Genomic DNA, 72,089 nt, shown 5'->3' with positions numbered 1-72,089 from the left:
CATGGGGCGTAAGCACACGCGCAAGTCGTGACGACGCCAGGCGGTTGCTGCGAGGCACATGATCACGTGCGCTCGTTTTCTGTCTACGCCGGACGGGTTTGTGTTCGCCTAAATAGCTCCACTGATAAAATATTCAAAGATATTATCATAGTTTTTTTTAATAATCCTCGCCTTGGCTCTACTGAGAAGCGGCAAAGCCCTTACACAGAAACTGTTTAACGATATAGGCCACATTGTAACAGGCCTAACAAGGGGAACAGCAAATGTACAAAAGGAGACATTAAGACTCATGCAGGCACTGATTATGAGCTGGGTGTGGTACAGCCTGCTGTACAACACACTTACACTCACCGAAAAAAAAACGAGATAATCGACTTCATTCTGGCAGACAATAAGGCATCCCTGAACCTCGCAATCATGGAATCACTTTGAGGGTTCTTAAGTAGTGTCTTTATAACACCGTTGAAGACATCAGGGCAGGCACTTTCCTAGGGCAAATGAAGCGGCTTTTAAAAATCCGCATGGACTACAATATCGAAGAAAAGCCCCCCCCCCCTTGCGGTAAAGAAACTGGACGCCATGATGGACACGCCACGGTTCCACCAACTCCTTATAAAATCGTTTACCATTTGAACTCATTAGATCCAAACCCACGCAAGAGCAGGAGAGAAGCTAGAATCAAAATCTTTCAATAAGACACTAGAACCACGCATGCAGCACTGTATACGCCGAAGTCAAAGTGTTGAAAAATACTGAGGCAACAATAGTCGCAGTGGACTACCCTCACAGTCTTTGTGAAGAGGTGAGAAAATCGGAGACATCTTTTTTGCAATCGAACTAGCGCAGATGTAAAATACAAGCACACATTTCTTGAGAGGCTCCAATTACAAAATTTCAAACATCATTACAGATGGAATACCTACACGCCTCAAAAGGACTCTCCCATCCACAATGGAGGACATTCTAATAACATGCTCACACCAACACCATAGTCTCGGATGGATCAAGGGTTCTGCCCAATAAGCCAGCGAGGTCATATACCATTTTCTTGTGACCACAACTGCCACACTCCTCCACCCCCAAAAATAAAGTGAACTACTCCTCTCCCCGTGCCTAGAAACGCGGTCCTTTCCGCATCACAAGCTGATCTTAAGGCGAAAAATTCGCGAAGTCTCCGCAGGGTACAAACGAATTTATAGATTCTTAAATCTAGATGGGCGAAGACGTTTGACAGAAGACACCCGACGTTAACCAAAAACTCCTAAAGGCGTAAAGCATGCACCATATTTCACGGCACGTAGCAATCTCCAAGGGAAGACTCCGGAGAGAACAACACAAAAGTTACATGTTCCCCTAAGGGGTTGTGCTTTTAGCCAGAATTTAATTTAATATGCTTTTAGCCAGAACTGACAATCGCGTACATACACTCGTATAAATCATAAAATTTTGTCTCAGAGCGTGTAGATTCATTTTCACCTCGTGGTCCCATAAACAGGTGCAATGTAAGTTTCGAAGTCCTGGCTAAGCTCAATTCGAGTGGCATACGGCTCATCTGCGTTAATCTGGGTTACAACAGTTGTAGCTCAAATTTAGAGCAACGTATACACCATGTTGTGAGGAACGTTCATTACAAACCATCCACCAATTGGAGATCTCGAATTGGTGGTATGATTCTAAACTAGTAGGGTGTCAAATTAATCAAGCTTTCTAAAATCAGCCAGCCTCATCCCTCAATGTTATAAGTTTTATCTTGTCAAGGCAAAAAGCATCCATTTGTAGGCGCTGAAGTTTATTCCGCGAGAAACAGATTCCAGAAAGAACACCGTACTAAAATAGACTATTGATATCATATGCCAAAGTTTGTGCATCGCTGTTAGTTCTCCTTACTTCTAATTTAGTTAACAGAAACGTGGTAATGTCCCTAGTAGCACATAGGGAACGCTTGTGCTCTGAGCAAAAGATATGTATACTAATAACTGTAAAGTTCGCCTTTAGTTGACGTTCTGAAACATAAAAACTAAACGCCTGAATGCCCAAAAGTCAGTATTCCTCTCAGTGGATTCTGTACCGGCACTTCCAATGTATCTCGCATGGATGCAGATATTTAATAATGAATAAAATCACCTTATATTCACTGCAGCGCTTTGTGCTTATGGCATTTGGTTTTACGGTAAGGTCTCGTTGTTGTTCTTCAACGTTAAACATAGAATAATAAACTACCAGGCAGGTGTTGGCACTTCTCACACACTTTGCAAAAACTACTCAGCGCATTATATGAAACATAAATATTTGCATCCCAGAGACGTACTGCTTGCAGGTTGAATATATCGCCGTTTCATTTCTGGTGGTGATCGGCTGGGTGTAATTCATAGTCACTTTTATCACGGATACATAAGCCGACAGTGGGTAGAATTTACGAACACTCCAAAATTCCCAACAACGGTTCGATTTTAACAGGGGATGTAAACGGTTCCGCTTTTGGCATGACATTTAGAATTAATAGACGGATAATCTACCACTGAACGCCACGGTACCTTATGTCAACTTTCAATTCTTTTTATTTCGCTTCCATTCTACGCACACAGGCTGACTACGTTAACTTAATAATGAGAGAGGCCTTTGCACTGCCGTCGGCGTAGAAAGGCTGGTGATGATTATTTATTTATTTATTTATTTATTTATTTATTTATTTATTTATTTATTTATTTATTTATTTATTTATTTATTGTGTGCGCTCACCAGCAGCGCTAGGCCTTCCCGGGGGATGGGCTTTGTACATAAAGAATATAAACAATACAAACAGGCAACGTACAAGTAACGGTTTTCAACCACAAACGGGTAAAAATAAATATTCACCCAAATACAAAATTGGAATGTGAACAAAGGTAAACATAGTTTTCCAAACAACATGAACGAGGAGGTGCAGAGGGAAAAGTGCACGTGCAACAACTCCGCAACCGGCGTATTCAAAATCTGTTTTTTTAAGCGATAGCTTTCTTTGTGGCCCCGAGGAGGCTTTTTTAAAACCTAATGCATTTCCCCATTGACCGGTCCGTCGAGCGCAAAGCTCTGGCGAGATTTCTGGACACACGGCGCGAGCGTGCAACCGGGATTACATTGTGTGAAAAGAGTCACCTGAAAATTCCCAAAAAAATGGTTTTAAATAAGACAATTACCCCATCAACCATGAAGAAAGATTACAATACTATACCTTTATCTCAGGAACCACGTATTGGTATAGATTTAGATCGTTCAGACACGCACTTACTTCGTGCGCGAACAATCATCGCGTGGGTTCGGTTTTTGTTTGCGGTTTGGGTTTTTGAAGGTTGAACGATCGCTTGGACACACTTTCAGCGGATCTTGGACGCACTTCTGGCTTTCCACTTCTTGGAGCTTTCTTCAGAAATGGTAATTTTATTAAATGAGAGCTTATTCGAAACCGTGCCGTCGCAACAAATGTCTATACAATGTAAAAATATGCTGTTAAACGCGCGTTGGCATCGGCTGGCTGATGCAAGGCTCAGTGGCTGCATGGCTGCATGGCTGCATGAAAGCGTCCATGAGGCTGCAGTGGTATGCTAAGCGCTCGCAGGTTAACTGAGCTCTCAAGATAAGAGCAGTCGAAATTTAAATGAACACAGTTGACAACTAAAATCAGGCCATGCCTGGAGCTCTTTGTAAATCACCCTTTTTAGGCCTCTAGTTAGGTTCAACGTCGAATATAACCACGTGTCGACAAACATCAAACTGCGGGACACCGTGCATATTAGACCTCAAAGCCCAACGTCTGGCCGTCTCATACCTGAGTCCTCCCCCTGTCAGCGACGCCAGCGCTTCGGCTGGTATTCTCATGGCGAAAGCCACACGTTCCTACTGGGAGTAAAACTCTCGTTGTTGCTTTCGCTACGGCAGAGAGCATATCAACACAGTTCAGTCTTTTTTGGAATTTAAACCCAGGTCTCTAAAATACAAGCCGAGTCTGTTACAGAACGCTGGCAGCGGTGGACTGAAAATCATATTAATGCGTGCCGCGTGAGAGGCAAAGGGGGCGGCCCGTGAGTAGAGCAGGAGCTCCCGCCATGCCGAACTCCGACCCTGGGGAAGGTGTAGCATATGCTGACAGTCTGATGGTTGACATATATTTCACCAAACAAAGAAATAAACGCAAGCCTAGAAAGACACGCATAAATGATGTAACGCTACACGAAGATGTCGAAGCATTTTGCGGGAAAAAACGAACAATCAAAAGCAAAAAAACGCAAATACAACAAAGCATAGTGAATTTTTCGATAAGTATCAGCAAGTTTTCGCCTTTAAAAAAAGTAAGCGCAGTTCAGTGCACCGAAGATGTTTATTTTTTCAGAGGCGCAGACTACGGAGCCACATGGCTCATTGCAGCAAATTTGACCGTCTCGCTGGCACATTCCCCATTATCGGTCAATGTGTATTCGCGTTCGCATGCACATGACGCACCCCAATTTGATAGGCACGCCAGGTGACGGCATAGCTGCTTTCTCAGCCCATTCAAATTTTTGTCCCCCTTTTATGTAAACACCAATGGGGAATTTGGTGATAGAGTAAGTGAGTAAGTGAGTGAGTGAGTGAGTGAGTGAGTGAGTGAGTGAGTGAGTGAGTGAGTGAGTGAGTGAGTGAGTGAGTGAGTCAGTGAGTGAGTGAGTGAGTGAGTCAGTCAGCGAGTCAGTCAGTGAGTCAGTCAGTCAGTCAGTGAGTCAGTCAGCGAGTCAGTCAGTCAGTCACTCAGTCAGTCAGTCAGTCAGTCAGTCAGTCAGTCAGTCAGTCAGTCAGTCAGTGAACAGGAGGTGGACGTGACATTTGCGGGTGTGCCGGAAGCTGCCCGTCCCTAAAGCAGAAAAGGGCCCATCTCCCCGCGAGGGGTACTTGAGTAAATGCGTCGCATAGGGGGTGGGTGTATGGCATTAACATTTAGTGTTTGGGGAGTTGGTGGTAGTGAATGCGTTGTATCAGCAGCTTCTTGACGTAGTTTGAATGAGTCAAGGATATAAGGCGCGTTCGTAGCCTCCCAATCTGTGTCGGTTTTGTGGCGCAGTGGGAAGAGCACCATGTACCTCGCGTTCCGCCCACAGGTAGTGAATGCGTTGTATCAGCAGCTTCTTGACGTAGTTTGAATGAGTCAAGGATATAAGGCGCGTTCGTAGCCTTCCATTCTGTGTCGGCTTTGTGGCGCAGTGGCTAGAACCCATGTACCTTGCGTTCCGCCCGCAGTGTCGTGGGATCGAAACCAGGCGCCGGTAAGTATTATTTTTTTATATAGTGTAGGGGGAGGGGTGCGGACCTGTTGTTGAGAGCGAGGAGGGAGCGTGATGCGGGAGAGGAGGAGTGGGGGAGAGGGCGCACCTGGAACGGCTGTTGCGGACGCCGAGGCACGCCGACAACGCCGGGTGACATCGTGAGTTAAAGAAATGCTCTGCATTTAAAACTGTATTCGGCCAAGCGCAACGCTTAACATAGTTCCGTGTCCTTTATAAACTGGTACACCTGGCGCAAACTGTCTCGTCTAGCCACCCACATTCTGAAAAAGGACGTCCTCCAAACAGGCATGCGGGTTGGCTCTCCTTTAAAGTTGTTTTGTTCAGCCGCTGGCATCGAGCAGGCCCTGCGAAAATAGCGGAGCCACTTTTTAAAGAGAAAGTTGGTTAAAACAGGAAGCTGATTTGACCATGTCGGATTGGCGCAATCGGATAGACGTCGGCTTTATAGCGCGAGGTAATCGTGTTTGATTTCGACCACGGGGAGCGTCTTTTTTTCTTGAGAGGATTGAAGTACCTTGGCATATCATCATCACATTCATCATCATCATCATGGTATTGCGAAGCCCACTATGTAGAGTTTGCTTTCCTGGAGTGCGTTTTGGCACGACATGTGATGTCATCAATAAGGTTTAGAAAGCATGGATGTAAAAATTGCTGTCACCTGGTACATCTTGCGTTTCACGCAGGCACAATGAGGATGCTATGAGTTTAGTTGCTGTGTTTTGTGGATGCTTACGTTTTTTTCTCAATCAGCAACTTCAGGTTTTCACAGTAATGCCGTATGAACCACTATATAGGAGCCGACTCCACACAATACTGCCTGATAGCTCAGGAAAGAAATTTTGCGCCATTCACAGGCACAAGACTTGCTGTCGCAGCACACGTGGTCCTCTGTGGACTGCCATCTTGGTATAGTTAAATGGGTGCATTGCCCGTGGCCGTGGCTCAAAAGCAAAATATCTGCTGCAAAGTCGCGCGTTCCCATCGCGACGTCGTCGCCTGTTTTATGGCTGGGTGCAAAAAACAATCACTCCCAGTCAATAATGCGGCGCATGTTAATGCACCACAACATTCATGTTATATTGTACGTCTTCATTACTGCACGCCTATGAAACTATGAGAATCCTAGACAAAATCTTTTGCTGAGCTAGGTGATACACATTTAAAGAAAGAAAAAAAAACTGGGTGCAAACTGCAGGCGTGGACTAAGGAGAGAAGATAAGACAGATACAGGCGCCACGTGGCACCTGTATCCTTCGTATTTTCTGTCCTTCGTCCATGTCTAGCTTGCGGCACGTTTTCTTTTTTAGGAGTCCTAGACGCTTCCAGGCCTATTGGAATTGAGAAAGAGCAGGGAAAGCACTGTCTACTACTTGGTATGTATTAATAACAGAATAACAATAATTCAGCGGTTTAGCAGATGGTGCTTCATTGTCATGTAGTCATCGGGGAGGTTAACTCTTTGACGCCCTAAAGCAACAAGCGAATTTGAAACAATCGTACAGAGTAGCTGTCAAACAAGGACAAGCTTGATCAAGATTACAGAATGTCCTTTCTCTGGTTGCCGTAAGCTAAACCGTGCTTTAAACAGACATCTCAGACACCAACATGCATGCTAAATTGTATTCCCCGATTTAGGAAAATCATGCCTGTACGATATGACGTACGATAAGATTTGTACGATAAATTTGTACGATAAGATGTACCCTTTCTTTTCTTCGGATATTCTTCGCAGGAAATCCATCAGCTCATCCAGAAATAAGTTTTGCGAGCTGACTATACGGCAATCCTAAGCTTAGCATGTGTAACATACTTTGCACGACGTATTCCCTATCCGTTTGGCAAACAGCGGATGCACATATAATTTCTACATTTCTGGGAATTAGATACTCATACGGGTCACTACGTGGGCACTACGCAGGTTTCATCTTGAAGTGGGTCAGATGAGTAAGATATAAAGCTGACGTCTGTCAAGGGAAGTAAACGAGGCGAGGATGGATTCTGGCGCTTTCTGTACATCACGACGTCCGCAGCATCGACTGGAGCTAGCTTGAGTACGGTAAGTTTACTCCAGTACTCGCGCTGCTCCAAGAGAATGACGCAAGGCCAGGTTTAGTTCATCGCTAGCAGGGAGCGCTTCTTGCCTAACAATATCCGAGAAGACAACCATGAGCAGTACCCTCAGCAATCCGTCCGCTAACGTCCCCGATTTATTCGTTGAAAAACAAGCCGTTGTTGCTGGCCAGGTCTTGACAATTTCTAACGGCGAAGAGGAGATTGAATGAAAAGCATGCACGTAGGAGTCTGCTACAAGCCACCGTTTAGCGTCCCAACTAAACATAACCGTGAAGAACACGCGATAAAGCCTACCGCAGACAAGGACAACTCAGCTGCTCTCGTCCGACTTGATGACAAGACACGTGAAGTGAAGGAAGTTAACGAAAGCACAGAGCCGCCAGCGTTTGATCTTCAAAACACCTCTATTCTAGACTTCTGGTGGTAGACTTCATGAAAACCGACCATCTCCGAAATTCACAGCAGCACGGGAGGTCACACCCAAACGTGAGTCTGAGCCGTGCTAATTTAAAACTGCCGAACTATCTTTACTCAGTCTCTTGTGCAATGAGTGAGGAAACAGCAGAGCATTATTGTGAGTTGACACCCATTCGGGAATTGTATTTTTCAGAAGCTGGAACTACCGAAAACGATAACCGAGGCGGGCACGAGGCCTATTTAGAAATACCGCTCAAATCGCAGAACAAGAATTAGTCTAACACAAAGACATTAAAGTTACCGGACATTGCAACCAGAACAAGAGCCGCATATGAAAGGACAGGAAAAATTTAGAGAAGCTCGACCCACTACGGGTAGCCTTGCTTACCTTGCGACCCTGCCGGCCGTACTCGTAACTGGGCAATTTGTCGGGCATCCAGTGCCGGCTTGCCTGAAATGACGCCTAACTAAATTGAATACAAAGGGTTTCCGCCGTGTACAAAAGCTTCATTTTGAGTCAAGTGACTGTAACATTTCCTGCCTCAATCCATTCGCAGTACAAGTATTTTCCTCGTTCCAGTGAACGATATGCGCTCCTTTACCTGCGTTTTTTTTTGTGGCTGTCGATTAAGCCACATCTCACCAAGGGCATACGTTACATTTGCGACAATAGTTTTTTTGAGGACATACAGTTATGCAGAACCTGGTAAGCGACTTTGTACGTCACGCTTGCTGCTCCGCCGCGGTGGCTGTAACTCCGGGATCGATTCATGGCCGTGGCGGCTGCTTTTCTGAATGAGGCGAAACGCGAAAATGTCCGTGCGTTAAGATGGATACGCACGTTAAGGATCCCCAGGTGCTTGAAAAATTGCGGAGCTTTCAAATACGGCGCAGCTCGGTAACACAGCACAGGGTATATGGCGGGGGCAAATATGCAGGCTTAAGATCTTAACATCACGCTTGCTGAAATTTCACTTCGCTCAACTAATTAATTTTAGAGGATGCAGTAAAACCCACCGTCAATGAATGGAAGACTTTCTGGTCCCCAGGATATCGTGTATAGCACAGAAACGAAACGCCCCTAGCTCGAGACACGAACAAGGGAATATTACCATCACCACCCATATAGGCTGCCCTCGCAACATGGACATTCTCCTCATCAGTTCTAAACGTTTCAGTAAAATCGCCGCTGACTACTGTCGTTGTTCAGCGATATGTTACATGAAAGCACATCAGGAGCAGGGCAGCCCCCCTGCGGTGCGCAATTAATTTTTTTAGTTTTGAGCATTCAGTTCCCGCCCATTGCAAATTATAGAAAGTCTTTTATGAAGCATTTGCGACTTGGGCCTTTTTGATTTGCCCGATGACGAGATTTGGATAAGTTCGGCAATGCATAAGAACTTTCGAGTCTGGTGCGCCGAGACTGCGAATACAACCTGATCGCGAAGTGCGATCAATCCTTTTAGCTCGCCGTGCCCCTGCACTCATTTTCATATATTTATTCAGAAAAAAAGTAAATACTAAATTATGCTAAGATTCACTTGCCCAGAAGGAGATTATGGACAACGACATTGAAACACCCAGGCTTCCGTATGGCGTATTTTTATTTGAAACGGCATGATCGAATCCCCTTGAAGTTTTGAACCTTCGATCAGGCAGTCCAAATTGTTTACTTTGCCCTGGTCACGCACCTCGACTCCGCTTTGCCGGAACGTAACTTCGTCGCATTCTATTTCTTTCTCTTCGACAGTGTCTTTGAAGCATAACTGGCCCTAAGAATACAATTGGACGGCTTCACTTCACAAATGGGGTGGTTCTCGACTGATCTCCACACACCACTGAATAAAAACGGAGTTCACAATATTTAGTTTGAAAAGAGCACTCCTTTGTTCTACAGTATATATCATCTCTCTTTATTTTGCACAACCAATTGTCGTGGCGACCAGGTTCGGGCAGAACGAGAGAAAGAAAGCGTATCTCCTTGTAGGACCGGTAACCACAGTTGAGCTTAGGCACGAAATATGTAGTCTCACTTCCATCCATTTGTATAGCCGCCGTTGCACTTGTTTAGATGTCACGATTGCACAGCGTTTGTGGCCTTTATGGCCATGGAGAACTCCACAGCGCATCAAGCTTTTCTGTCTGCCATGACCGCAACTAAACACGGGGACGATTACAGGACACTGGCTACGCGCGCACTTTACGTCCTAAACGTACAGCTGTTTAGCACTCTTCGTACAAGCAGTGCCCCCTGGGTGCGCCGGTTGTAAGGTTTTGCTGCGCCGGCCTCACCTCCACGATTGCTTTGTGGCGCAGCCGAAACACTGCCCATATTCTGGTACCCTGCAATCATGGCTAAAGGTACGTCCTCACTTGCGGCGCCACGCGCGCAAAAATGCGCGCCTCAAAACGCCCTTTCGCGGCAAGATTTCTCTGCCGCGCACCGATAGCGATTGGACCCATTCTTGCGGCAGGGCACTTTGCGCCAAACTCAACGAGCCAATCAGCGCCAGGGTAACGTGAGCGAGGTCACGTGAGTGAGTGAGTGAGTGGAAGAACTTTATTGAGGGTCCGGCGATGACGCGAGCTCGTAGCACACACGGCTAGTCCCACGTCGGGACCGGCAGGTCTAGCCCAGCGGTCCGGTCGTGGGCACGCTGGACTGCCAGGATTTGCTTGTCAAGAGCGGGGCTACGCAGAAGAGAGTCCCACTCCTCCTTGTTGAACTTGGGGTATGCGGACCCGCACTCCCAGAGCATCTGAGGTAAAGTAGAGGTCGGTCCGCAGGACGGGCAGGCGTCGTCGCGATATACGTCGTGGTAAACTTCGCGTAGAACTGTCAGTGCTCTCCTCGGGGAGCTGGGCCGGAGCGAACAGCCGGCGAGCGCGCAAAAATGTTCTTCCCTGCTATACCGTCGGAGAGGGCGAGACCGGTTTGAGCCGCCGCCGCCGCCGCTGCCGCCGCCTTTGCGCGAGCGCGCTCACAGTGGTCTGGCCTCCAAAAAGCAGCGGCGTTTCTGCGCGCGCGGCGCTGCGAGCGCGCTGCGCCGCAAGTGCGGACGTACCTTAAGTCATTGTGCTGCCGTGCCCAAATACACAGGTTAAATTCAGGCATCTGTGGCTGTGGTCTTGATAGAGGCGAACAGGTAATACACCCTCATGTTGAGGTCACGGCGAGGTTATTGTTGCCCAGGTGGTTTAATTTAATCCGTAGCCCTCCACTCACAGTCCGACCCCATAATCCCAACCCGAAAATATTTTTTTTTATTCCATGAAAAATGTGCCAAAAATCTCCCATTTTTGCCTCAATTTCAAACACTTCCCATGAGCCGTGTATGGAGCTGCTGACCAGCCGCAACTGTCCGACCAATGACAACATGAAATAAATGAATGAATGACCAGCTATAGCTCATTTCAGAAGCTGCGTGTAGCCACGTGGAGGCTACATTGTTGTCAATAGAGCGCCCACTGAGGGCGCCTAATTCACCCTGAAACAAAGCGAAAATAGTGCCGCGGCCTTAGGATTTTACTTGCCAAGATGGGCCAAGTTTGTGCCCTTTGAAGGTGCTCTGCACAATTGGTTAATCGGGTGGATTTTTGACAACAATGTAGCGTAAAATTTAGTTAATGGGATCTTCTTTTAACACTCCGGAGCTGTAATTCTTAAAGCCATAAATTTTAAGAACATCTGCAAACAATGTTCAAGGATAAACGACGAGAAAAACGTAGAAAAACTTTATTATTTCATTAAAAATAATACGTGATTATACTGGTTTGGTTCTCAGTAGCGTACCCATAGCTGGCGCTTCGTTGCGTAAGTCGATTAGCAAACCGAAACGATTTCATGTTGCGCAAATCCTTTCATTGAAGACGTGTTCTGGTCTTCCACGAACACAAATTTTGTGAAAAGCATGCAAGCAATTGTTCGTGTCTATAGGTCCTCTTTTGTTTCCTTTTAAACGCAATTCACAGGCACTGTATGGATATAATCTATCTGGAAAGAAGAAATAGAACAGTATGGTTAATAGCAAGCTCTTTGCGAGTCATTAGATGTTCATGCATTAGAGTAACAGAAATACACACTCTAGCTCCATGTTCGTCATATTTTGCGCGCAGTCGTTCCTCCATGCAATATTTGTACTGAGGATATCCATCCGTGAAATAGCCTGAAGTAAATAGACCACACTAAGCAGTGGTGAATGTGTGAAGTGGTTCTTTACGCGTTAATGACATGGGTTTGGTAGGTCAAAAAGACAAAAGCCTAGTTTTAATCCCTGAATTTAAACGTCGTCCTTCCCCACGAAGTGCGCACCTCCACAGCTGCACAGGTGCAGCGCAAATCTTACTGTAGCTAGTTCACGGCGGTTGATACGCTCAGCAAAGCACCTTTATTGAAATGCCGTTAGTAGTATTTTTCGAATTTGGCGCGAGCATCCGAAGTCTGTGTAGTCTGTCCTACTAAATATCAGGTGCCGATTTCTTGGATCACCCGACGCATTTATGCAGAAAAGCATAGATTTAGAAAAGATTTCTGACTTTTCGGATAAAATCCTGCAAGTTAACCAATATAGAGAAGTTGGCGCAGCTGAGAGGCTACAACTGTTCAGAAAATAAAGAGTAAAATTCATAAATTGGAGTGAATGCAATAAATGTCATTGGAATTTTTATTCATACAAGGAAACGCATAGTAGTGCTTCAATCGTTCCTAAAAAAACTTACACGGTATCTAAAGGTTAGACGACTGTACAGCAGAAGCCTGACCGGCGTTGCACTAAAGGCGGACACAGAATTCAATTCGTTTGACGTCGCCTTGCTTCCCGGCTCAAGTTTAGTGTAGACGTACCTTTCTTCCTCTTCCGGTGTGAGTTTTTTACCTGCGATGGTCGCACTGACAGCCAGACAATTTCTTTCGCTCATCAACATTTTCACATTTTAATTTCTTGCCCTAATTATCTTCGTAATGAGCTGCCTGAATACTAATTGACTTCGTCAGTTTAAATACAAGGTTACCCGTCCCAATATTTCGCTCAGTCATACCCTTATATCATCGAGCAATCCACTTGAATCGCTTAGTCATCCACCGTAAATTTTTATTCGCTTTTATTCCCGCAATCACTCTATTTATTTGTACTAATTTGATCCTTTGATTTACCCCAATTTCCCAGGTCGCCAACTTTATTCCACTTTACTTCCCTCTTATTCCGCCTGATTTCGTTTTTCATACCTCATTTCACTGCGTTATTTCCTCTATATCACTTTACTTTCTCTCAGTTCCCCTTCATTGCTTTAAATTCCTAGTAGGCCCCTTTTAACTTTTTTTTGTTCCTAATTTATTCTCATTCACCTTAATAAAGTTTAATTCATGCAATGCAATCTGCTTTTTTTCTGGTTCAGTTTGATTACTCTGTTTGGCCTTGTCATGCTCATTAATTTGCTTTTTGCTTTGTCACACCCTTATGCTAGCCATGCTTTCGTCAGCTCTAACTGCCTTTAACTTGCAAGAACCGTCCAGAAACTTTGTTAAACGATGGACGCTAAGGACCTTTTGTAACGAAGCCTTAGTGTTCTCACTGATGGCACCTGTAACGCGAATACGCCCTACAGGAAAGGCACCTTTCTCTGATGATGATGAATATTGTGCGTGAAGTTTAGCAAAAGTAAAACGCTTGCCGGAGAAGCTTGGCGAGAGCTCAGTTACGCCTCTCCACTAAAGCTTGATGTGCAGCAGAGGTAGGAGGTGTCGCAGATGTACGACAGCACGACAAAATAGGCCTAACGTTGTGTTGTAAGGTGAACATCAACAGCCGTCACCCACAGGATGACGTAGGATGAGAATGACGTTGCTCTGCCCTCCGTAAGCATGTTGGCCACGTCACGCTTGAAATGTACCTGAAATGTTTTACGGTAAATAATGGGACGTGTATTAATTACTACTTCCAGCGATTTTAGGAGTTTCGACAGTTCCTGAATATGTGAACTCGCCGTATCAGGTGTCCTTTTAACTTTTGGTTGGAAGGCTGATTCGAGGGACAAGTGGGTATCTCTAGCAAGGCTATGTTTGGGTGCGTGACACCGCCTGACTCTGCTTCGGTGCGTTACGCCGCGTGACAGCAGTGGCTAGCAAGCGTGACCACGGTCAAGCTACGATGACAAGCCGGACACCTTAAAGGAGTACTGACACAAAATTTTTATGTTACGTTTTTTTCGCTGCTATGCGTGCCTATCAGCCCACTAACCATAGAATGACAGATTAGACGGTCGAGCGCAGCGTAAACATTCATTTACGGCGTCGTTTATTCGTGCCAGTTTCGGTTTCGACAAAAAAACGCCGAGCGGCCGCCATGACAGCATGTATGGCATGGCGTCACCATTCTTGCCGTATCGCTGCCTCTCTGGAAGCGCGCGCGAGCGAGCGCACGCGCGCGCCCCGACCGGCCGAGGTCTTCACCGTCCCCACAGGCCCGGGCAGCATGACGTCAGTTCCAAAACCATGACGTGTACACACGCCCGAGCAGCGCGCGCCAACCACAGCCAGCGCGTCGGTTTCGTCACGGGAGCCCCGACGTCGGCAGTTTGGGGCACGCAGCAGATGATGTCACGTCGGCCCGCTCTGGGCTTTCTCGTGCGGGCGAAGATTAAAATGGATTTTAAATATGTTTCGCTGAACGGTTGCTGTTGAAACTTGCTGGGAGATACCTCCTGATAAAAAGGAAGCGTTTTACATAGTTATCTGAGCTTTGAAATTTCGTGTCAGTACTCCTTTAAGTGCAAATAAACGACCACCGCTTCGTGACCATAAGGACATTCGAGATTCGCGTGGAAGCCGCGTTATGTTAACAGCATCCAACCGCTTCGAGAAGGGTAATATGCCCGTCAACAGCGCTGGGCGCTTTGTGTTTTGTTCTTTTTCGCCACGTTAGCGCGTGTATAAAAGTGGTCACCGCACACAGACAACCAATGACGTTGGAATGTCGTGATGTAACGACGACTTTTGCCCGGACGTGCATCGTCTTCGGCGACCAGCGTTCCTGAATATTCTGATGTGCTCTGTGGTCTTGAATCCCCGTGATCGGCATAGGATGGTAAGGCCTACACCTAACCAACGTTTCATAGGTAGCCGAATAGAATTTGACAGCGGTGCATCATCCGGCCCGGTCGCTCAATATTGTAGGACTTTCGTGCCTTGTATATGCAACGAATTGTTTCCTTTTAAACTATTCTATTCTGTAACCGTTGTTATAGCTACTCGTTTGAATCATTCTGAAACATTCTACTCTCGCGTTTGTATTAGCGTTTTAGTTAGCTCTCGTAAATGTTTTATGTCCCCGTGCCTCTACAGTACATTGCCTATTTAGATATGTCACTCTTGGTTGTTGTTTTCATCCCAGGCTCTGGCTCCTCTCTGTCCTCGTCGGCAAAAGCCCACCAAAAGACGGCCACCCCCTTGTCGCCGGTGCCCTGTACGTTCGGTGGGGTTGTCTCCTCGCTCGAGTTCACACTCCAGATCTTCTTGACAGCGCACCCTCTTAAGGCAAGGGCGACAGACACTGATAGAACGCCCGAGACAAAAGAAAAATTACGTTAATTCCGCCGGCGCCAAGCCTGCGCAATTAAGTTAGCTCAACAATCGGTCGGCGGTTGAATGCCTGGCAGACCGTCCCAAGCTGTGCCCGCAACTGGCGCCATAACACCAAAGTGGCTCTACCCTTGTAACAAAATATGGCACCATTGTTGAGTCACCTAACTAAAACACGTAGTAAACGGTTATCGCCACTGTCTCAGAAAGCAAGGAAGTTGTAGAGTGTGAGCAAAAATGAACTAAAATATCTCTAAGTAAGGAAGAAACCTAAAATCGAGCACGTAATTACACTACCGTTAATTTATTCTTCGAGATTTCCCAGAATCTGTCACCGCGGTAAGGTGTGTGGGGCGAACAAGTGATGGAACCACGCGACCAAGATAACAAAAATAAAACAAAAAATTGACACAGCTCACATTACTGCCGCGAGGCGGGAGAAACAGCCCAGCGGGGGGGTCGACCAAGCTTCGCTCTAGAGAGATGGAGCAGCCGATCCCGAGCAGTGCCAAGTTGATTTTGATTTGAGCAATTAATCTTCGCCATCCCTTTCGTAATCGTCTTCCAACGGCGCAGCTGCGTATAAGGTAAACCCTCTTGAAGCGCGTCCACGCCTCAGTGTACTTCTACTTCTTCGTCAGTTGGTCCGGAGGCCGTCTCCACGTGTAGATTGTGAAGGGATTGCTTGACAGGTTCGTCGTCATCGTCTTCGGCGCGGCGGCACCGTGGCGCACCGGTCACTACACCACGACAACGACGAAGGCGGAAGGTCCTCATGTGGCGTAAGCACACGCGCAAGTCGTGACGACGCCAGGCGGTTGCCGCGAGGCATGTACTCACGTGCGCTCGTGGTTTTCAGTCTACGCCGAACGGATTTGTGTTCGCCTAAATAGCTCTGCTGATAAAATATTCAAAGATATTATTATCGTTTTTTTAATAATCCTCGCCTTGGCTCTACTGAGAAGCGGCAAAGCCCTTTATATAGAAAGTGTTTAATGATATAGGCCACATTGTAACAGGCCTAACAAGAGAAACAGCAAATGTACAGGAGGAGACATTAAGACTCATGCACGCACTGATTATGAGCTGGGTGTGGTACAGCCTGCTGTACAACACACTTATACTCACAGAAAAAAAAAACGAAATAATCGACTTCATTCTGGCACACAATAAGGCAGTCCTAAACCTCGCAATCGTGCAATCACCTTGAGGGTTCTTACGTAGTGTCTTTATAACATCGTGGAAGACATCAGGGCAGGCACTTTCCGAGCGCAAATGAAACGGCTTTTAAAAATCCGCATGGACTACCATATCCAAGAAAAGCCCCCCCCCCCCCCCTCGGTAAAGAAACTGGAGGCCATGATGGACATGCCACGGTTCCACCAACTCGTTATAAAATCTTTTCCCATTTGAACTCATTAAATCCAAACCCACGCAAGAGCAGGAGAAAAGCTAGAATCAAAATCTTTCAATGAGGCACTAGAACCACACATGCAGCACTGTATACGCCGAAGCCAAAATGTTGAAAAATACTGAGGCAACAATAGTCGCAGTGGACTACCCTGACAGTCTTTGTGAAGAGGTGAGAAAATCGGAGACATCTTTTTGGCAATCGAACTAGCGCAGCTGCAAAATACAAGCACAAATTTCTTGAGAGGCTCCGATTACAAAATTTCAAACATGATTACAGATGGAATACCTACACGCCTCAAAAGGATTCTCCCATCCATAATGGTTGACATTCTAATAACATGCTCACATCGACACCATAGTCTCGGAGGGATCAAGGGTTCTGCCCAATAAGCCCGCGAGGTCATATACCATTTTCTTGTGACCACAACTGCCACACTCCTCCACCCCCAAAAATAAAGTGAACTACTCCTTTCCCCGTGCCTAGAAACGCGGTCCTTCCCGCATCACAAGCTGATCTTAAGGCAAAAAATTCGCGAAGTCTCCGCAGGGTACAAACGAATTTTAGATTCTTAAATCTAGATGGGCGAAGACGTTTGACAGAAGACACCCGACGTTAACCAAAAACTCCTAAAGGCGTAAAGCATGCACCATATTTCACGGCACGTAGCAATCTCCAAGGGAAGGCTCAGGGGAGAACAACACAAAGGTTACATATTCCCCTTAAGGGTTGTTACGGAAGGCAGATTTGGCCAGATGGTCACCTGACGATACGTGTTAGTTGGCTTCTGACTCCGGGGCTCTAGACTACAGAACCCCGTCGGTCCAAACTCCCAGTATTACTTACTGACCAAAGGTATTATTCTCTTTCTATCTTTCCCTAAGCAATCAAGAAAACGTCCAGACCAGCCACAACGTGAGGTGATAAACACTTTGAACTACCAGTAGTGTCGCGTTGTTGCTAAAACTGACGAACACCAAGCGGTCCCAACTTTTCACGCCCACATCATAAGGGAGACAAACGTACATTGGGTTCCAACGAGTGAATCCTGGTTTGTTCGACACTTAGACTCACGGGCTATTACTTCCCTTTTAGGTTTATGCTTCCAAGTTTCTGCTTGGTCACTCAGCATTCCTTATAAGCGCTCTTCATTCGAGGGCGCAGTTCACATCTGATTAACCGCTCTTTTAGCCCGCTACCGCACAGCTCTTTCTGAATTTCTGTTATTCTTCTGCGTCCATATCCTGTGCCAGCTATCCGCGTGCCAGCCGGAATTGTTTCATCTTCTACTATCTTTAATAAATCAGAGTCCTGCATGGATGCATTTTTTTCTGGATGTTACTTCGGCGGAGAGTAGGTTCACCTAGCTTGAAGGAACAAGACATGACGACGTAGGTAGAAGACTGAAAAAACCCAATCGAATCATAACAGGAAAATATACTAAAGAATAATTGCGCAAGAAATGCCAATAACTCTGGCAATCGTTAGAATTTATAATTCCTGTTTAAAAAAACTTTCAGGACACATGCGCGGGTAGGTTCTTATCAAGGGTCAGCAGGGCAGGCGTGGTTGGTGTTTGGAAGACGTGAGATGGTGCGGTTACGCAGACCACTTGTGCATTGACGAAATGTCCATGTTCGTCGCTGCTCCAGGGGCTATAAATGATCTGGACTCGGCGCATATTCCTCTCCGTTCTCACGTTCAGCCGAATACCAACCGAATACGATGCTTATGCTCACGGTCTGATCCCGGTCCGGTTATTGCTGTTCTTGTTGTTTTTGTTGCTGTTGTGGCTGTTGTGTTCTGCCGTCATCGTCGTTGTCGTTCTTGTCTTTGTTGCAATCGGTGTTGTTGTGGTTGTCGTAGTTGGTGTTGATGTATTTGTCGGGGAATGCCCAATCTGTGGACCAGTGGATGATTATGACAATGAACACTGGACGAAGTGCAGCATCATTCTGTGGACCATACCGCAGGGTAATGTTCAGGTTTATTTTGTGGACCCTACCACGGCACAGTTGATCCTTATTCATCCAATGCAGGCTAGAAGATACCATTTCACAGTTATTTACATAAAAATGCGTAGAATCGACCTAGGATAACAGGCTAAAGAAATGAAATCACATGAAAAAAATAAACGCACGACTGCTGGAACTCGAACCAACCGCGTTAGCTTCAATAGACCGACCCTCAATCACTGCGCAATGGAAGCTGACGAGCGGAGCCCTCCAAGCAGTAGCTCAAAGTGCAACAGAGGCCTGTTATCTGGATCACAGAATAAAGCTTAACTTTATTCCCTTGTTTGGTCCACAGAATAAGCCCTGCGTATCTGTCGTTGTGGTGCTTCGTTGTTTCCTGCAGGGCCCATACCTCACCAAGGGAACGAATAGTAATCAGGGATTGAAAATAGTTCTTATATATTGGATACCACTGTAGAAAGATACGACAATTTAGGAGATCGGAAAAATTTTCGAACCTAAGTCGACGTGTTGCTGTCTCCGCTTTCTCCTTCTTTTTGTTTATTTTTTTTCGCTGCTTGCTCTCCCCCATCATTTTCACGGGCTCATTTTTCAGTTTCTCACTATTCGCCAAGAAGGAAGTAACCATCTCCAACCAGTGCAGGAGCACATCTTCGCAATGCACACTGCCACACAAAAACACTTAAATAAAAATATCGTTTTGAAGAATACACGTGTACTTACTGTGAAAATATTTTTGCCCTTGAGGTATTAGTCTTGTAGATGTCACCACTATGCCGCATTTTTTCTTTTCATCTGAATATACAATTTTTTCAGTGTGTGCGTCGTTGTTAACTGAAAAAATGCATTAAGCTTCAGGAACACCACTGTGAAGTGCAACCTCGTTAAAAGTTTGTCACATGATTGCGCAGTTTGTTTTTATCAAATAAAAATTTCCAACGCGTTGAGGCCTGAATACATGGAGCGAACTTCCACGACAAAGTTCGCCCGGCGGAAAATCCGCCGCGCCGCAGTGCCGAGTGTTCGTCGGGCTGCGCTACACGGGGCGAAGACACGGCGTCCGCCGTTGCCTCACCGCTGGGTCGCTGTAGTGTGGCTAGATGAGCCAAATGCTGCGAAATGAAGCGCATCACAAGCAAAAACTCTCGATACCACTACAACTTTTTGTAAAATTATAGAACACTCCATAAAAGCGTAAAATTATTGTTTAAAAATAGTTTCTGATCTTGTTGTTGTGTTGCCGATTGCATGTGCCGCCGCAGTTGAAGGAAGCGGCGACCTGAATGTGGTCTGGCTACACTGGGCGAAAATCGTCTGCACTTCATTGTTTGCTCCAGCTACGCGGGAAGCTTTTGCCACTACCTCCGCTGAATGGTTACGGTCATTGAATTCTATCCGGGCTGCTTTCGACGACGACAGTGCACCAAGCGCGCGACCGGCATGAACGGTGAACATCGCCCAGCAGACGACGCAGACAAGCGGAGTAGGCGGAAATGGGGGCGAGCGGCGAGACCTCCTGATTGGCTAGTTTTGGTACGCTGTTCGTTTGCCGCTTCCGGTGCCGTCGACGCCGGGCGAACTTATTTGTCCTCGATAGATAGGTGGCAGACGACGTTTTTTCCACCGCCCTACGTTGGGCGGACGCCGCCGGGCGTTGTTCGTCGACTTTTCGTCGCATATTCGCTCCATGTATTCCGGCCTTTACATTGCTGCAAGAGGCCGACAGCTTGAGCTAGAAAACGCGTTGAATATTTCGTACACTTTTCGTTGCGTATTTGACAAGCGAACATCGTTTTCATCAAATGGTGGCGTAATCAAATCTTAGGGCAGCATACAGAGGTAGTTTTATGGCAGCTATACCTTGCCGCTTAATTTACATTACACGAATATAAGAACACCTATTTTGTAACAAGCTTCACTCCCCACTAAAAGGCCCGAACTTTAATGCAAGCTCCGGAAAGCCAAGGCTCACCCAGCCAAGTCCTTAGCCAAGAACTCCAGCCACACATATAAAGACGATGATGAAAAAAGGTGAGTTCAAGATTAAGTAATGAGAATTCTGGTTGAAAGAAGAATGCGAGACCCCCGCCTAATTTGTGCTAGTTGTTCACCAGTGGACGATTTCTGAAAGTGCTGCATTACAAGTCTACTTTAAAAGTAGGGCGAAAGGGCGAAGTAACTCAAAGCGGTATTTGTAAGGCTCAAAAACACACAAACTTTTCAATTACACCACATGGCTTATGCATCAATATTTAGCATGTGATCTGCATAAGAAAAAATTCACCTGTTTTTTTTTCAAGGAACCCTAATGCGCCAAAATACTACTTTCTCAGAACGAACATCGTTATCAGACGCAGGAAATTAAAATACTGAATTTAATGCGTCTGTGTTAGTTCTTGTCACTTTCTATTTTGCTCCAACGAACAAAGAATTACTCCTAGTACCACCAAGAGTAATGTTTTGCGGGTATAATTGTTACTGCGCTTCTTTACTAGAAACTCGCATGCAGAGATGACGTTCTTGGAATCAGAAACAGCAGTATTGCAGGAAAGCATGAAGTATGATTTATCGGTATCGCACCAGCGTCTTTGTTTTATAAATAACGGGTACTCGCACGGATCAGGAAAATTTGATCTGTGAATGTAAGTATCTTGGTGCCAGGGGAGTTGGGTGTGATCGAAACTTCTCGTTGTTGTTCTTATCTACTAAAAATGCGAAATTCGAAAGCAAGCGGGTGTTCTGCGCGATTTCGAAACATCTTCAGTACTGACTCAGCGTACACGCTTTGAAATTTACATGAACCTGCTGTCTACGGGTTCTCTTTTACACACTGAATATCGAAGACGCTCAAAAGTTCGAGGTAACCTGAATGGTCAACATATTGGGCTCGTTCGTCTCAAACGAGTTCATACATTCAGCGTGCGCGGTTTTTGCACGCACCTAAATGCTGACATTGGGTTCTGTTCAGCGATTTAAAGGGGGCTGTATGGGGTTCGGCTCTTGGCTGTATAACTATGTACAGGAACTCATTAAATAGGAGTCACGAAAACGCTAATTCTATTCACACATTTCTAATCGCTTCTTTTCTGTTTTTCTTTAAATGAAAATTTGAAGACTACTCCTTTATCTGAATTTTCTCTGTCCAACCGCTCCTTCAATGAGACTCTGCAATCTTTAACTTGCGGAAAGCTTTCTTCTGACAGCGAAGATGTACATGCCTCGGTTTTTCCACATAGGATGCGTGGATAGATCGGCGTGAACCAGAAATCGGTCGAACCGAAAAGTTACATTTTTTGCACTTCTTTCTTAGGGGCTCCCGGTGGGACGTTTTTCCCAGTTTTTTTACGGTCCAGCTTCAACGACTTCGAAGCGAGATTTCCGCTGGCGCCTTTCGCTGTTAACCACTAGGACATCACCGGTAGCCTTGTGTGCGTGCTTGAGCTCGAGAGGTGGGGTGAATAGGAGGAGCGGATGGCATGCCCCAGCAGCCATGCTTCATTCCATTAACGGTAACATGCCCTAAATCTGCTTGGAGATTTCAACGGGGTCCTCTCACAGCCACGGGTGACCTCACGTCCCTATTGGTCGCGCAGCTTGGGTTTCTGGGTTACGTAGACAGTAAGGAGCCTACGACGCGGAAAGGCAACCGACAGCCCCATCTTTGTCCGTCAGAATAAAGGTTATGTCCTGGCAAGCCTCATTCAGCTAATTTGGTAGGAAGCATGTAGAATCGAAAATCAGAAACAAGCGTGATTTGTTTTTGTTTCGTGCGCTCTTCGAACTGCACCAACCTTCGCTGGTAATCCTTCTTCACAGAGTGCAAAGGTACTGAATTTTCTTGAACGTGCACCCAGACACCCATTACTCATGCGCTTCATAAGCAAGTACATTGTGTCTATCCTGAGCCCCGTTTGTGCGGCTCTTATTATAGCATCCCAGGGCTTTGCGCGGTTGTCATTATATCAACCCAGGGATTAGCGCGGTTCAAACTGGATCATAAACCTAGATCATGCTTACGTGAATTATGAACCTGCATTACTGTTGGTTCATACCGCCATTCCAGATCAACAAATACTCCTTTAAGGTTCTTCGTTACTGGTCGTCTGGTGGAAAAAAACGAAGAACACATTTTAATAATACTAGAATAGCAGCTCTATTGCGTTGTGATTGATGCTCAAACTTCAAACCCATTTACATGTTGGGTCCTTACGTAAACAACCTCGCCATAAGTTTCGTACAATGCCTCATCATATTTGCAGTCGTGTTTAGGGAACTCAGATTCATTGTATTGCCCAATAACCGTCCAAATCGGTTTGGTAGTATTATAAAGCTGAAAAAGAAGAGAAGTTTTTCATTTAATATGTCATAAAAAGAAATATATGGAGAGAGAAAGAACGAGGTATAATTAGAGAGAGGCGTCTTTTAACGAATTAAAGAAAACACCGCGAGGTCAGCCCGATTTTATACCTTCTGGTCTGCTAACCTCTGTGAGAGAAGGGGAAGAGCAAAACTTAAACCCGTTCTACTTAACGTGAAAGCTGTCGGACGTGCAGAGCAGCGATTGGCCATAATGGGCTGCAGCGCCGTTATCCGCTCACGGCTGCATTTCTGATTTCCCGCCTTCGCAGTACTCGCGCGGGCCCGCTGCCTGAAACTGCGCCAGCGGGAGTTCTGTTCTTTTCGCGCTTGCTTTATATTCCGTATGCTGGAGCTGTTTTCCGTCATTTCGAACACGTAATTTTTTTCTTGCGCGGCTGGAACCTTTCTGAGTCATTTCGAACGCGCCATTTCTTTCTTCTGCGGCGCCTTTTTTTTTACTATTGTACCAACCAACACAACGAGCGTTCCTAACTAAGGGAACATGCTTACATACACAGATTTTGACTGAAATGTACCTGCAGTTTTCTTAGCGCTAAATAACGGGAAGATGTATGACAAGCACCAGCGGTTTGCGAAGTTTGAACGGGTATGACTCTATAAACAGTGTGGTTTCCGAGGCCTCAGCGTGACTCCGTGACCCCGGTATAGAAGGCCCTACTTGGGTCCGTTATCTCGCTGCGCCGCCTGATTGCGGCGGTCGCATGGAACCGTTAGCGGGATAAGAAGACAAGGCGAACCCATGAAGTGAACTCCACTTAAAATAGGCAGAGGGTTACATGTATGGTGACAGTGGTATATAAATGCGGAAAAAAAACAACAGAAAAACATGCAACGCACTCCCGTCTGTGCAATAGATTAATATTCGCGCAATTCACAGACACAACAGAATACCTACGGGCAGCGGCCATCTTGCAGACTGATGCATTTTATAGAATCGTCTACCGCTGCTGCTTCGCGTTTGAAGCATTGCGATGAAATTCTGGAGTCCTCGTCGACTGAGTAGGATGTTTTATCTCTCCAGAACACAGTATTCGAGACGATATTTGGGGCACTTGCTACAGACACTAGGCAGTTACAATTGCTACGCACCCCTTCACTACATGGCTCCCCGTAGGTTACGAGTGTCTTAGATGTGTATATCCACAATTCGATTGGAAAAAAGCTGGGAAAACACCATTTATCTCTTCTAATGGCCGGCCAACAATCCAACGTTGACTTACCATAACTCTTAGAAGACTGGCGAAACTTATGGATCTCACTTATGTTTCGTTGTCATGGGGAAGATTCGAGATTTGACACCTTACCATAATGTATCGCGTTAATCCTGCCAAACTTCACAAAGTTGAGCCCAATCACACAAACAAATCATCGCTCTGATGCACGCGACACGATAGTGGCCTTTACCGATATGTATAAGGTCTGTGTTTGCTTGCGCCATTGCACAATAGTAAATTAACAAAGCATATTTCTACCACTGCTTCAGAGGAGATGTGGCAGCTACTGTAATTATCGTCGTGTTAATTGGCATTAGATGCATGTTATATACGACAAACGACTATGGGGAAAAAGTACGTGCGAGGAAATCTGTGTGGTTTCTGTGCCTTAACTTGGGAACAGCAGCCGAAGCAAGGTTTGTTATTTCGTAAAGGTGTTATAGAGTTTGGTGCTAAAATGTGCTTCCCGTATCTCGTTTGGGGGATCGCGTCCATTCTATTTCTTAGGGGCCTTTGACAGACCGGAATGGTCGGCGGAGATATTTCACGGCTGTTTGGCGGCCGTACTAGCCCTATCCACCGCTCCCGATTGTTGAAAGGGGTGACGACGCTGCATCGGTGACATTATGGCAACGAAGGTTGCTGTGACCAATAATATACCTGAAAATTGCGTGAAGGTCGCACAAATGCTGCCGTATTGCAATTCTGCCGTTATTCACCCAACACTGGAAGTAACTAAAAAGCTACAAGAGAAAAACTTTGTCAAGTGTCGTAAATCTTCTTACGCGGTTTAAAGGAAAAAGATTGCCGTACTATAGTGACGGCTACTTTTTATATGGACTTCTATACGCTGGCACAACAGGCATAGTATTTTGCCTTTCTTATTCATATTTCCCGCTTTTAACCAGTCCTAATAAAGATAATTCTATTTTTCCATATTGACGTACCTTAACTTACCCATGCTGACTTACCCTAACTCATCCTGGTCTATCCCAATACAACTTAATCCCGCAATACCCTACTATATTCATATTAAAGGGACAATGAAGACAAAACCGAAGTTCATCGAAAAGGTAGATTGGCGTCCGAACAAAACGAATATGCCAGTTTAGGAGACAGTACCATCAAAATCTTGCAATAATAAAAAATGAAGCTATCAGCCAGCCAGCAGACATGACGCCAATGGCAACTGAGCGGCTCTGTGAAGAGTCCCGTGATGAACATCACAACGAGAAGTGCGCACACACGTTCTGAACGAAACACGTAAAATCTTTCTTTGCACGTTAACTTCCTTGAGTCATAAACGAATATAAATGTACAGGTATAAGTCAAACCGTGTGGCCTCTCGAAAGCTGCCAATCCGCGCCGCCGGTGGAGGTTGCTATAGTTATTGCATGTTCGGCATAGTTACATCTCTGTTAACTCAAACTGCACTTATGGCAGTTTGGTAGGTAGGCTGCCCTACGTGAGCTTGCCTAGTGAGCCATAAATTTAAGTGCCGTTTTGGGGTTTTAGGAGGGGGAAAGTGCGCACAGACACATGGATAGTAATCGCTCGCAAACGCTCACGTACTGCCATTTATGTGCTCGTACACCGGCGTATTTAGCCTCGTTTCACACTTGGTCGTAGATACGCAAGTTTGGCTGACAGATGTCACCACGTATCAATCCGAGTACATCGAGGTGACTCAAACTTCAAAGCAAAAGAGTGCCCCAGAGGTCTTTCTCCCTGCGGTTGCGCTGTCTGCCAAATGTTTTCTAGGCAAAGTAAAAGGCCACGTGGCGCATTCATACTGTTGAACAAGCATATCACAACCCATGCAACACCAAGATTGAGGTGCACAAAACGGCAGGAATACGGACCTGTAGGGCGGGAAGTTTGTTTTGTCGTATGCCCCGAAAGCGCTACCGGTGGCTCTTTCGCTCACAATGGTTTGCTCGGTATGTTTGAGTTTTCCAGATAGACCACACCTCTGTCTCCCTCGCTTCCGGCCTCCTTTCACGTCACGCGAACTAACATGAAATGGCGCGAGGGCTGAAATGTGCTTCTCAATTTGTAATTTCTCGGCAATTAAGCATGTTTCGCCGCCGAATAAACGCTAAGAGGGCTACAGGGCTATAGAACTTTTGTCTTCCCTACTTGCTAGTTGCTTTTAATGTCCGTTTTAATCACCCTATTCTATTCTAATTCGCTCTCAGCAACCTTAAGTCAGCCTAATCAACCTTAATCCGGAGTTACACCTGAACCGTATTAACCATTGTGAATTAGCTTCAGATCCACCTCAATCCCTCTTCATTAAACTTAATACCTTCCTTGTTCCTCTTTTTTTCGACTTCTATCTAATCTTTTATTTGTTTATTCTAACCCAACTTAATCCCGCCTTGCTAATACTAAGTATCAATAACTAGTCAATAATCACGTCAGCCTCATTTATTTTGATCCACTATAATTCAGCCTAATTAAGTTAATTCGTCTTCATTCAATTTGTTCTACAATAATTCCACTTTTAACCATTACTGTTCAAGTTCTCCTTTATTCCACTTTTTGAAGTGCATAAACAAGGACATAAACAAAACTGTTCCCTAAGTTGAGAACTCTCCTGAGGACCTCATTACATAACGTAGTTTTATTAGAAAACACACAGCAAGGAGGTAAGCAGATTTTAATACATCCTAAAATATAATTCAGTCAATCACGAACAAAACGTCAATCAGGAACCACGCATTGACGCTTCATTAAGAATTGACATACAGATAAGGAGAAAATCAATTATACAGAGGAAAATAATAATAAACAGTTGTTTGGACAAGCCGTTGTTTCCGTAAATATAATTTAAAAAATATACGAAAGGAAAGTAATGTTTAACTTGAATTTATATATTCGGGTATATTGCTTGATGTCGACACACCAGCTAATATCTAGATCTTTTTCCTGCGGTTTATGCGCACTTTTGGCACCAGGAACTTGTCTCGAGACATGGTGTTATTGGTCTTGATTAGATCCTCCCGTGACAAACCTTCGATGGATATGTGGTTATGGAAAAGTTGATGCATCAATGAAGCCAGATCTAAAGTGAATAATTCCTTTACAGAAAGCACGTCTGGGTTAATATAGAGTGGCATGGAACGCGACCGTAAAAGAGCAAGGGTAATGAGTCGGAGTCCCTGATTTTCAATGATTTGAAGCGGTTCGAGACGGGTAGCATATTATTCCCCACGATTAAATGTTATACGGAAGATGACTATGAATATATGCATATTGTATGGACCGAACATTCAGTGGATTAAAATACGCGAGGCTTTATTAGGGAAAGGAGTTCCGAAAGCCACTTTTTTAACAAATGATTCTTCGTGACGACGCTGAGAAGCTTTGGTATATCGGATAAGGAGATCACACGGTTGTCGAGAGCTAAAATACACGCTAAGCAGGGTTTCAGGGCGACGAAAATATCAAGGTGGTTTTTGTTGGTTGTATTGGAAGAGTGTTTATCATTCACCAACACCACCGTTTAACAGTTCCGAATTCAACCTTTGCTGAATATCGGCGTATATAAAGCTGTTGGAATGGTAAGTATAGCAGTACAAGACCTAAGATGGCGCCTTGTGGAGCTCCAGTGTTGATTGATTTCGAAAAGGAAGGTCTACCTTCAATGGAAACAGTTTGCGAGCCGTTCGTTAAATAATTGCAAAGGAATTCCAAGGGAGGCCTCCAGGTGCCTTATGCTTCAAGTTAATGTAATAACATGTAGTGGTTGATTTTATCAAAACACTTAATTAGGCACATGAAAACTGCTCCAAGGAAAAGGTTTTCGTCTATGGCCTTTTTAATTTCATCAGTCAATCTTAGAAGTGCTAGTGCCGTAGAGTAGACTACTGTGAAACCAAATTGGTTGAAAGAAAATAGGTAAAATTTCAGAAAATAACACATCATTCGCCGGAAAAATTTTTAATTACTTTACGAAACAACGGGAAAATGCATATTGGGCAGTAGTTCTTTATACACATACGTCACCTTTTTTCTGGGCAGGGATTATTTTACCAACTTTCAGACAATCGGGAAATTACCCAACTTTAAAGAACTTATAATTTCTGCGAAATAGGCGATAGTTCTTAGACAAAAGTTTCATTTTACAAGGGTAATACAGTCTTGGCCAGGACCGGTTATTGTAAGAGAAGAAGTAACTTTATAAACCTCTACTGCCGAAGTAGGATGTAAGTAAAATGATTGAGGGCGATGTGAGAAAACAGGGTTGGGATGATTAATGTCATAGCTATCACAATAGGAAAAATTATCACTGAAAGACTCGTAAATTCTACTGTAATCGCTAATAGAACAATCATAAACTATTAGATGGGATAAATGTGGCGGAACACTACTGCTTAAAATTCGTTGATTAATGTCCAGTTTTCCCTGGTATCGTTGCCGTTCTTTCCAAATTTTTTTTTGTAGTATTCACGTTGGGCCCCCTTCAACAACATTGATTGTCCGCTAGAAAAATCCTTCAACCAATTTTCTATAAAAATATTACAAGGCGGGTCTTTTATTTTTCTGAGCTTTTTTTTTACTAATATAGAATGCAGTAATCCAGGAGTAATTCATGGGTTTGGAGGGGAGCGATACGACTTTGTGATGTGGGTTTTAGATGTACACTGCCTAACGCGCGCTCTTATTTTGGTGCAAAAATAACATATTTTTTCACGCGCATTTTTCTAACACCACAAACCCACGGCAGTATCACGTATCAGTTCCACAAATTTTGTGGACCTAATATACAGGATTCGTATGGACGCTATTTCGAATGGGAGTATGGGCTTCTCGGCACATAAAAACTGTATAGTGATCGGAGCATAAGTAGTCGGTAACACCAAAATTAAAATTGCAGTTTACATTACACAGGATATGAGCATTAAAGATGATAAGCCACTTTTATTGCATCTGATAGGAGAATTGATGAGAGATGTCATGGCATGACCAAGGTTGCATCGGATTCAGTATTCGTGTTAGATGTACTATTCTCATTGCACTTGGATGCACTATTCAAAGCAGGATGCGCTATTCGTATCAATATTTTATAGATTTATATCTCCCGAAATTAAAATATTTTGACGTTCATCTGTTAAAGCGTAGAGAATTGTTTAAAACTGTGAAGCAGATTTTTTAATATGAAGAAGAGGGTGAACGGTAGATTGACACGATTATTGTACTGCAATTATTCACGGGAAACACGGTGAGCTCGAATTCCGGGCATACAGATTCGCAATGGAACGGTTACTAAATGATATCCCATTACGAGGGTAGCATAGCAGGCCCTCGTGCACTATGGTTGCCCGGTTACGCTATTCTGAAGCGTACCTTGGGAGTTCGTGCAAATTTCTATCGCTGAAGGACAACCACGTTTCAGAAATACGTACTATTGAAAATGTGCGGTCACCATAAAAACAAGAATGCTATTTAAAAGTTTGTTCATTTAACAGTGCTCTGCCTCGTTTGCATGTGAATACTCCCGAGGCTGCAAAAAACAGAACAAATGATCCTCAAGGCTGCATGCACACGCCTACGCTATCGATAGCAGATGTTCCAAGCCAGAAAGGCGAAACACCAAGATGTCATCAGTTTTCGTAGCCTTGATAGCGCCAGTGTCACCACCTCCGCGTATATTCGATTTATCTGGTGACTGAGATGTTTGTTAACGAAAATGGGTTTATCTGCCCCTTATTGAATTCTGTCTGCCCCACTTGTTAGTCGGGCCTCCCTAGCATCACTGGAGAAGTGAATCATTTTGGTTCTTGAACCGCGCCAAGCCATTATGTTCTGAGCACCGTTTTTCGCTGAAGCACGATGCACGGCATCAATAGCCGCGGCCGTGACGGGGCAGTCACCTTTGTTGCAAATGTCTTGCACAACTTAACGGCAACTTTAACCCTCAGAAAATGGTAGGCCTTGTACCTCTACATTGTTGGTACGTGAGTATCGTTCCAGATCGCTCATGCGCTAAGCCAGCTCTTTGTTTTCTGCTTTCAGAAGCGGTCTTCCTTCAGAAGACTTTCATTTTTCGTCCTAACGTTTTCTCCTATCTCATCGTACCTTTCCAAACTCCCTCGCAATACGGCGAAATCGGCTGGGGGAGCGGTAGGCACCATATCAAAAGTCGCATGAACAACGTAGCGTTAGCTGTGGGGATGGCCAGAACTTCCACAATTTCAGAAGGGAAGCAAACCGTGTAGAATCCTGCGTACCAAGTGTAGCAAGATTGAGTGCGATGCTTGTAGCCGCGCACACTCCTGCCTCACTGAAACAACAACGCACTGAAGCAAATTGTTCAATTTTACTCTGTGGTAATTATATCGTAAAATGTACGATAAATATTTAATGCGCTACTTATTCAATTTTAATGCATAGCCTTCTTTGCCGAGTACCCCCCAGCCAGGACCATTTAACGCCCTGCATATGCACAAAAATTCCCACGTCGCGGGAATTCCGCCTGTAATCGCTATAGTAGGGTAAATGGAGATAACTACCCGCAGGAAGTTTGCAAAAACTAAAAATAAAAATACAAAAAAACTTGAAATGGCGAACCGTGTAACGCCTTGCATTTCCACAATAAGTTAGATTTCGCGGCAGTTTCACCTGTAAACATTAAATTGGCGTAAACGGAGATAATTTGTCGAACTAAATTTTGAAAATTGAAAAAAACCAAAAAATATAAAAGAAATACGTACAGGAATTGGCGATCCGTATAATGCCCTGCATGTCTACAATATTGCAAATTTCTTTAAAGTTCCACATGTAATCGTTATAATATTGTAAATTGAGATAATCGGTAGGAAAAATTTTGAAGAATTAGAAAATACAAAAAATATTTAAAAACTCGGGAAAACGGCAAACCGTGTACCTCCCTGCCTTTACATAATAATTCAGATTTCGCGAATGTTCCCCTTACCGTCGTTATAATAGCGTAAATGGAGATAGTTGGTCCGACAGGATTTTGAAATAACAAAAACATTGGCTGTAAATACAGCCACTCAAGAAAAGCGGCATATGAATGCGACGCGTTAGTGGATAATTCTCGGATATTCCGTCGAATTTTTGTTTGATAAGCATTAATCATGTCTTACATGTGGTAGTTCTTGAATGCGCTAATTATTCATTTTTTATTATTGGTAGTCATTTTTGATCTCATACACTCCTGCATGCTCTGGCTCTTCTCTGGCCTTCCTGGGATTACTTGAATTTTGGGCCAGTACGGCCGACGCCGGGATAATTCGAGGTAAACATATCATGATACCATTAAGGCTTGTACCTTAATAACTCCGCCTGCATACAGGCTTCAGTGATCACCTTCATTAGTTTTCTTCTATTCCCTGGGCGGTTCATTAGGCTACAATAAGACTAGCTCCCTTCATGCGTGTAATTTAGTGACATGGCATGTAAGCAGGGCCACGTGACGACACAGACTGAGATGATGGGTACGAATAGCTTCCTGTGTGAGGCGAGGTATCTTGTGAATGTGGTCGTGAAAAGAAGCGTACCGCCATCTCATAAATGTCGAGCGAAAACATCTATGATTCACTTTTTTGGTGAGGCTACATACCTAATGTGGCCTCACTCTATGCGGAGCGTGTAGTGTTTTATCACTTTAAAATCGTTTACGGTAGCGGGCTTCGGTGTGCGCTACATGCGATTCGAGAAAAAAAACGTACTGTACACAAAAATGTACTTGTGTAATATTTATAAGCCGGTAAAGAGTTTATGGCATGCACATAATATATTCGAGTGCTCTAAATGCCAACATGTGATATCGCAAAGGAAGACCCAAAAACCCACAGAAATATGAAAAAATGTGGAAGTTCAGTTAATGTGGAAATTCAGTTAGTGGAAGTTCAGGTTAACAAAATTCGTCTTCTCCATTTCCAGGAACCACGGAGGGCTTTTCCGTGGATGGAACTTTCCCCGATCTGCAATGTTGTTATTCCACTAAAAAACAGCTCGACAAGTACACGCAAAGTATTTTGGTGCCCTTTGCAAATGCCCAGATAAGGGCACACTGCGGCATCTACGGCCACAACAATAAGCGACCACAGCGTTCTGGGTGCTGCCGTTTTGATATCACGTACGAGAGAGTTTTCTTGGCCGACTGTTTGACCCTCAGCGCTAATGTCGCGCTGTTATATAACACTAGGCTATATATGGCCGGAATTTTAAACCCACGGTTTCTACGCATAAGTGTTGGTCTTTCTAATAGCAAAGACTTGGAGGCCCACGGCAAGAAGACAAAGTAGTACATGAGTGTTGGGCGGGTGGACAACGGGCTGTGTGGTTTGTTTCTACGGCGTACTCTCAGCGCAAGGCCGTCTTCGTTGCTTAATGTGGTGGACGCCCTGCCACACACGCCTATATACCAAGTCCCGTCCACTCGCCTCTGTGTTTGTGGGTGTCGGTGTAGCGAAAGCTACACCACGCTACCTCGGGCGCTCTTCGCGAGGTGACCAGTTTTGACCTTGAGAGCTACAGATCAAACCACACCCCCTTCCGCAAGGGCCCGGCACGGAGCAGCGTTCCGATGGCGGGGAGGGATAGGCGGAAGGGGAGAGATAGGCTTATTTCTGCATGATACGAGCGCAATGTTAAACAAAAACAAAGGAAGTGAAACGCAAGGACAGCCGCTGGTCTAAACAATAAAGTTTAATAATCAGAAGGGTGTATATATAAACTTAACACAAAGTAATCAAAGACTGCGCATAAGCAGAACAAGTTCACAAAGGCCACGGTAATAAGGCAACTCGATAGACTCCGGCTACAGTCATGGCGCCCGTAGATATGCAATATCTTTGGGATGAAGAACCACGCTGGCTTGGCCAACACACTTGTCTCGTCTTTCTGCTATACAGAGCGGTTTTATAATTTGGGGGGCAGTGGTTCACGATGCCTAAATGAAATTTCAATGGCAGGAAAATCAGGTTTACATCCGCGGCCTTTAGTACGTACAATGTGAAGAAAGATGGGATGATTTGGGCCCTTTAATGACGACGAATGCTCTCTCAGACGCACGTTGATACAACTAGTGTTCCGCTTCATTTGTCTTAACGTTATCGCTTGTTGCATCCAAGAATATGCATTTCCAACTAGTTCAGCTTGCAACCCTTCTCGCTAGAGATAGGCGAGGAGGGAATGGAGAGGTGAGCAGGAACGAATTGTAAGGGGGCCGAAGTTTTGTGTCGGAGGTTAACACACTTTAGGCAGCCTTGCAGAATCGCTAGAGATAGGTGAGGAGGGAGTGGAGAGGTGAGCAGGATCGAATTGTAAGAGGGCCGAAGTTTTGTGTCGGAGGTTAACACACTTTAGCCAGCCTTGCAGAAGACCGAGTTCTTGAATGATTTGTTAGTAATGTATTCGACGTGGCCGTTCCAGGGTAAACCCTGTAAAGATTATGCCAAAGTAATACATTGACAAAACAGCCTCAATTACGTTTTTATTCTACGTACGTATGACGGGGATGAATTGCACCGAAATAAAACCTACTCTGTTTGAGTTTTTTAAACTTCATTTTCTATTACCTCCAGCGGCACTGTACTGTTAATTTCGCCAATTGTAAGTCTGAGGCGGAAATGTCATCCAGCTCGTTTATTTCGTTATAAATTGCGTAACTGTCGGTGACGACGTATTCCTGAGGAAATATTAGATCCGATGTAACTGATGTATGATATTAATAATAAAGGGCGAAGCATGGATCTCTGAGCAACGCATGTCTTGAGAATTCTTTTCCTAAATAATGTTCTTAAGCTTGGCTATTTGGTATCGGTTGCAGAGCAAGTCGTCAAAACATTGGACTGTTTTCTTATAAAGCTGGAGGTTGCAGACTTTAGTTGATAAACATTCGTGTTATACATTATTAAAGACCCTATAGAAAAATCAATGAAAATTCAAAGTATGAGATCAAAACTATGCATTAAGGTATAAAGTCCAGTGAAGAAAAAAAATCGGGTATTGTAACGACGCTTTTATAAAAGCCATGTTGCCTCTAAATATACTAGTTTTTTGGTTGTGTTTGCGAATATGTGACACTAAAATCTCCAGAAGTGACAAGCAAGAAAACATTTTCCGGAAATAGCTCTTTAAATGTTAGGAAAAACTTGTGGCCTCGTTTGACCACAAATTTAACATTACATCTTTTTCACACATCGAATGAACTGCCCTTGTCACGTGATTGTAGAAATATTAATTTCATAGCGGTGGCGATTTATAAAAGGTTATTGAAAAGTTCACAGTTTCTTCTCTTGAAAGAATGTCGGTCTAAAGCTCTCGCGACGCAATTTTCAGTTCATGTAAGCGAAAAGAAATGTGGTTAAATTTCAGGTTGTGACGCTGTCCGTGAATGATGCAGTTGATGAGGCAGTGAGAAACTATGCTTCTGTGGCGCTTGCTTAAATATAATGCGGTAACAACGATCATAGGACATCTCTATATGACTGCTTCAAATGTTTGAGCTTAACACCCAGGCTGATGCGGTGTGCTTGTACTGTAAAAATACTCCGGTTATAGTTCAATATTCTTGTTCCAAGCAATATCTTGTCATAGGCACACGGCACCGTGGGAATTGCTCTAGAAACAACTTAAGAAAGTTGAATACAGATATATTCCTAACGAAGCCTCAGAAAATGTTGTGTGTCAAGTCAGCGGGTGCGCGGTTTTAATAAACTTTAATGAATGTCCGTAAAGTAAAAAAAAATATTTCATTTCTTTATCATCCTGAAAAAAAACGGTTTACCAACGGCTTCGCTGCACATACCCTTTCGGAGGGTTCAAGTGGCGAGGCGATTTTCTGAAGACAAGATCGCGTGGCTGTCGCTGCGTTTGTTTATAAAATTCGAATTACTTAAGCACGGCCACCTTGCTTGAGGTATTAACTGTCCTTTTTATTACCCGTGAAAGGAACATCTCCCTCCCCTCAAATAGAAGACGTTTTGGCTAACGGTGAAATAAAAAAAACGGCGATAACGTTATGTTTTGTTTTAGTGGCCAGCATCGCAAGAAGTCAGTGGCGGATTTGGTAAAGAGACAATCCGGTTGTAAATGAATGAAGGATAAATTCAAACCCATATACTGTTTACAACAATTTTTGTTCCCGGCTTGTCCTATGAAGCAGCACTTCGTCGCAGTCTGCGCAAGATGTTGCCATGGTGCGTCTGGCAGTGGGTGATTACTGCACGATGAATTGGGGTTTGTCTGTGGAGGCCCTATTTAGGGGCCTCATCTGTACACTGTCGACTGCCTATCATACCGTCACTGATACCCTCAATTTCTTCTCCATATTTCAGCTCTCATAAAGCATAGATGGCGAATTCAACAGCTCTGTTCTCAGGGGTTGCCCGAGGACCAGGTAGGGCTACCGATTTCCCGAATAGAATATTTTAGTTTGGATGCACAAATCATGTGGTCACAGAAATATGCTGTCTTTTATAAGAACCAAATAAACCAACTGATAAATGTACAAGTTTAATTAGCGAAAAACCACCATCACGAATGCAAATATATATCGTCGTACCTTCACAAGGCGCGCAGTCTGATATAAACTTTTAATAAGTTACGTTTATTATGTCACTATCACATGACATCCTGTCTTGCCGGTGCCCTTGTCGCAAGATTATCCTCCGCATACTTCACAGTGTGTTTTCTGTCAATTAACAATGAGGTGGTCATGCAGTACAGTGAAGTGACAAAGAAACGGCCTCTAGCGTACAGAAACGGAGCTGAGTGACCTAGTGAATGCTGATTATATATAACGTGTACTGAAAACAAGAAGGCGCCACATTTACACTCTCGCAAAATGGAAAAAAAAAACAACTTGGACAGATATGAATCATAAAACTAACGGCGTGTCTACAAGGAATAAAACGTTGTCCAACACTACTAACATTTAACTAACTGATAGGTTGCAAACTACGTTCGGTGGAGTAACTTTATCCACACCGTAACGTATGAAAATGTCTTCAAATATAAACAAAGGTGAAAACTTACCTGTCTTAGGTCGGGCACAGGAAAAAAATCTGGAGGTACTTTAGGTTGTTTATCGGGTTTCTCAGTGCACAACGTCATGCGCAGAGAGAAGACCAGTATTAAACGCTTTGTCAGTTGCATTCTAATTACTTGTACTCTTGCTCAGGGCGGGCGATTTATATTGAATTTTTATGAATGCCAGTTTGCGAGATGCCCCTGTATGGACCTGTAGGCAAGCAGCATCACGCGAGCTTCTTGAGGGCAGAGCTACGTATTTCGTGTGAAGTGCGTTTCTAACATTTGATCTTTAATTTGTTGTGGAAAGAAAATAAAATATGAGTATCGAGGTCAAATTGCGACTTTAAAATAAAACCAATGGTCCGGCATACGGCGACACTTGACAAACAAGTCAATTTTAAGGTGAGGGCGCTCTTTATTGCATTCTAGTGTTGGCAAAGTTTGCGACAAATGGCAACATCAACAGATGAACACTTGAAATCTATTTTTGTACGACAAACTAGAGCGGGGAACGTTCAACAGGTTTGACTGGGCGCAATACTTCACTTCAGAAAAACTAGTAGTATCAACTAAAAGCAAATGTTACTGCATATGCTGTTAAAAACCAGGATGCCCTTTGCGTATAAATGTAGGACATTGAACTGGAAATGTAAATAAACATTCATACGCGCTGGTCCGCCACAGGAAATGTTCAAAATTGTTCACTATAATTTATCCCATGGATTCCTCTCCCCCTCTGGCTGCATTTTCCTGGAGCAGCGGGTGCTGTTTATTCAATTGAGGATTAAACTTCTAGTTCACAATAAAAAGTAAAATCCACTGCCCCTAACCACGGTGATGGAAGAATCGCGAAGCTTTCTTGCGCACAAAAATCAAATGAAGAATGCCAAAATAAACCCACTGAGTCAAAGTGAAAGCATCAACGATAAAAGTGCAAACGCCTGAAAGTCAAAGTCCAATCCCAACGACCAAAGTTCAAACTGCCTGCGAATTAAAACAAATCCCCCCACCAAAAGGCTGAGCCTCGCCCCTCCCCCTCTTTTTCCATCGCCGACTGTCTCGGAATGGCGCAAACGGATGGACGTCGTCTTCATAACGCCAGAGATCCAGGTTGAATTCCGACAACGCGAATTGTTTTCTTTTAGGTATTCATCATAATCACCATCATGTACCCCACACACACACACAGTGTAATGTTGCCTTTTGTGCAGTACTTCCGGTTACGACACCGCCATCAGTGTGACCTAGACAGCTTCGCTTTAAAGACTCTTAGTTCCCATACTCTTACCAAATGCCAGAAACATGTCGTGTGTAGAATGTTTATGTTAAGAACCCCTACAATTTGTTTAGATTTTCAGACTTAAGCTCGAAACATCCCCACATTTCCTGAAGCTGTGGGCCCTTTTTCCCAGAATTAGGCTTTGGTTCAATGAAATCGAAAATGATTATGCGATTTTAGTTCGCTAACAGCGGGGTGAGGATGAAAAGAAGTTTTTTTTTTAATGCTGCGACGATATATTCAGAGACAGCGATAGAAGTAATGCGCCATCACATACCGGCAACCTAGAAACGCACATGGTGAAGTCAGCTAAAGCTGCCGTTCTAACAGTGTTAGCCCTCCATTCATACGGTTAACTATACGACGTTGGCCCTTACCTAAAAATATGTTACCCGTCGTCAGTACGGCTAATAAGTAACAATTTGAAAACTACGCTTAAGTTCAAAGAAGCGAACTTTACACGCTAAGCATCTCATCAGAGCCCGCCATAATTCACACTGCGAGTTCCTACTGGAGCAATGTTTGTTCGGGTGAAGGTAACCACTTTTCAACGTGGTCTATTAATTTGAAACACCTTTTAGCTACAATATAAATATTTCTACTCATCGGCTGTGAATCCTCTAATAAGCACTCGTTGCGTCAGATTCGAAACTTCAATAAAAAGCCCCAGGGTCTTCATAATTTCATAGAACACTCCTGAGATTTGCGCGAACACTCGGTAATTTACGTAACTTAATTTTCTTTGTAGCGTGTCTTCCACTCAAACTATCACGTGCAATCAAAGGTCATTCAGGGTATCTTGAGCATCTCATTAAACAGGTACTGCAGTTCCCGAAAAAAACAATTTTTAGCTGACGTTAAGGAATAAGCTAGACTCAGAGACGGCAATATCGCTCGTCCAGAGTATACTGGACAAGATAGAATGCAAGTTGCGGGCCGTAGACGACTCTAGCAGCCTATTTATTAAAGCTGACGTTTGAATGAGAACGTTTGATCAATAGGCTATTCAAATGTCAAAACAAATCGGTAGGCTCAAAAATGGGTCAAGACGCAATAAGATTATCATGTAAGGGTTCGGTAAGCAACGCTAGAAACTCAGGTACTCGTATAAAATGTTCATGACGACGTGTTTGGAAACATTCGAAAGCCAAAACTGAACTACCTTGTTAGAAGTTATCGGCTAGGTAACAGATATCGGGAACAAATCGGCCAGCGATAAGCAGACTTCAAAGAAGAATCCACAGTACTCCATTAACTGCCAGGAGTTAAACAGAACCCCGTTCAGCATTGAAGAAGATCTTTCCTAAACAGTGGCTACTCCTCCTAAAAACTTCTCGAACTCCAGAGCAGAGCATGGGAAAACCAGAGCCAAGCTGACATGGGCTTTTCACGAGACAAAGGTTAACAAGTGGCTCTATGCCTGGGATGAAGAAAACAGTTGCCGATACGCGTACCTGGCTTCTGCAGCAATGCCTTTTTCGGTTCGTATAACGACTGTATTGATGACAGTAAACCAGGATATTTAAAATACTCAACATGAGTGCGAAGAGCCTGCTGAATAAAAAGAATAGTTTAGAGAGCATTATAAGCGATCACGATCGACATGCATTGGCAATAAAAGAAACATGGCTGCATCCAGATATGTCTGATGTTGAATTAAGGCAACTCGGATATTCGATATTCTGCAATGATTGGAGCTCTAAAGGTGGCGGCGTAGCTATTAAACAGTATTTCTTTTACGGAAGTTGATGATCCAAGCGATAACGGAACAGTATGCATCCGAACTTTTTTAACCGATTGTGATATGGTGGTCGGCTGTTTGTACGGGTTCCCCAACTCTCCCGTACAAGTTTCAGTAAATTTAGAAGCCTCTATAAACATCCGCATGTACCCAAATGACAACGTATTCTGTGTGATGAATTTAAGTTTGGCTGGAATTGAATTTGTTGTCCAATTCATCAGGAGTGTCGGAAGCACGGACTTGTGATCAGTTATAAAGTATTGCATTTAATTATAACCTGACTCAAATTGTCCCTGGCCTAAAAATGCCAGAACTTCGATGCTTTTATATCTTGTTTTAGGTTTCTTACGAACTATGATTTCGAAGATGGTTTGTCAAAGCATATAATGAGAGACGTCTCTAAACGTGTCTGTGTGAAAGCCGCTGCATCCTTCGAAAGAGCCGGTTTGAACTTTTTCATTAGCTGATATTGTAACTATCTTAGATTACCTCGAAGTGTCGTTGTATCTTTATAGAACCTAGTGCAAGCGTAGGCGACCTGTGAAATATCTTCTCATACATAGTCGATCACTGTGTGAAATGCTTTGTGCAAGAAAGACTCAGAACAATTAAAAGAAAACAATATGTCTGGGAAACAAGTCCAATATACCACGAGAAAGAAAACTAAACGGACACGAATGGGGTCTTAATTCAAAGAACTGCCAAACCGTTGAAAAAAATGCATTTGCAGTAGGGTCGACAGTCTAAACAGCTTACGAAGAAATAAAAAAAAATGTTTTCTAATATGAAACTAAAAAAAATAAAGCCGCCTGCTGTTCGCATAAAAGTGAAGATAATGCTCTGAACAAGGCACACTCTTTCAACTGGATGTTTTAGTTAGTCTTTACGTGCGATAACAACTTTCTGGCCGAATTTACCGAATAATTTCTGAGGCCACTCATTTGAAGGTATAAAAAATGATAAACAGTGTGATTTCCCTGATATGAATACTAAATAAATACGTGCCCGGACAAACTTCCTAATTATTTTTTTAAGATATGCAGAGCTAGTTTCTGATACCCTGGATGTAATTTTTGATGCTTATATAACCCATGCTCCTTTCCCGGAGCATAGAAGCGTACTAAATTTATTCCACTTCATAAAAGTGGCAGAAAATCAGACATCGAAATTTTTAGACCGATCTCCCTCCGTAGCACTTGTTTCAAATTAGTTCAACGCATGTTAACTAAGCAAATATTAGTTTACGTTCCCGATTACCATATCCTAAACACACGCCAGCATGTGTTCGGTGAGTGCCTATCTCCAGTACCTCAACTATCTCCAGTACCTAAACTAATTTTTTATCTTTCGTGCACAATAAAGTGTTGAGGCCACATAGACAATGTTCTTAGGTCTTGACGAGGCTTCCGGTAATATGTTGTACCCCAAGTTGCTATAAATAAATACCTACTATATTTATTACCCCATAACCTCATTCGCACCGTTTTGGTCCGAACGTTGCCCTAGAGAGTAGTTTCTAGTATCTGAAGACTACCAATCTTCCTTGCCGCATGTAGAGTCTGGTGCGCTTCATGGAAGTGTATTGGGTTCGCCATGATTTCTGTTTATCAATGACATGCCGCAATAAATTACTGTTCCCACCAGACGTTCGTAGATGGCAACGTGTTAAGCAACAGCACACAAACGCGTTGCCATCACATCGAACGAATTTTAATCTGCAAATAAAAAATCTTGCAACAGCTGGCAAATTGTGTTGAAGTACGAAGAAATGGTTTGCACGTCTATGACTAGAAAACGTTTCATTATTGATTACATGTATTCCTTCGAAGGTGTCACGTTAAAACGACTATCAAAATTTACACACTGAAGTTCGAAAATTACCTTGGATCTTCGTTGGATTAAACATGCAGATTATGTATAGAAGGCCAGAAAACGTTGTGGCTCCTCAGAGAAAACGTTTATAATACTACACCTGAAGATAAATGTTTATAGTGTGAACCTTAATACGACCAATATTCGAATACGTTAAAATTGTGTGGGACCCGCACACTTCACGACATCATTGATATCAGTATAAACAGGATAACGTGAAACCGCTTGCTGTAAGGTTTATCTTTAACAAATATATTCGTTGTCAGACGCCCCCCCCCCCTTAATTACGGAAACATTACGAACTTCACCTATTTCCCTCTATTTCTGCCTGAGTATGATCGATTGGAGTTTATTTTTTTCTAATAATCATGACAAAGATAACAATTTTCCGAAATCACCTGATGACAATTCGCGTCATCGTAACAAGCTTGTATATCCCCGATCCGGCTGCTTTAAATACAGCTTCTTTCCGTGAGCAATAGAACTGTGAAGTTTGTTACCGGAAGCTACAGTAAAGACAAAATCTCGAAATGACTTCCTTAAAGTAATCAAGAGCATATTCCTGCATGCCCAATGACTCGGCCAGATCTGAACGTCATCACCTGTGTTTGTATCGCGTGTTACAATTGCCTGTATGTTGCATTTTCAAACTGTCCTTTGCATTCTCATAAATCTACTTTTACTTATCCTGTAACTATAGTGAAAATACATATACATAAAAATAAATAAATAAATAAATAATAAATACATAAATAAAAAATAAATATATAAACAAATAAATAAATTAGAGGTAGTGCTCTTTCATTCTGCGAAGATGGAAGACCTGCGTAGGTGGACAAAGCCGAAGGAGTTCATGAAACACACCACGTTCATGCACTTCCTGTAGAAATAGCAGAACGGAACATGGAAGAACTCGAGCTTGATTCTAGCGAACAGACATGGGGCTGTCTGTTTCCCTTCCGCGTCGTAGGCATCTCACGGCCTGTGTAACACGCAACACAAGGCGCTCGGTCAGTGAAGACACCAGACAGGTCCCATTCGCTAGGTGGACGCCCACGTATCAGGCTCCCGCCAGCGCAACGGACACGTCAACAGAGAATGCATGAAACGTATAGCTTCGCGTGCACGCCCCCAACCCCCTTACCTCCATCCAACCCCGCACGTGCACGCATAAACCGCAACTACTTATCTGCGCCAGGCTAAACGTGAAAGACTCCACCAAATAACAGCGGTGGAAAAGAGCCCGGCGGTGGCAAAAAAGAACGCCATTTCCATGAAGTGAATTGATGCGAGGGGTGAAGCTAAAATGCTCATCGGTAAATCCGAGAAACATTGTTATAGGTCTTCTTGACGGCGCGCACCATCTGAATGAGTGAAGGACATAAGGCGTGTTCGTAGCCATGCTCGCGTCTCGGTTTGTAGCGCAGTGGGAATGGCGCCACGTACCTCCCGTCGCGGCCAGAGAGTCGTGGGATCGAAACCGGGTGCTGCCGCGTCAAGACCACCAATCCTCGCTGGCAAAGCTTGAGACTTCCCTCCGCTCCGTTGACAAGCGCGTCGACGACGTCGATGTTTGTGGTGATTCTGTAGGGCTTGTTTGGGACGATGAGAATCTCCATTGATAAGTTGGCGAATTCAGTGCGTGACATTTTAGCCACCTTGGCCGTCGCCTTCTGCAGGGCGTCTTGTGTCGTGTACCCCCTGTACCTGATGATGATGATGATGATGATGTCCTCAAATTTTTTGGCACGTACCCACAAGGGGGGATTGGCCAGGGCTAAATCGGTTAAAAACGTGGGGACTTCAATATACTTATTTCCGGAAAGAGGCTGTAAAAGAAAACTTAGTTGTTAATGAAACCCGAATTACCCATTAATCAGCACCGCTTAGCAATTCAAACGACCTGAGGCAGAAAGAAAATTTTGAATGCAATTATATATATCCCTTCTTGCAAACCCCAGCTTTGATGCGCCAATAGATAATATAAGTGTTATCGATAAAGTCAACCCCCTGTCTTGAGCTCGGAGGCGACGAACGACAATCTCTTCTTCTTCCTCTCCTCCTTGTTGGGTAGCAATGAACGCGTTGAAAGTTTTGACCTCTTCGGCCAATCTTTGGTTGGCAAATCCCTAGGGGATCCTGCCACAATCATCATCGTGGTATCGTGCTGCTGCAGCAACGAGGGACGGGACAGGGCCCGAGCAAGAGGAGCTTCACCCCTAAAAGAACGCCGAAGCGGCGCCGAGTAAAGCGGCTTCACTGAAATGAAACTGGGAGGGTTATACATATACTTATCTGTTGTAGTAAAAATAAAAAAGACATATAAATATGGTTTTTTAAATAATTTACAAACATTGTGCTTCTCGTGTTTCCATGTATCTTTACTTAATTTACTCGAAGTCTTTATCAACTGGTGTGTTACCAGATGGCTGGAAGATGGCACACGATGTACCGATCCACAAAGGTGGACCCAAAAAGGAAGCTGTCAACTATAGACCGATTTCATTAACATCAATTGCCTGCATAGTACTTGAGCACATCTTGTACAAGGAAATAATGCGACATATAACACAGCAAAAATTGTTAATAGAAAATCAACACCGAGTCCGTAAAGGGCTATCTTGTGCCACGTAGCTCGTTGAATTTTATCACGATTTATCATCTAGTATTGACGAAAGTGGGCAGATTGACTGTATTTTTCTTGATTTCCAAAAAGCTTTTGATTCGGTTTCGCATGCTCTCCTTTTGCAAAAACTTAAGTCATTTAATTTAGACCTAAATGTGATAATCTGGATAGAAAATTATTTAAAGCATCGTCGCCAATGTGTTGTTTTGAATGGAAAGCATCCAGTTATGTTGACGTGACATCAGGTGTGCCACAGGGCTCTGTTTTAGGTCCTTTGTTGTTTTTAATTTATATCAATGATATTTTGGTTGGTATCTCATCGTCTATCCGGCTTTTTTGCCGATGACTTTATAGTATACCGGAAAAATAAGAGTGAGCAGGATGCCTTCCAACTTCGAAAGGATTTGGTGCGTATTCATGACTGGTGTACAACGTGGAAAATGTCTTTGAATTTTAACAAGTGCGTTAATCTTTGTTTTTCAAAGAAGAAAAAGAAGATCGAATATAGATACTGTATAAATGGTGTGCCAGTTACCACCAAGACAACTTGCAAATACCTGGGTGTTTTCTTTTCTTCTGACTGTTCATGGAATGTACATGTGGATTATGTTGTCGCGAAAGCTGCGAGAGCGTTAAATTTTATTCAGCGTAACTTAAGATGTTCGCATCAGCGACTTAAAGAATGTGCGTATTTGACGTGTGTACGACCAGTCTTAGAGTACGCCTGCGCTGTCTGGGACCCGGCGCAGGTATCTCTCAGTGATAAGATAGAAAAAATACAGAACAGGGCGGCAAGGTTCGTCCTGGGACGGTATCAATGGCGGGAAAGCTGTACCGCTATGAAACAAGAATTGAATTGGGAGCTGCTTTCATCACGTAGAAGAAAATTGCGATTAAAACTTTTCTATTTAATATATATAATAAAGCTGGAATCAACAAGGACATGTATTTACAGACGCCATATTATTTGTCAAATCGAATTGATCATTCCTTTAAACTGAGGGAATACCGTCTCAGGACTGCAATTTTTGCAAATTTATTTTTTGTCAAAACGATACATGGGTGGAATGGGCTCTCAAATGTACAAGTGTCTGCTGTGAATGAAAACTTGTTTTTTTCGAACCTGTAACCCCCCTGCTATAACGCCTTCTGGCGCTGCAGGTATATGTTGAACGAAGAATAAAGAATGCAGAGGTAAGTAAGCGAAAAATTATTTCTTCCCTTCCTAAGAGGGGTTGGTGTGCCATCCAACCTGCTTCAAAACGGCGAAATTTGTAAGATTGCTTTGTCCTCTTTGCCGCTGTGTTTTGCCATAAAGCATGCCCCTCATGTGATATGATGTCTGCCATGCAATGTTTTCGCGATGCACGCGTAAAATGCCGTGAAGTATATTTTACAGAAGCCTAATGTAGGACTGAAGCCCACTCATGCAAGTTTGGAAGCCCTCGTGTCAACAAACCTCAAACAAAAAAAAGTATATTGTGCTAATAGAGTGGGGTGATAAATAACAACAAAAACAAAGTCGTGGCCCCAGCAGCATTCGGGTATTTTACGCTGCAGAGAGGCGGTTTTGTCTGGCCGTTCCCATGAGCAAAAAAATAGGAAGAGGATTCAGTTTTGAATTCTCCGCACTCAATGACAATTCCCAGGATATAGAATTTCGGCTGCAATTTCTCCACATACCTTTATCCAAAACCTGCATCTCGTTCTATTAAAACTGATGCAGGTTCCATACACCTGCTTGAGGCAATAGGACACACGTACCTAACCACACACCCCAATTATTTCGCGCATGATCATCCCATTATGCCGCTTTCCGTTTCATCATTACAGCGTGAACTGCGTGGTTATCGCTTACAGCGAATGAACGTTTTGAGACCACTCGCTAAACGCAGCCTATGCGCTTGTCGCATTTTCGGCGAAAGCCGTGAATGGGCTACTGAGTAAAATAGCCGGCTTCTGCGTCTAGTAGAAAAAAGCCTCCTCAGCCACGTCTTCTTAAAGCCTCCCACAGTGCTACCTTTTCCGCAGCGTACGGTTTAAGACGGGAGTAACCAAAACTGGCCGTTGACGACACTACACCGAAGGTCAAGTAAGGTAGAGGAAGACTCAACCAAGCGAACGAACAAAAAGGTAGCCAGATCTATCATCGTCGTGAACTCTGCCAATCTATGGTGGCGAAACGAGCAACTCTTTACCACGTATGAGGCAGATCGAAGCCATTCGAAACTGAAAGGCGGATGTGGGATGTGGGAGCCGCAACAGGACGACGCCCTCCGAGAATGCAGGGTCGGACGAAAGCGACTGGGGTGTTCAGCTGGAAATAAATGTTTTAGCACTTATAACCCAAAAGCAAAAGGCCCAAGTGTCATCGTATTTATTTATTCACTTTCGGTGGCAACAACCCCTCTCAGACTTCTCTAAATAAAATCGCCACAATGCAACCTTTGCACTCTTTTCGCAATCACAACAGCGAGCCAGTGTTTGTGGTTAGATTCGTACCCGAGGGTGACAAGGACATCACATCGACTCATAAAAACAATTCAATAACCACATTCCGCTGTCAAGCGCGTTGTGCTACGCATCTCGCCATACGTAAAGCCTCATTGATACCTCGAAATGTCATAACGTGTGTCCTGCTAAACCAAGCGTCCTTTGTTGAACGATGGGTTGGAAGTGTAAATATCATGTTTTTTATACTAATGAATCTTTACTATTGATATTTACCACTACCCACGCTATTGTGCTGCCTTGTGATGTCTACTCTTGATGGGGAATTATTATGCTCACATTGAAAAACAATATGGTCATATTTTACCTCATTATTCATTCGATGCTCTTTTTGCCCGATATTTTACATTTCTATTTGAGCAAGCGCAGTCTCGGCACTGAAACAAAACGGCCAGCACTCAAGCAATGATCAACGGTCAGTGATGACGGTATCTTAGTACAAAAACAATATAATGTGTTTGTTGTCACGTTCACAAATACATGGACACCACTGATATTTCTCCCCTGCTTAAATGTTCGATGCTGTTTTATGCGACCCCCGATCTTTTTTTTTTTACCTTCATGGGAGTTACCTCGAACTTTTCACGCAGACCAAGAGTGACGCCATTTTCCATAAAACAAACCCCATAGAAAGATTCTCTTAAAATAAACACGCACAACGGGATAAATGCCTCATGCCCGCACTTCTGAGTAAATAGTTCATGAGGCAAGAAAAAGAAATTTAAAGTTTCTTTTCATAATGCCAGCAGTTTTTCCGGGAAATAAGCAGAGCGACAAAAATACCCGAAGATCACACCCTTGTGGGAAGCGTAATGGGAGCGCACGTGCGGAGATAATATATTTCACGGATATTATCTTTTTGTTACGACAAACCGTGGCATTTATTTAAATGGAAACCAAAGGCAAGAGAGCTGATTTGAATTTTATTTCGCATAAGTTACTTCATACATGCGGGGCTACAAACAGTAGGATGCTGCATGTTAAACTGCAGAGGAAATCTCTAGTGATGAAAGTTAAAGAGGAAATATAAAGAGCAAGCAGGGCAAGATTACCGATAAAAAGGCACAACAAATTGATGACTGAAACCAAAAATGAAATAAGAGAATGAGAATGAGCAACGTAACAAGGAAAAATGTATGCATTTACCTAAGCCAAATAATATTACAAAGAATTACCATAACCACAACCACATGGCCAAAATTTAGCTTCAAAGATTCAAGGAAAACGCAAAATAATCAAATAAAAAAACTCATATTAGTCTATTTACAAAATCACTTAAGCGCGAAATATCATGTGAATGGTTTTAGATGCGAAGCATCTCATGCTCGGGGCTGTGTCCCTCCCTCCCTTGTTATTGTCCGCCGTCCGCACTCTTCTGCGCATGCGCGTCTCTTCAGCCCCGCCAGCGTTTCGGCTGACGTCAGCGCAGTCCACTATAAAAAGAAATACTTAGGTGGCGCCCGGTTTCGATCCCATGACTCTCTGGCCGCAATGGGAGATGCGCAGCGCTCTTCCCACTGCGCTGCACACCGAGACGGGAGCAAGTGCTACGAACGCGCCTGATGTGCTTCACTCATTCAAACTACGTCAAGAAGGTACTGATACAACAAAGGCACGCGAAGCTGAAAGTCAACGGAAATGACAAACAGAAAACTTTAGAGGGGGATGTTCAATTTTCCGTGGGAAAGCTGTGGCGGGCAGCGCCACGCGACTTGCAGCTCAACCAGAGAAGAGGACTAAGAGGGCGGGCAGCGGGATAGGAGCGTGAGTACGCAATAAAGAAAAGCGAGAACCAGGAGGTGTTCAATCAGGTAACGCCGGTGGCGGTCTCTTCGCTGTCTCTACATTTCTCTACATTTCTCTGTGTCTGCATGGGGGTTCACACTACGTTCCCATTCCTGCTCCGATAAATGAAATAACATAACGGCAACACAATGGAACCTACACGGAACCCCCATGACGCTTCGCATCCTCCTCATGGTTCCCCACGGGAAGATGGTGTAATTTTTTTTAGTTTAGTATATAAAAGACAAAGTGCATTGGAGAATTTATTGTGGCGAATAAACACATACCAAAGCGAGACTAAAAAATTGAATCGTTGGGAATATATGAGTGGCAGTTGTGGCATGAAGAAAGCGCGCAAAGGTTAAATTCTAAAAAACATTGTTGAGTCATATAATGAAGTTTATTTCTCGCCGCATGTGCAGGAAACAAAATTCGTCAACGCCTCCCCTATCGGGAACAGGGGTGCACACAAAAATTAGAGAGTTAGGACATAATAAAGAGCCATAGTTGTTCAAGAAAAGAGTGTTTTTTTATTTGCAAGAATGCGCTGGAAGGAGGGAAAAGGTTTGTAATTAGCACCGGTGAATTTCGCAAGCTCACCGAATCCCTCCGACTGCCCGCCGTAGTCGTTTTGTTTAGCTTTGTAATTTTTCAAACTCAGGATGAGCGTTGCTGAGCTCGTGCATGGTCACGAGACGCCCCTGTTGGCGTTCTTGCAGGGTGGAGTGGACCAAGCACCGCCTACTTATGGAGCAGCTGGCTTTGAAGTGGCTTGGAGAAACGCGCACAGGTGAGCTAACCTTCCTTTCCCTTCTCCAAATGCAGGTATCGTATGCGAGTGGCTAGGAGTACGGTGGGATCAGGTGCGCCACCTGTGGTTGTTGCCGCTAATTACGGGCGAGAAAAGAGGTGAAGTTGGGTGAGGAGGAGAAGGGTTTTGACTAACGCCGGCTCAAATCAGCTAATTCATGGTTGGCTTAAAAATGTTGTCGCAGAAAAAACATGAAGGAAGCTCACACTGAGGGGTAAGACTTGAAGGTAGCGAGGCTCTACGCAACCTTTACTATTGTCACGACAAGTTAAGTCCACGATTGCAGCGGATTTGCTTCTTCTTCGCTGCCGAAACGACCTTCAGTCCATCTTCGTTGCTATAACGGCCAAGAAAAAGCAAATCGAAAAAGCAGAACGAACGAGCAGAGCGCGCATTCCTAAAGCAGGTGCGCGCAGGTGCAACGTGTACACGTGTTCTTTGTCAAGCAGGTGGAGTACCTCCTCTAAACACAGTCACAGCCTATTGAGTATGCCGTTTGACTCTCGACTACTAACTCACGGTGGCATCCCATAGTGGAACAGCAATTTTATGTCTTAGTGCAATGGTTTCATGCCCTGCACGGGGCACCTTGAGTATTCATGGTGACGGTGTTGGCGACACCGCGGACCCCGAGCCCCCAACATAAACTGTAACCTACCGTGGTGATGTGTTTAAAGATGAAGGGTAGAAGCCTCAAACGGTGGCCGTCGGAGCCCAAGTCAAGCTCCGGCGGATGGGCTCCCTGTCTGTCTACCAGGCAGGGAGCTACGGGACCTCTCGGGCTATCAGGGTAAGGTTTGAGAAGAAAGTACCCCCGTCCCCTGCTTCTATTACATGCCATATGGTAAATCGTAAAACCCCCCCCAAACATGATCGGACCTTGAAAAGGGTCCGCACCGAAGAATCTTTTCCACCTCTTCCTACCAGCAATTCACCGAAACCTAACAACTACCCACGATTTTTGATAGTTGAATCGGTTGACAAATCCAAGCCTCTTTCCTCACAATCTGTATTCCTTGTATCCAAGTTTCTTGAATCTATCCTTGGCAACACATACAATGCTAAAAAACTAAGAACTGGCGAGGTCCTAGTTGAGGTTAACTCACAGAAGCAAGCCACAACTCTCATGAGCCAAACCCGCATAGCAGACCTGGATATCAGAGTCACACCCCACCGCAGCCTCAACAGCTCCCAGGGTGTGATATCTGAGCCAGACCTCCTAACCGAGACAGAGACCGATCTGCTCGAAGGCCTAAAAGATCAAGGCGTGACAGCAGTAAGGCGCATCGTCATTAGGAGAGATAACAAAGAAATGGCCACCAAACATCTGATTCTGACTTTCGACCGCTGCACACTGCCCGAGCATATCAACGCAGGTTTCATCCGTTGTTCTGTCCGGCCATACATCCCGAACACGCGGCGCTGTTTCAAGAGCCAGAAGTTCGGGCATGATACCAACTCCTGTCGTGGCACAACATGTGCCAAATGTTGCCAGCATGATCATCTATCCGACAACTGCACTGCAACTAACCTTACCTGCCCGAATTGCCAGGGTTCACATGCAGCATACTCTCGCGCCTGTGAAAAGTGTCAACTAGAGAAAAAAATCATTAACATAAAGGTAACAGAAAACATCACCTTCACCGAGGCGCGAAAGAGGTTCGCCTCTTTTCCCCTGGGGCGGTACGCCGACGCAGCTCGCCGGGGGGCGGAGCGGCGTCTGGTTTCAGCGGGGACCCAGTACCGCGAGTCGGACTTGGTCCCGCCTCCGTCCCCCCCCCCCCCCCAGGGTTGCCTCTGGCAGCCCAACCCGCCTCCGCACCGCTCGCTGAGCCAGCAGCGGCTGTGGTGGCATCCACGTCCGGTGGGGATGCTGCTGCACCCACCGTTTCCCCCTCTCCACCGGCCCGAAGCACACGCGAGGGCCTGGACGACATGGAGACGGAGGCAGCCGCAGTGACCCCCTGCCCCGCCTCACTGCCTGTGCCATCTGTGGTGCTCCCCACGCCTTCGGCACTGGCAGCGCAGGCAAAGAACACCCCAAAGGGTACCACGTCAAGGGGGCCCAGTCCGCTGGGCACCCCCTTGCCTTCAGATGACGACATGGACGTCGAGCCCTTCCGGCTTTCATCGCAGCAGAAGGAACGGGCTGCGGCGTCCAGGTCAGTAGAGAAGGCCAGAAAACCCCTCCCAAGAGTGCAAGCTCCGAAAGACCCTACATAAATAGTCACACTCCAGTAGCTCTGAACACATAATATTGGGAAGAGAAAATATTGTTAAATAGAACTGCAGAGGCCTTCTAAATAATCTTGACGACGTGTATGAGATTCTGCATGCCAATCAGCCAAGTATAATGTGTATCCAGGAAACACATCTGAATTCCAAACACACAAATTTCTTGAATAGTTACCTGGTATACAGGAAAGACAGGGATGGCTGCACACACTCTTCTGGCGGTGTTGCCATAATCGCCCGCAAATCCTTAGCATGCCACCCTGTCACCTTGAACACCGTCCTTGAGGCTGTATCCGTTCGCTGAATAATATTTAATAGGTTAATAACGGTATGCTCCATATACATTCCTCCTGATGTTGCACTTACGAGCTCCGACTTCGAGGCGCTGGTTGACCAGCTGCCCGAACCATACATCCTTACAGGCGACCTTAATGCTCACAACTCTCTTTGGGGCTCTTCCAGAACGTATGCCCGCGGTCGCCTGATAGAGAAATTCCTGACATCTTCTGGAGCATGCCTTTTCAACAATAAACAGCCTACACATCATAACATAGGACACAACACATACTCATGTCTTGACTTGGCTATTGGCTCCGCAGTTCTCTTTCCTCTTCTCGAGTGGGGTGTGGGAACTGACCCATATAGTAGTGACCACTTCCCCACCTAACTTAGATATATAGGTAAAGGCCCAAGCAGTTCATCTTCCCATAATAGGTTCAATGAAGCACGAGCTAACTGGAACACATTTACAGAGACATCGAAACTACACCACACATCCATAGCACACCTACACGTAGATGAAGCCGCACAACTCCTCACGGCGCACATCCTCGACGCCTCCGAAAAGTCCATTCCCCACGCCTATGGTGCCCCGCGCAACCAGCGGAGGCCGTGGTGGAATGAGGACTGTAGGCGGGCGCGAGAGGCCCAGAACAAGGCGTGGGGTGTCCTTCGTCGGTACCCCACGTCGGGTAACCTCATTTTGTTCAAACGGGCCAAGGCGTTAGGAAAACGTGTGCGCCGTGAGGCAAAACAAGAGAGTTGGCGCTCATTCATAACATCTATAAACTCATACACAGACACACGCAAGGTATGGACACGTATACGCAAACTCAAAGGACAACATACACACAGCCTGCCCCTGGTCAGTACAACAGGGGACACACTGGAAGACCAGGCTGACACACTCGCACAACACTTTCAACACGTGTCCAGTTCAGCACACTACACGAACACTTTCCTGAAGTATAAACCCTCTTGTGAAAAGAAGTCCCTACACGACAACAACAAATCACAGACTTCTTACAACTCCCTGTTTTCACTACATGAGCTGAGGGCTGCTCTCAGCACGTGTAAACCCTCAGCTCCAGGCCCAGACTACATTACATACACAATGATACAACACCTACACGCAGACACACTTGAAGCACTTCTACATCTATATAATAAAATATGGCTTTTGGGGCACATTCCACACTCTTGGAGGGAGGCCATTGTAGCAGCTTTCTTGAAGGAGGGAAAGGACCCGTCGTCCCCCTCAGGTTACCGTCCAATAGCCCTGACGAGCTGCCTGTGCAAGCTCTTCGAGAAGATGATCAATCGCAGGCTCGTGTACTTCCTTGAGTACAATGGTCTTCTCGAGAGCTGCCAGGCAGGCTTTAGGGCGGGGCGAGGGACGAACGATCAACTGGTTGCACTTGACTCATACATCAAGGATGCCTTCGTGCATAAGCAGTACTGCCTAACTGTCTTTTTCGACCTCGAGAAGGCCTACGACACCGCTTGGCGCTATGGGATCATTAGTGACCTCAGGTCATTCGGTGTTTCGGGCAATATGTTGAACACCCTTGTTAGTTATTTGTCGGAGAGAGCGTTCAGAGTAAGAGTTGGTTGTGCACTTTCAAAGGTTCACGTCCAAGAAAATGGCGTGCCGCAAGGTGGCATGTTGAGTTGCACTCTCTTTATCGTAAAGATGAACTCTCTTGGAAAGGCACTGCCACCAACAATCTCTTATTCTATGTATGTAGACGACGTGCAAATATCTTTTAAATCATGTAATATGTCAATATGCGAACGTCAAGTCCAGCTTGGTGTCAAGAAGCTTGCCGGCTGGGCAGACAAGAATGGGTTTAAATTGAATCCTGCAAAAAGCTCCTGCGTTGTGTTCTCCAGGAAGCACGGGGTCCATCCGGACCCAGACATTACTCTGAATGTCATGTCGCTTCCTGTGAACAAGGAGCACAAGTTCTTAGGTGTTGTGTTTGACCAGAAACTCACATTCATTCCACACATCAAGAAACTTAAACATAAATGTTTGAAAACAATGAATATACTTAAGGTTCTCTCCCATCAATAGTATGGTTCCGACAAAGAACTCCTACTACGGCTCTATACTGCTTTGGTTGGGTCTCGTTTAGACTATGGCAGTGTGGTATATGGGTCGGCGACTAAAACAGCGTTGCGAATGCTTGATCCAGTGCTACACTTGGGGCTACGGCTTGCGTCGGGTGCTTTTCGCACTAGCCCTGTCGAGAGTCTGTATGCCGAGTGTAATAAGTGGAGCCTTGAGAACCAACGGACATACATGGACTTACTTTATGCTTTTAAAATTTCATCGCTGAATAACCATTCTTTTTATCCTGTCTTTAACGACACATCCACATCTGTGCTTTTTGTAAATCGCCCATCCGTTCCTCTGCCCTTTTCACTTAGAGTGAGAGAGCGAGCCTCGGATCTGAGCGCTTCGTTTTTAGATGTGTACAGATCATCCTTTTCAGACATTTCACCTGCTTGGAAAGTTCGTCCTGTGTCCTCCGACCTTTCTTTTATGAAACTTGACAAAACTCGGGTATCGCGAGCTGCAATACTGCAGCACTTTCTGTCTCTGCAGTTTAAATACCCACTTGCAGAATTGTACAGTGACGCGTCAACAACCTCGACTATGGTCTCCTGCGCTGCTCATGGTCCGAATTTCAGTGCAGCCAGAACCATGAGCGTCCACACAACAATTTGTTCAGCAGAAGCATATGGAATTTTACTGATTGTACGACACATACTTGAAAATCAAATTCCGAAGTCTATCATTTACACAGATTCCTTGAGTGTTGTTCGCGCACTGTCATCGCATACACCCCCCACAAACCACATAGTTAATCTTGTATTTAATACTATCATGTCTATGTATGCACAGAAGCATCAGCTGCTCTTCTGCTGGGTCCCAGGACACGCTGGGATCACTGGGAACGAGTTGGCAGACGAGAGGGCCGCTGCTGCTGCACTCAGGAACACTGTCGACATTACAATGATACCCTACACAGACCTCAAGCCACACATAAGAGAACACCTGCGCAGAACATGGCAAACACACTGGGACGAACAGACAAACAACAAACTACATGTAATAAAGCCACACTTGGGACGGTACACAGCTGACTCACACAACAGACACACGGAAGTCGCCTTGGGTAGGCTGCGGATAGGGCACACCCATGCGACGCACTCGTATCTGCTGACGGGATCTTCTAGACCCCAGTGCAGCAGGTGCGGAGAGGCCCTATCCGTAGTGCACATACTAATCACATGCAGGGCACTTCATACAACACGACACAAACACTTCAGAGAACTCTACAGACAACATATCCCCCTACATCCATCTCTGTTTCTGGGTGACGATGCCATGTTTTCCGTTAAACGTGTGTTTGAGTACTTGTCAGATGTGAATTTTTAAACCTCATTTCCCATCATGTATAATCAAATCTGGCTCTATACACCAGCCATCACCATTGCCGTTAATTGATTTTATTGTTGTTTTGGCTTTAGTAGCCACTATTTTATTTTAGATACTTTTGTTTGGCGCTCTTTGCCCCAGCTGGCCTTGCGCCAAAAAACTCTAACCATCATCATCAATGGTTTCATGTTGTTGTGGTTTATTATATCGGTAACATGGCTGCTTGTTCGGAAATAAACCAAATAAGAAAAAGACGGTCGCATCGGATTGGGGAAGGCGATAAGACGACTGACTCAAACTACTATGATCTACCAGACCACTGTTCCAATCCTTGCTGAGCAGCTTATTTCTTTTCTGTATACTTTTATTGTGGGTTTTGTTAAATGCCGGAATCAAGGAATTGCTAAGCAGCTTCGCTATTAAAAGGCTGCCCTTTCGCAGATTGACAGAGCTCCAGCCCCCGATCACAGCAGTGCGAGCCCGCTAAAAAAATAATATAAAGAGAAAAAAAGAAGTTCACAATAATGGATCTATAACCTGCGTATAAATTGACACAGTAAAACGTTGACCGAACAACGAGCACTATAAAACCGCAATAAGGAAATGTAGGTATAAATTGAAGCACGTCAAATGAAATGTACGCAACTCGTGAAATGAAACGTCAGCCTCATTACTCGTATTGTAAAATTTGTGCAGAAACCCCCGCTACCGAAATTGCATACCTAAAAGTGCTACATGACCCCGACGCATAGGATAATTCTTGTACACCTGCATTAGAATACACAATAAGCCAAAAATAAAAATAAAACTGCATCCATGAGTGACCAAATAACATACCAACGTATGCTTTTACAGAGGGACGCCCGCAGTACGACAAAGTATTCTAAAGTAGAGAAGAACTTAATTGACACGTTTATAATAAAACGAGACAGGGAGAAACCTACTGTCCTGGAAAACGTATGATCCTCCGCAGTAAAAAATGTAACCGGGAGATGAACATGAGCATTTAAATGCCTTTTTCACGTGTACGTGTCTGTCGACGTCTTCTGGCGCATGTTGCGGCCCTTTGAGAGCAAGAGCTCATTTTCTAAACATTGCACTTGAATTGTCCTTCGCGCGAAAGTAACTCGGCACCGCTTCCATGCCGACTGCGGCCTGAGCATAGGTGGCCGCCGGAGACGCCACCTCTTCTTTCCCGTCGTTGCCGCCATCTTTCTCGGAGGCTTCGTGCAGCGCCGGCGCTGCTTCATGGCGTGATTCCACCACGATTCATTCCAAGGTTGACATGGGTTACAGGCAGCCGCGTCACCTAGTGACTTTGTCACTGCGGGAATGCCACCACGGGGAACCAGGCAACCCGACGCTGCTGGGCGCATGCTTGTTGCGCCGCGCGTGCTGTGTCTTGGTCCACACTCACGTCAGTACGCATTTTGTTCACAGTAACACGTGTCATCGAGCCGTAGTTGGATAAATATTTTAAAAATTTTAAACCTACCTACCCGGAAATCATATTATTCATGAGCATAGGAACACCAGGGAAAAAGCACGGTAACGCTACGGGACATTTTTAGTGTTCACAATCGAAAGCGTCGTAACCCGGAAATCGTTTCATCCGGGAACGTATCGATTGGGTTCTACTGTATCATGCAGGAGAAATTCTTAGAAAAATATAATTAACCATAGCATATCTAAACTAAAACCAAAATTGTTATTTAGAGCTCAAAACGCCTCACAAAAAGAATGCTAAAATGGCGTTATGATGCATGTTTAGAAGGCGGAAGCATCTTTAATCTCTGTGGCTGAGTATTGCGTATAATGACTACCAAATTTGTTCCCCTCCACAGGAAGTGCACCAGAAGTGTATTTCTACGACGGTCTGTAGTGTGGAGGACATATTTTTTGTCTCTTTAGAGTAGGATGCCCTAACATTATGGGAATGCTTCCCCGTGTGACACTTTTTTAGGTACACGAAAGTCTGCGAATGTGTATACTTTCGACTTTTGTTATTGCATGTTTGTGAAATAGTGGTGCTGTGTGCTGTCGACACGCTCCATTTCAGATTACACGAATAGCTTTTTGGGGCGAAGAACCTTACGGGCTTGGGCTATCGGCGTCTAATGTCGTCGTCATCTTATGTCGTATTATCATGTCGTCACGGTACTAAAGCACCGGGACACTTGTTTTCGAACCCCTCGCGCTAGAGCGTTTCTTCTCCGTGGGAAAAACGCGTTTTGAAAGAACACACCGGTGCACTCATTTTCCAACGCCTCGCGCTTGAGCACTTTGTGCTTCAAAGGCACCAGAGTTAAAGCGAAGCTGCATACCTCTACCCCGCAACGGTTCCATCCCCGTGGGCAACAACAGCAAGGCGCCAAGAATAGACACTGCATGATTCGCCCCTTCCGATGTTTCACGTTATTTCAGATGACCCTGAATTTTTTCTGTTGCAAATTGATTCTGTTTAGGCAAGCTTCAGTGCTATTATCACCGTTAGGGCGCAGTAAAGAAACTGCAAAGAAAAAGTGCATTACAATACGACACGCTCGCAAATGCACGTACCGGTTTAAAATGAAAATACTTCTGCTAAGCTTTGTCAACAATTTTCTAACGTGGTCATTCCACGATATGTGCGCGTAATAGTTAAAACCTAATACCTCTACAGATTTAAGAAAAAACTGTAGGGAACTAGGATAATCGTTCCTGGATGTGATATAATGGTATTTTAAGTCGCACACAACCCGCATTTTCTACTTACCTCGATTAGCCTCAAACTGGTTTTCCTGCACTACAACTACCGTGTTGACACGAAAAATCCCCTCCTTTCATTTTAGTGAAAATTCATTCTAAGGCGCCCATGCCCTAGGGTACACCATCATCATCATTATCATCAGCCTACCTATGCCCACTGCAGTTTAAAGGCCTCTCCTATTAATCACCAAATTTTCCCGGTCCTGTGCTAACTGCGACCAATTTATGCACGCAAACTTCTTAATCTCATCTTTTCTGCCGCCCCCCGCCACGCTTGCCTTCTCTGGAGATCCACTCTGTTGCCCTTAATGGCCAACAGTTACCTTTACTTCACATTAGATTCCCCGCCCATGCACAGTTCTTCTTAATTTCTACTAATATGCCTTTAAAGGAGCCATGAAGAGAAAAGACAAGTTTGATTCATTGAAAATATTGCCTTATTAGAATCACACTGACACCACTTTTAACGTAAACTTCGCTCAAATAAGCTACATAATTACGAAAAAAGAGAATGGCCATGCGACCCACTAGCTCATTTCCTGCCACATAACCTATGATGTCATACCAGCCAGCTCTGCGATTGGCGGAGGGCGGGAAAGCAAACGAAAATTATGCATAGTTTATAAGCATGCCGAACGAGCTATTTGACCTAAATCTTGGGCAGATTTTTTTTGGAGCAGTGAGAATGGTGGGACAAACAGTGTAAGTTACTTGAGCACACGTAAACATAGAAGTACCGATGCGAACTGATGTTGGTACTGTGAGCACAATGCTTGGTTTAGCTGCACAGGACTGCGGGGTTTGGGGTTGTCTCAGACGACACTTGCCGAGTGCCGCAAGCAATGGTGTCTTGATCATATTTGTCGGGCGAGCACAAGTTTCCCGAAACGATTATTTTCTCCCTGAACAAAAACAAGCCAGGATTAAATACGGTGAGAAACAAACTAAAGGCAGAAAATGGCTTGTTATGCTATGGTGGCGCCATCTATGTTCACTAACGGTAAACAAGGCTTCCCAATCGGCTGCAGAGCATTCGGTTCCCGTGATGTCGTTGTAGACCACGAAAACGCACGGTTTAGCGGGAAAATCAAAATTTAAATTAAATCATTAATTTGTCAATGACTAAAGCATCGTTTGCATTCGGACAAGCGCTGGAGGCACTATAAAACACGAAGTATTTCGAATAACACAAACTTGTGTTTTGTCTTCATGGCTCACGCTTTTGTTTTCTGACCCACTCTGCTCTCTCTTTGTCCCTTAATGTTACAACTATCATCTTACGTTCTATTCCTTGCTCAGTCATATTTAATTCCAGTTGAACCTTCTTAGTGAACCTTCTTAGTCACGTAGGTCAAACACGGCAAGATGCAGCTGTCATGTACTTTCTTCCTCAGGGAAAATGGTAGGCTGCCATTCATTTTCTGAGACATGACTACCAAATGCACTCCACCCCATTTTTATCCTTCTCATTATCTTTGCTTCATGGTTTGGATCCGGTGTCCCAACTTGGCCTAAGTAGATATATTCACTTACCACTTCCACTTCCTCGCCACCTATCTCAAACTGCTGTGCTGTCCCGAGGTTATTGATTATTACTTGAGTTTTCTGCAGATAATTTTTTAGGTCCACAGTTTTACTCTGTTAGTCCAGTGCGGTAAGCATGCTTTGCAATTCGTCCCCCGAGTTACTTAGCAAGGCAACGGCATGAGCAAATCTCGGGTTGCTGAGGTATTCTCCATTAACCCTTACTCCCACTTGGTCCCATTCCAATGTTCTGAAGGTTTTTTTTCGCGGCGCACCGACAGTACCCACCTCCCAGCACTACGAGCTTCCTCGAACTCCATCGACGGCCTTGGTCGAATAGTCGATTCCACATAGGTTATTTGGAAATTGCTGTGAATATTTGTCGAAAGAGCGAAACGCCCTATTTTGTCTTTTTATTCTTAAACATTCCCGGCCTGTCGTTTAATGAATTTCTATTTTGCTGTAGCGCTCCTTAATCGGTAGTCCTGGCCAGTGCCTAAGCTCCTGCTAGAAACGGCTACGACAGTAAAGAAAACGAGCAGTGCGTGCGGGGTGCGCCATAACTACACGGGCAGTTCCGTTTCGGAAACATGTCACGCTACGCTGGTCGCCTTGCTCTGACGCAGCGCCGCGTTCAGCTGCTCCTGACAGTAATGACTCCAACCAAAGAGGTGACCGCCCACCGGGAACCTTCGGCTCTCACGGCATCGTCTGCCTTTTTCTACCGCACGCCCGTTGGAAGTTTAGCCACCAAGCTCCATCCCTTCATATTATGGTGTACGAACCCGCAAGTTCGTACTTGGGTGAACCCGCAGATTCACCCAGGTCAAAGACATATTTGATCTGCACTACATCACGACAGAGAGTTCTCGAATTCGTTATTGACTTTGGTAATTGACTAATGAGGTGGCTAAAGAAGTAACAGACATCCTGTGGCACCTACAGGCGACGTCACCCACTTTAGCAGATTACGCAGGACCGGACCACGCTGTTCGCGAGAGCGCGTCTCCAACACCTTCTCACTCACGTTAAGCTTCGAGGTCACCACCCCTTCCAGTTGCTCAAAAGCATTCGGCAGTTCCTGGGTGCTAGAAACGTTAATTCCAGCGGTCCACTTTTGAGGCAGCTTTTTCTGGAGCGCCTTCCACGGTTCTCGCGCCTCGTCTAAGCTGCTTCAAGGGAATTGACCCTCGACCGCCTCACCCAGCTTGCTGATCGAGTCCTGCGACGCTACTTATCATTCGGTAGCCACCATTGTTCAAATATCATAGCCGTCAGCGACGCCAAGAATAGACACCCGGATCAAAGAGCTGCCCCCTTCAATTGACGCGTTCCGGGCAGCCTGTAATTGCAAATGGGTCTCTTTTGCACGTCCTTACCAATGTTCATGCTCCAGGAGCGGTAACTGCTCTCGCAGCCGTGGACGCTCGCCTGTTCGCTGGTGCTATCTCACTTTAAACCTCACACCCGGCACTGCAATTTCCCATGCAGCGGATAGGGAATCATGACGCGAGATCACTGACAGTGGCATGTGACCTCGCCTGAAAAACTGGGCGCTTTTCCTGATCATGGGTCGTATTTCCGCTTGGAACTTCCTTGCAGACACGGGTGCCGAGGTCAGTATTCCCTTCCATCGCCACCTGTGGTGTGTTGTTTTTAACTCTCACCGCTGACTTGCAGCGCACGTTCTAGTGGGTCCTCGTCGCGACCGGCTTCATACAGGCCATCTTCAGCTCTTACTCTTTGATGCATTTTGATTTAGATGTCAGCATTTGCACCATGCTGACAGCACTGCGTGCCTTTCCATTAGGGCTGGGCGTCCATTAAGAATTTTAACCCAAGTAAACGGCCGGCCTTATTCGCGGAATGGACAGAATATTCGGCTGCGTTGGTTTGTCAATGAAAATTAGAAATACTGTAATATTAAGAGAAATATAAGAATAAAACTAATACCAGTATGCTTCTAGGCCTGGTCACAGGCGTTCCAGGTGAGGTATGTCATCGTCATGGCGCTGATATAGTCGGAACGCCTATCGCTGCACTTGTCATTGGCAGTGTTTATTGAATCAGGACCGTATGCACTCGTCGTATTTGTAAAGGACGTCGATTAATCATTGTTTAATTTCGCGAAATTTAGTATATGTAACGCTCAAGTGGTGTTGGAGCCCGCTCGCAGTTTCTTGTGCCGTGTGTGTTTGTATAAGGAATAGTAATTTTCCCGATCTGTCTGGGCTATCACCTTACGGGTGCCATCACCATAATCTCGCTTCATAGATAGTAGAGCGCGAAAACTTACGCGAAGGACGAAGGAGGACAACAGGGACAAGTGGTGGTTCTTCTTGTTTGCCCTCGCCCTTAGTGTACGTTTTCGTACTTTACTCGTCTACCATGCAATACCAACTTTCCCAGAAGTCCGGCTCGCAAAATAATTGTACCGTTTCCTGTTGTGGAGAGTTATTTGAAGGCGGGTAACATGAACACGAGTATGATCCTCCACATGCGTGTACTGAATGTTACATGGCGATCTTGGTTCATTTTGCTAACATGACTTCCGCCGAGTAACCAGAGCAGTCGTAGGAAGAAGAGGAGGAGAAGTGGGTGGGGAGGAGCAGGAGCAGCAGGAGCAAGCAAAATCTTTATTGAGTAAAGAAAGAGAAAAAAGAGTGGGTGGCCTGCTAAGTTCAGGTGGCCACAAACCACCGCTGCTCGTGGTTGCCGTAGGATCACGCTGCGCTGCACCTGCAGGACCTAGGCTGCCCAGTCGCTTTTCCACTGCTCGTGGATTACGGAAGGAGGAGAAAGCGTTTTGATGGCACAGGAAGATCAGGTTGGCTGTGCTCGCAGGAACTTGAAAGTCCGGGCCGTTATACCAACTCCGACTGAATGAAGCATTAATCGAATAAACGAAAGGTTAATAGACCAATCACGCACCCCTACTTTTATTCCTTAGTGTACTCTTTTGTCACTCCTACTGGCAACTGCACGATTGTTACGTCATGTCTATCCGCAAGAACCCTCGAAGACATTCCTAAGGTTAACGTGTACAGCCCTATCGAGCGCTCGGCAAAAGAAAGCGTAACCGACCACATTGTCATCGTAGTCTACTAGCCTCAGCTCGGCTGCTCAGCGTCTTCGTTTCTGCGCCTGGTGACTGCTAATTGCCGAGAATTCAAGCACATTCTGGAACTCGGCATTATGCGCCTATAGGCCGGCAAGCCCGCATCCGCACTGCATATGATCCCTCTTGCTTTCGGGAAGGCGCCCCCGATCCGGGCTCCGTCGCCTCCGTCAAGTGTGGTAGCGTGGTTGTCGAGAACCCATCTGATGTTGCTGCCTTGGAGTTGACGACAAAAAGCCGAAGGCAAACGTAAGAGGTTTACTGCGTTGGGAAAGATGAGCCTAAGCATTACAGAAACAACACCCTTCCGGTCGAGCTTGCAGCATGACTCGACAGGGCGACAGCGTGGATTCGGTGGGGCAAAACAATGACTTTTTGAGCCAAGACGGTAGATTTTATGCACAAAAGCTGTAACGGCTACGGGGTTTTCCCATTGCGTCTTTGCACATGGCCCGAAGATAGTACATACAAACGCAACACTCTTTTTCGAGTTTCTAAGGGGTGGCAGTATTGGAGCACGTTGAGTGTGAGAGAAGGGGAGAGGAGATCTCGGCGATTAGCTTCCGCATTCGCCGGGGCACATCTCAACACGAGGAATAGTTTGTTTCGTATTTTGCAACTGCCGCGGTTCGAGCCATCGCTCACGGGCTCAGTGTCAACCAGGGTGTCGAACCTGAACCGGAACCGAAGCGAAAACTGGAATCGAGCCTGAATTTTTGCCCGGAACCGAAAATGGGCCGAAACCGTATCTTTTCCGCCATTTTGCAACTGAACCCGGAGCGGAACGACTCAAAGAAACCGTTCCGAACCTGTTCCGGGGCCTAAAAACTGCGACTTCTTGTTTTCCATTTCTGTACCGTAACTAGCGAATAGAGATATTTTTACCACTTGCCAGACAGCACCACGAAATATTTTGCATAGTCTGGAGTTCCCGAGGCCCTTCAGGCTCTCCTATTATTACCCTCAATATAATGTAAGGTTGTCCCTATATACTATGCGTTTGTGTTAGGTCCTGCCCATCTCCCCAAGTATCTTTTTCATTTAGAATAACAAAAGTTATAACGCATATTAAGATGCAACGTACCACAAAATATTCGTCATGGTTTCTATACGCATGGTGTTTTGGGTCACCCTGTCATCACCGCACCAAGACTGCGCGTTTTGCTTTTCGCTACAATGGAGTTTACTCGAGATGTTTCAGCCTTCCTATTTATTTCTCGTTGCTGGGTCTTGTCGGAAACGAAAACAACTGACCTGTTTTTTTGGTAAGCCCCTGCAGAACAGAATGCAACGGCTGGTCGTCCTGGATAGTCGTTACCAATAATGAGGAACTGCTCATTGGCCATGAAGTACACCTCGAAAGTATAGCTACCCGAGGACACGACACCTGAAGCGGCCTCGCCTGTAAGTCACGCGGCGGACCACATTCAGCGTAGTATTAGTGAAGTTTTAGCAGAGTAGCTCGCACAGGCAATGAAAGCGGCGGCGGGTACCTGAAACAGACTGCGCATGCGCGATTAGGCACGGCAAGGCGGACCACCCCTCACCGCAAGGAATGCGCACATCGCCAGTCGGGTCCCAGTACCCCCCGCTGTTATGCCAAAACCCTCTGCTAACTATAAGCGTTGAGGACATTGACCCAAAATTGCGCACTTTGGAATGAGCGGCCACACGGGATTGTGGGTACGGTTTTTTCACCCGGTAAGGCGGCGGCGGGGCGCCAGTTTCGCGGCCCCCTAGTCGGTTTTCCTTACATCAGAGAGTTTCAGCATAAGGGCTAGCGTACGCTAACGCTACGGCTGCGTACTACCGGGACTAGACTGTGCATGTGCGTGCTGTCAGGAGGTTGCCCTTAAGCGGGAGGAATGCGGGGGCTTGGCCAGGCATGGGCGACCGTCCCGCGGAATGAATGCGCACCTGCCCAGCTCGCGTCCCGGAAACCCGGCGCCATAGCGTTACGTATGCTAGCCGCAATGCTAAAACTCTCTACTGTTTCTGTCAGCAAGACAATTTTTACGGTAAAGAGAGCGATCCAACACCAATACGTTTCTTGAAAACGCAAGCCACGCTTTTACTGCTTCAAATGGAGCCTATTTTTTCGAAATCGACACAAGAATTTACTTTTTCTTTCTTCTGAAACAGGGTGGCCACCTGTTTCCGCGTTTGCTTTTTAAATTTCTTTCCCAGCATTCTCCTGTTTTGGAGCTGTAATTAATATCATTGCAGGGCCTCATACAGCGGCAGTTCCCGCTACAACCCGTGCTGTTGCCTGGCCCAAAGAACGTACACTGCAAAAAAACGGAAAGAAATGTCACAACAAACTCTACATTGAACCTAATACTCGCGAAACATCCAAATAAAATAAAATTATGTAGAACAACATGAACAATTGGTTTGTACGCTATGCAAAAATTCAACTGATCCCCCAGGCAGAACGGGCTACAAGTAATGGCCGGTACATTAGAGCGTTGAGAGCTGCAGGGGTGTTCCCGTGACGTGCAGTGCGCGTCAGTCGTGTCTAGGGCAAGCGCGCACGCGGCTCAGGAGCATGTTGGCGACATCTGCTGATGGCTGCTGGGTTTGAGATAGCCTGACATGTGTCGTGCGCGCATCTCGGACAGGATCGGGCCTTTCATCAATTAGCATGGGCCACTCTAATTTGCAGATGCCGCCACCCGCGAAGGGCGGTTATGTTCTGCAGTCAAGCCGTACGCTTGATCAGCGCCGGCAGTTACGCAGTCACAGAAACGGTTCAATTAAAAAGCGCTGAAGGGCATTTTTGTTGCGTGATTTTTGTTTGCTATGCGTGAGATTAAAATGATTAGCACAGGTGGTTTAATGCGATTATGTCACTGCCTGCAATGATATTTCACCGCGCCAAACGACGCGCCTATCTCACCTGTTGCCGCTTACGGATGGCAATGCGGAAGATAAGCGCCACTCTTGGGTGGCGTCGCCTGAAAATTAGACGGTTGTAAGGGAAACGACAACCAAACCGCTCAACGGTAGGACTGGCCTAGTCGAGATCCGCGCACGCCCAATGACACGCTATCTTGAAAATAGCAGGCACCAACAGATGTCGCCAGCACACTCCGGAGCTGTAAGCTCGCTATCCCTAGAGAAGCTTGCGCGCAGTACATTACACGCAAAAGCGATGTAAAGTGAATCATGTGTGTAGTTTGCGTTTATATTGTATTCGCATTGTTAATGGTAGTAACCACCAAAATTTAACCGTGGCGACAAAAGTACATGCAAAAAATAACAGTCTAGCCACCTGCAATATCGAAATTGCATAGAGTCGCCCCACCATGACACACCCTACAGCGACATCTGTACACGTACGGCAGTGTGACCATGGCAATTACGGTAGCACAATATTTCAATAAGGTACGTCGTAAACTTTCGCAATAAATGAGAAAAAAACACAGTGATGGTCTCAGTACTTTCTGGTGTGAAGTTTCCGCGCAGCAGATAGGGCTTTCAATTTTTTTGTATAATAAATCAAAGAAGTTCAAAACTACGCAACGCCATGTTGTGCTGCCCACTGAAACTTAGTGGGGCTACTTAGCTAATTGGTAGGTCGTGGCAGATAGCGCAGTGGTGCTGTGAAAGCGCATATCGCTGCAGTTGCCCGTTACCATGCCGCAGACATACCTCATGTCATCCATTGGACCACAACACACAAATTTGGGGCCCTCTCAGTCCCTGCCGACAGACAAACGATTATTCAGATATATGTTTTACCGTTTGCTCCGGTCTTCCACCACTTTCCTCTTTATGCTTCCGCTGTATCTTCCCCCTGCTTTCCTCTCTTTATCCGTCTATCATCCTCCACTACCCTAGTCATTCGCTCTGTTTTATCCTGGCAATTTACATTTCGTTCTCTCGGTTATGATGCCACTCAAACACAGCAACGAAAGAAATCGCACAGAATATACGTCCAATAAGTGCAATTGTAATGTTAGTAGGTTGTTTATGGGACAAATTTTTGCCGTTTAATTAAGTTTTCTTCACCCACCCTTCCCCTTTTGCATTCGTGATTTTCTTCCAACCTACACGCCTTCGACGTCCAATTGTTTAAGTTAAGCCACGGTGCTCGAACAGGACAGGAATGTGTCGAGACACCAGCACCGTCGTAGACATCAGCACCATGATCATCATCAGTAGGCTACTGGTCACTGGCGCGTGACCAGTTCCACGAGGCACAGATGGAACGTCGAGACAGCAGCTGGGCGGACGCTCGTTCTGGCCGGGCCTACGCGACCTAAATAAATGTAGGAAGTCTCATCAGCGCCCTGACCGAGTCTGCTTCCTACAAGTGGTGACCCGGACTTTCCGCGCCTGTCACCCGGTCAGCGGCACACCGACATGGCGACGTAGGGGATCCGTACAAACCGGAGTTCGAGCCACGCAACATCCAAGGTTGGTTTATTAAGCTTAAGGCTACGCGTTCGCTGAACTACATCACCTTACAGCCGTGCAAGCACTCCATCCTTTCGGAGACGCTTCCGATCGAGCTCCGCTGCGTCCTCGCCCTACCAACGCCCAGCGAAACCCCTACGACGACCTTCGCGCTGCCATGCTCGCGCACTACGGCCTCATGGACGACCTGTTTCAGCCTGCATCAGGAGAAGTACATGCACGCTCCCCACACGCTTCACAGCCGCACACTGTACCCTCTGCGCCATCGCAATCGCCCCCTGCCACGTGTGTCGCCCCTCTGGACTCCACCTACAGCGCGGCAGCCACATACACCGACAAGACTCACAGCCGACATCGTCACAGGCGCCAACCGGCCGCTTCCCTCCTCATCCCCTCATACCACCCCATGCACGGGCTCCGCTGAGTGCTCTGTGACTGTTAAATCTTACAGAAACCAGGTACACCGCTACCCCACCATCGTGCATCATATGCACCACGACACTGAAACGCGGCGACCAGAGGGATCGAGCTACAATCCGACGACGAGAACGTCAACGAGAGCGAAGTCGAAGACGTCGAAGAAGACGACGACTCGCTATCAACGGCCACAGGACTAGAAAGCAGAGAGAGGGCCTCGAAACCCGTGGGATACGCGGGCCTCAGTAACAGACTGACGAGGCTAGAAAGCACATACAAGAAATGGGATAGGAACTTAGAAGCGATGGAGCAGAGAATCATCCAACGATGTACTCAGCTTATGCAACAGCAAATGGCTCAACAACTTGAGCAGCTACAAAAGCAGATGCTGCAGCAATTCGCAAACATGCTGCAACAACATCGAAGCGAACCAAAGCCCCAGGATGGACAGCAATAACACAATCAGAATCTGGCACTGGAACGCAAATGGTTTCAGATGCCGCAAAGCTGTCCTACAGCAACATATTAGATCGTTGGAGCCAGAGAAAAGGCCCGACGTAATCGCCATTCAGGAGACGCATCTAGAAGAGACCCCAAAACTCATGGTGTACAGAACGCACGACAGCCCGCCCTCAGCCCGCACAAGTGGGAAGGGCGCGGCACAAGGAGTGTGCACGCTAATCCGCAAAGGGCTGGCGCACACCAAGCACCAACAATTCCTGGGTGACAGAAGCACAGCGTTAGAAATGTGCGTCACGGAGCTCGCCTTCACGGGCAAAGGACGCTCACGGGGCAGTAGGAGAGGAAAGACGTCGACGTCGCTTCTCCTAGCTAACGTATACAGCAACCCGAGGCATAGCGGGCAAAAATTCAAAGCCCTCTTTGGAAAAGTCAAAGCCGCCAGACTTGCGGCGGGGAAAGAGATGGCTAAAATGGGAAACGCCATAGCGATGACCTGCGGGGACTTCAACGCCCAGCACGAAGAGCTGGGGTACACGGTCACAACTGCAAAAGGCAGGGACCTACTCGAAGATGCCGGAGAGGCCGGTTTCACTCTGCTAACAAATCCGGCGCAACCATCTAGAATAGGCACGTCTACGGCCAGGGACACGAACCCCGATATTGCCTTTGCGCTGTTTCCCAAGGGGGCACAGCGAGATGGAGAAATACCGGAATCAATCTAGGAAGTGACCATTACATCCTAGAGATAGAAATCCCGCTAGCCCACACCAACGGCAACCCGGGCAAGATCAAGAAACACAGAATAGTGAACTGGGACGAATTCAGAAAATTCGACCTAGGGAAAATCACCGACATCGAAGAATGGTCCAAGAGACTGCGCGAAGCCGCGGACGAAGCAACGAAAGAGGTGGAGGCCGCCGAGAACGTCGAAACGATGGACTCGAGGCTCGCACATCTCCTAGACGCCAGACGAGCATTACAGCGAAGATGGCGACGACAGCGATATAACAGGAAGCTCCGCAAGAAGGTTGCCGAGCTCGGCAGGGAGATCGAGAGGCACAGCAAACATCTGTGTAACCAGCAATGGTTCGCCCTGTGCAATCAGGTCGACGGACAACTCCATCGCAGCGGCCCATGGAAGATCCTCAAACAGCTCATGGACGAAACCAAGAGCAGAGAGTTCCAACACACCCGCATGGCGCAGATCCTTCATACCACGGCGCGACGGCTGGGGGAAGAAGAACTGCACAAACAACTCAACGACCGATACCTCCCGGAAACGAAGCTGGAGAGTCATCGGAACTACGAGGGGCAACCCAACGCCCATCTAGACAAAGACATCGAGGAATGGGAAGTCCGCCTGGGAACGCGGAACCTCAACGGCCGATCTGTCGCCGGGCAGGACAAGATCTCTAACAAGACGCTCCGCAACCTAAGCGATTCATCAATTGCGGCGCTAACGAGATACTTCAACGAGTGCTGGAGAAGCGGCACCCTACCGAAAGCGTGGAGAACATCCAAGACGATTCTCCTGCCCAAACCCAACAAGCCACCGGGCATAGAGGGCCTGCGTCCCATCTCGCTCACGTCGTGCGTGGGCAAGGTGCTGGAGCATGTCCTCAACGCCCGGTGGAACAACTACATGGAGCGACACGGCATCTACCCGGACTCGATGCTCGGATTCCGGGCACGCCTGGGTACCCAGGACGCCATGTTGCTGATCCAACGAGAGATCCTGGACCCCCCGGGAGGGCCGCCTGGGAGAGACAACCGAGCCATTCTGGGCCTGGACCTCCAGGGGGCCTTCGACAACGTGAAACACTCTGCAATCCTGGAGCAGATCTCTCGCCTGAGCCTGGGCGAGAGGTCTTACAACTACGTTCGAGCGTTCCTGTCGGACCGTACAGCCCGGCTGGAGCTGGGCGACCAGAAGCTGGAGGAGAGGCGGCTGGGTAGCGTCGGGACCCCGCAGGGCTCGGTGATCTCGCCGTTCCTCTTTAACATAGTAATGATCGAGGTAGCCAAACGCCTCGAAGCACTGAGCCCGGGGGTCCGGCACTGCCTATACGCTGACGACGTCACCATTTGGGTCACCGGCGGCAGCGACGGGGAGATCGAGTCGAACCTCCAGAATGCAGTGTGCGCCGTCGAGGCCGCGCTCTCGGGCACGGGCCTGCGGTGCTCGCCGCAAAAGTCTCAGCTCCTGATCCTGCCACCACCGGGGCGGTTCCGGAAAGCGGCCAACCAGGCCGCGGCAGAGAACATCGTGGTCCGGACGGGCGATGGGGCGCCTATCCCGCACGTCTCCGGGCTGAGAATCCTGGGGATGTTCCTGGACGGCGTCCAGACGAACACCACGGCGATGAAGAACATCGTAACGAAGATCGGGATCGCCACCCGCCTCGTGAAGCGGGTGTCGACGAGGTACCAAGGCATGAACGAGAGGGGGCTCCTGCGGCTGTTGCAGGCCTTCGTCGTCAGCCAGGCAGCATACGCGGGAGCCTTCCACCGCTGGACCAGAGCGGAGGAGGAGAAGATCGACGCCGCCATCAGGAAGGCCTACAGGAGCGCCCTGGGTCTACTGCCAGGCACGAGAACGTCGGCCTTGCTGGCTCTGGGGGTGCACAACACACTCTCAGAGATCGGCGAGGCCCAACCAACGGCACAGCTAGCTCGATTGAACAGCACGAAGACGGGCAGAAGCATCCTGGAGAGAGTGGGAATCAACCCGCCCGCTCATGGAGGTGCCGAAGACGACGAACTGGAGAGCCACGTCCCCCTGAGGGACGAAGCGGCAAGGGGCATCATAGTGTTCCCGTTGCCAAAGAACGTGAACCCGGAGAAGGACTGGGAAAGACGCAAGGCGAGAGCAGCGGCCCTGGCCAAGCAGTACAAGAGCGACGAGAACGCCGCGTTCGTCGACGTGGCTAAACATCCAACGAGAAGATGCGTGTACGCGATGGCAGTCATCCGGGCGTCAACGGGTGAGCTGATCAACGCGGGTACGATTAAAGCGAAGACCCCATGCCAGGCAGAGGAGGCAGCAATCGGCCTGGCGATGGGAGTACCGGACATTCGGACGATCCTCAGCGACTCCAAAACAGCGGTCAGGAACTACGCCAGAAGCACGGTCTGGAGGGAGGCGGAGCGGATCGTGGGGCTCGCCAGAGCCTCGCGAACCTCGGAACGTCACCCGACCGGGCCAACCATCGCCATAAAGTGGTTCCCAGCCCACATGGGGGACCTACCGAACGTGGACAACCGCAACGAGGATGCAGACGCAGCGGCCCGAGAACTCATCAGGTGCCGGGACGACAGCGAGAGCATCCCCGCGGGTGTCGGCGACGAACAAGACCCCGAACACCTAGTCGACTACGGAGCGATACTCAGGAGGCACAGGGAAGGAAGAAGAGAATACCCGGCCCCGCATCGAGAACTTTCCCGAGCGGAGTCGGTGTTGCTTCGTCACCTACAAGTGAAGTGCGCGTTAACCCCGGCGATGGCGCGCCACATATGTCCCGAGATGTTCGCAAGCCCGGTGTGCAGTGTATGTGAACAAGAACTGGCGACACTAGAACACATAGTGAGGTGTGACAGTGCAGCGATACCGGGCGGCGGTTCGTGCGACGGTGCCGACGGTGATGTGTGTGGCAGGGCTGGGGAATCTCATGGCGGAGAAACTGGTGCCGACGACAGCACCGCCCGCCAAGAACTGCCAGCGCAGATGGAGCGGTGGATCCGCTCGGTGGACTGCCAATCTCAGAAATGGGCTATCCAGCGGCTTGAGGGGGCCCTGGCCAGGCAGAGGAGAACGGGAACTCGTGACCCGCAAGCGCGTGGCGCGGGAACCCAAGTATCCTCTGTCGGGTCAGGTTCAACCCTCGAGTTCTAGGCCCAGTGTTTCTAGGACTGCATAGACTAGAACATTAGAAGGGTAGACCGCGCCCTGCGAGGCCGGCACCTACCCCACGCAGGATCCTGTGAATAAAGTCTTTTCTCTCTCTCTGAAACACTGGCCTACTCCAGTGCAGTCGGAGCATAACTCGCGTGAGACGCACGTCGTGGCTCCCAAAGCCAACTCCGACGAACTGACTTCTTCTATTGTGCTGCCTTCAACGCCTAAGCCGCAATTTAGAGGGCGTGAGGCCGCTAACGATGGCCACTACATCCCGGCCTCACACCTCACAAGGCGACATGCCCAAACGCGCCCTGAAGAGCACTTTGACAAAGCTTCCGCGACTAGTGCGCTGCCGAGAATGCCACGAGAGCCTTGCGGTGCACGTGATCTGCAGAATGACCAGACGCAGCACGGCACATCCGCAGAGCACTTTCAGCGTCATCAATCGCTGATGTCGCCGCCAAAAGAGTGCGCTGCTGCACCTCGACGCCGACATCACCATCGACGTCGAAAGCACCCGCCAAGAAAGCGAGTTTCGTCGCTGAGACTCGTGTGGG

The 72,089-nt window shown here is 46.1% G+C and overlaps 1 long non-coding RNA gene across 3 annotated transcripts; it reads right to left on the bottom strand.

Annotated features, from left to right (window-relative positions):
- Positions 1–11,506: 11,506 nt before the first annotated feature.
- On the bottom strand, positions 11,507–36,618 carry LOC144162023 (uncharacterized). Of its 3 annotated transcripts, none has more exons than XR_013320576.1 (6): positions 36,360–36,618; positions 22,938–23,080; positions 22,768–22,853; positions 19,474–19,584; positions 18,514–18,674; positions 11,507–11,781 (listed from the first exon to the last, which is right to left on the bottom strand). It is a non-coding gene; the product is annotated as an uncharacterized LOC144162023 (long non-coding RNA). The 3 variants fall into 3 exon arrangements; XR_013320577.1 differs by having other exon boundaries at positions 11,507–11,777; XR_013320575.1 differs by lacking the exon at positions 18,514–18,674.
- Positions 36,619–72,089: the final 35,471 nt, after the last annotated feature.

The sequence above is a fragment of the Haemaphysalis longicornis genome, unplaced genomic scaffold (assembly GCF_048455015.1).
Source record: "Haemaphysalis longicornis isolate Haplotype H1 unplaced genomic scaffold, Haemaphysalis longicornis Haplotype H1 scaffold_12, whole genome shotgun sequence".
NCBI classification, from domain to species: domain Eukaryota; kingdom Metazoa; phylum Arthropoda; class Arachnida; order Ixodida; family Ixodidae; genus Haemaphysalis; species Haemaphysalis longicornis.
Note: the sequence above shows the minus strand (reverse complement) of the source record. Positions and strands in the feature narration are given on the sequence as shown.